Consider the following 72,089-nt stretch of genomic DNA (forward strand, 5'->3'; position numbering starts at 1 on the left):
ACAACTTTGTCTCAACATTAGGTCTCAACGTTCGCACCACGTAATTATTCCACGTTAAAGTAACGTATATACAACGTTGGTATTGACGTCGGTTCCGACGTTTTATTTAAGTTCCTACGAGTCTACAAAACAACGTTCTGTCAACGTACAATATGAACCTTACTGCAATGTTGTCACAACGTAATAGTGCTATTTGGGTAGACAACAAGCTGAAAAAATTATATATGTGGCTTTATCTGGTGAAAGTTTTATGGTTGTCAAAAGAACTTTCCAATGACTTGCTAAGATCTCAATACATTTTTAAGTGGAAGATATTGCAAGTGGCCAAAGTCCTGCCACATCTATTATTAACACAACGAAAGAGCAAGGTGCAACAAGATCAAATAACAGAGCAGTCAAAAAAAACATTCATGAAGAAAAAGGCAAGGTGTTGAAGAGTTTGGCTTAATAAAAGAGATATCTCAATCTTTTGCTTAGATGAAAACGTGGAAAACAGCAAAAGAAAATTATATGTTGCAAACATTTTGCAATTTAATTGCCAGTGCTTTGTCTGTGCTCGATAGCAAAACATACAATTATGTTCAACATAAGATAAATAAAGTTTTATTTAAAGCACAAGGCGGTCATTTATTTACAGAAGAGCCTACCCCAAACATGCAATCTCCAGCAAAACATGCTCTCATGCCCATTCAACAGGCTCAACATGCAACGCCAATAACTATGGTTATATCAAGCCCTATAGCCATGAATTGATCAAAAACAACACGATTGACTTTTGAGATGAGCAACAAGCCAGATCAAACCCTACATGTGGTTGCTAATAATAAATTTTTGTAATTTAACTAATTTGATAGTTAATATTTAGCACTTTTAAACATATATCTTTCATTACTGTGTACAAAGCTTGACATGTTTCCTCAACTGTTCCAGAAATTCTCCTTTCACCAATGAAGAATTGAAAAGACAGACTTCCAAAAATCTCCCCTAGATTGAAAATCAAACTGAAGCATTAATCAATACGTTAGCACATTCACCTGTTCCTTTGCACTTTATTACTTATAATCAATCGCAAAGCAAGTGCTAAGATGCTCTCAAAAGCGGCTTTATCCAATTTATAACACGTGCACCGTGCACCGTGCATCGTACACGGTGCACCGTCGAAATGGCTTAGCATCTTCATCATCCAATACACGGACAATATTTGCACAACCTGCCTGTGTAGGCCGTTGAGAATCCTGCTGTGCTTTGTCCATGCAGTTCTTTTAGCTGCTTGCAAAAACCTTTGTCATAGCAGCAGTAAAAGAATCAACTCAAAAATGGTAAACACACTTGACAAACTTGGTTACGCCAAATTTCACGAACGAAGCTCAGCTCAGCTGATAGCTCTTCTATGCGGCGGGGTGTTTATAGAATGAAACGTCAGTTAGAGGAGGTCATTGAGAATGCTTAGTCTCTTATGAAAAATGCTAAGCAAACCAGGTTTCAAAGAATGAAAATAGAAGTCAATGATATGCCTTCTGTTCTTTTTAGCTTGACACAAGAAGGTGTTATGATGATGATAAGGCTGAAGTTTTTAATAATAACATTATATGATTGTCAATTGATATATTAACCAGGTTAACTTCTTAAGGTAAAGATAACGTCTGCAATAGTTGAAGTGTACAGAAAACATTGCCAAGTTTAACTGTACACACGTTACAAGACTGGAAATAAGTCCAAGTAAAAGAGCAATTAGTGGCCACCATGTTGAAATTTTGCGCTAATCGTTAGTTTCAGATCACGGCGTTCATCATTTTTTCTATTTCAGCCCCCTTCCAGACTTTAACAAAGATTTGTCAATAAATGCTGTCAAACAGAGCTAATATTATCTTAAGCAGCCTAAAATGCTTTTATGTCAACCATATAGGAGTGCATACGATTTCCATTGGGGGATGCAAACTTTGAGTATTTGGCTCAAGATACACCGTAAAGGCCTGTTTAAACGATCCAACATTGTTGGACCAACAAGTTGGATCGTTTAAACACCATGTTGGACGATAAAGTAAGTGGTTTGAACCAGGGAGTATCGTTACATGTTTGTAAATGTAGATCGTCCAGGTTGGTATAGTCCTGAGAAGGACTGCTTTTGTTGTTGTTGACTGACGTTTCGACAACATTAGCGGTAGTTATCTTCAGAGTCAAATGAGGAGTAAACGTCAGGTTAGCCGTATTTGTTTTCTGGTTCTTACGTCATTGTCTAGTGTGTACAGGAAATGTGTGGGTGTCAATTGCATATTGTCATTGTGAATTAGTGTGAAGTGTAATGTTTTCAGTTGATCGTTTGTTTGTATTGTAATAAGTCGTTTGTAAGGTGCTGGTATTTGTTGTGATCTGTTCAGGGGGGGTTGTTCCAAGTTGGTATACCAACTTTCTAATGTAAGCTTTTGTCTATAATCAGTATTGGATGTAATGCATTTTGCCGAGTCCCAGTTGATGTTGTGCTTTGTGATTCAGTGATTTTCGGCAATGTTAAGTAAGTCCTATGTTTAAGTTACTGCCAGTGACGCAAGTGAAGCTAAAATGTTCGAAATACTAGAAACTTGTGTTAAAATTTTGAAGGAGCTAGCTGTGCCACAGATCAAAGGAAATGTTACTTTCCTATGTATATCTCAGAGAAGTTGAACAAATTTGACACAAGGACTAGGATGATAGCTAAAAAAATGAATGACATAATTTATGAACTTCAAATGCAGTGAAGTACACAATCTTTCCTGCCTATAATCCATCATAAGGGTAGAGACATTGGTGTTCCAATGAATCAAGGATCATTTATGGGAATGTTCAATACTAATTCACAATAAAAAAATGGTTTGAGCCCGGGAGTATCGTTACATGTTTGTAAATGTAGATCGTCCAGGCTGGTATAGTCCTGAGAAGGACTATTTTTGTTGTTTTTGACTAACGTTTCGACAACCTTAGCGGTAGTCATTCTCAGAGTAAAGTTAAGAACTGTCTTGGGCCAAGGTGAAGCACGAGTCTATTTCTGACGATTACTTTGTTACAAGGCAGGTTCTTGATGAGATAATATTCACATTCCGTGACCGCATACCGCCTTACACCCAGCAAACATGAATACTTCATTTTTTTTATTTTTTGGCGTGTTTTCAAGTCTGTGCTTCTGCTTTCGCCTAGAACCATTAAAGATCTGGTTTTATCTGCCTTCGTTATCAGAACTTCGTCCCTTTGTGAGAGGTGGGCGTTTTGGCCACTCTTCTTCGCGCCTTGCCAAGAATTTGGGTCCATTGAACCATAAGGAAAAATTCGAAATTAGTTGCCCAGAAATACCTCGTGAGGGTAAATCTGCAGGATTAAGTGATCCAGGACAAAAGTTCCAAGATTCTGTCAACGAAATACTTCGAATCTTGTTCACTCGATGCTGCACGAATGGTTTCCATGCTCGATCGTTTCGTATCCAGTGAAGTGCTGTCATCGAGTCGACTCCACTTGAGTTCCTTTAACAAAGACTCTACTAACTTCGCTAGTACAGTCGCTGCCACCAGCTCTAATCGGGGAATCGTTTGCTTTTTCACTGGTGCGACCTTTGTCTTTGAAGCGATTAATTTCACGTCGATGGTACCATCTCATAGACTGCTCTTACATAGACAACAGCACCAATTGCACTTTCAGATGCATTACTGAGTCCATGAACTTGTGCAGTAAAAGATTTCGGTTAGAGTAGATAAAAGCACCTCGGTACACGAACATCATTTAGAAACCTTAACTCTGACAATAAAATGTTCCACTGTTCACGTAGATTGCCATGCAGTTCACAGTCCCACCCCAGTCTATCCAAGCACATGATTAGGAACAGAATCTTGAGCCTTATCGTAAAAGGAGACAAGAATCCAAGGGGATCGAAGATTTTAGATGACCATTTCAACAACGATCACTTTGTGACAGGTAAAGAATTGGCGTGCTCGATTATTTCAGTCAAATTGAGCAAAAATGTGTCCTCCACCGTATACCACACCATTCCTACTACCTTGACTTGAGTGGGTTCCGTGAGCAGGGACTCTTTTGCAATTGTGGACTTTGTAAAGGACTAATCATCTTGAGTAACACTTGACTTGTCACTAATCAAGCTCAGATTCTTGCTACCTTCTAACGCTTCGATAGACTTTACTACGTTACTGGAATTCGAGTTCCATTTTCGCAAGTTGAATCCACCTTTGGCCATCAACTGCTTTGTTCCCTTGTATATTTGCAAAGCGGTTTCATCGGTTTCAGCACCGGACACAAAATCATCGACATACAGAGAATTTTTCAAGTGTTCAACAGTTTCTGGCTCCTGTTTCTCGTGTGTCTTCAAATGATGGTTGATAGTAGCTCCTAGAATTGCTGGCGAAGGTCGTAGACAAAAAAACCAATCGACAAAACCTTAGCTTTAATACTTCTGAATGAGGATCCCAAGCATCCATTAGCCACAAAAAACGAAGCATGTCTCTATCTTCTTGTCAATTCCAATCAGTAAGCAATCGTTAAGTGAAAAGTTACGCAAGTTAGTCGTAGCAGATCCATCATATACAACGCGTACCTTCGTAGTAACTTTATCCTTTCGTATGACACAATGATGGGGAATATAGTAAATTTTACCACTATCCTCATCAGATGCCGGAACCCTTTCGACTATTCCTCCTGCCAATTGTTCAGTAATACCATTATTGTATTCTTCAAGAATTTGTGGATCCTTTAGAAGTTTTCGCTGCAATGATCTCAATCTATTATGACAGAGTTCGTAATCGTCATCAATTTGCACATGATCATTTTTCCACGGCAGACCAACTTCGTAGCGTGTTCCAGTGTATCGAATATTTCGCACAAAATCTTGTTCCTCGGGTGAGTTCTCTGAGTCAAAGGTGTCAATGCCAACTCTCTCAGTTTTCCAAAAACGCTTCAATGATATTGTTAACTCATCCCTTTCGGTTACGACAGTAGAATTATCAAGGCAATCGGCTGCTAAAATGAGGCTGTTCAGAGTACGTCCGTCTGATTTTTGTCATGACCATCCAGACAAAAGCCATCCCAATTTGCTGCTAATCGTTGTTGGACGATTTTATCCTCGTACGACAATACCTGTGACTACGTCCTAATAAGGATCAGCTCCTATCAAGATGTCGATTGAATCACAGTTAGCATTGTCATCAGAAGAATCAAAGTCTGCAAGTTCGAAACCTTGGAGTTGTGGATATTCGTCTATATTTATCCTTGTAGGAAGTAGTGCACATATTGTTGGAAATGCGATTGCTTTAATCTCTACTGCTCACCTCCACTCTTGTTTGCAATGCTCACCTTGAACACTTCGCAGCTTTCTCGTTTACTCTTGCTTTGGCCAAAGGTATTTAAATGAAGTGTCTCCTTACCAATTGAATTGAACCTTAACCGGCCTTGAAGTGACCTTTGAATGTGAGATCTTTGGCTTCCAGTTTTAAAGAGAATTCGTGCTGGAACCGATTTTGACCCATTTGATACGAGAGCTCTGGCTGTCTGCAAAAGAACACTTTCCTTTGACAGTTCGTGTGACAGCTGTTGTGGTTGGAGAGGTTACACCTTCTGATACTTTCTTTGGATTGGTGCTATTAATTGCTTTCTCATTTTGGACACCCTGACTGTTTGTAGCAGGATTGCTGCAAATAGATTGGTGATGCATCCCGGAACAATGTCGACATATTCTTGTGACGATACAATTGCTTGCTTGGTGTCCCTTTTTCAGACAAATAAAGCAACGGTTGGAGTCCCTCAGAATTTTAACTCGGGCTTCCCTTCCCTTTACCTCTTCACAAGATGATGAATAATGTGATCCTTGACAGTATACGCATTTAACCTTGAAGCTACAGGCACCGTCTTTATCATTTTTTGTCACTAAAAATATTCCAGCTGTCGATGGCCTGTTGGGCTTATCTTTGTTCTGGGGTTTTTCAATCGAACGCGATGACTCGCTCACTACACGTGCTCAACTTCAAACGTTATGGTTTTGAGTAACTCGTCAATTTGCCAAACATCACCAGTAGCTTCTCGTGCGACCTGCAATCTTATTTCACTCGGTAGTTTGTACATAATAATTGGTATTAGCATACTGCCTTATTGGTTTGCAGATACCACAAGCGAATCAAGTTCTCGCACTTGAACACTTATTTGATCGAAAACATATCTCAATTGCCCAGTACGATTTTCAGAACATGCAGATATTTGTAGGATTTGATCCATATGTGCTGCAATGACCTGTTGGGTTCGACCAAATCTATCTTGTAGAATCGCAATTGCTGCGTCATAATTTGTGGATGTTGAGGTAAGTCTCTTTATCGAACGTACTGCACTACCCCCAAGTAATGAGAATAGGTAATTGAATTTGTTTACCTTAGACATACTCTCGTTGCTGTGAAACGTAGCATTGTATAAGTCCCAAAAGGCGTTCTATTCTGTGATCTTTCCACTGAATTTTGGCAATTGAAGTTTGGGAAGCTTTGACATCATTATCGCTGGTGTAGTTCTGATAGGAGCATTCAAAATCATAGAATTCGTATTAATCACTTCATTCGTAATCGTATCAATAGCATTCGTGTTCGTGTAGACCGTATTCGTGTTCGTATTAACTGCATTCGTGTTCGTATTAACCGCAATCGTGTTCGTATTAACCGCAATCGTGTTCGTATTAACCGCATTCGTGTTCGTATTAATCGCATTCGTGTTCGTTTAAACCACATTCGTGTTCGTGTTATTCTCATCGTTGCTTATCGTTGTATTACTCGTGCTTGCTGTTTCTACCACTAAAGGAATATGTTCGATTTGTGGTGTAGGACTTTGCCTTTTATTTATAGTTTCTTGACAAATCTTCGGTTTTCTTGCTGCTTCGATTTTACGTCTAGTGCTTAGAATTCTATCCGAGACTGCGGCTGCTTCTTCAATTTCGTGTTCAAAATCCGTTACATCGCTTATCCCAATGATTTCGTCGTTTATTTCGTCTAAGATCTTCATCTTACTCTCGAGTTGTTCAGCGATGACATTACATCGTTCGATGTCTACTTCAGTGGAATCCAGAAGTTCGAGTGCTTCTTTTACAAGCCTTGAACACACGCCACGATAACCGCCTCGTTTGGTGCGAAGTCGTTCAATATTATCTTTCGACATTTTTTAGTTTTCGAATGAAGCTGTTCTAGAAAACCGTCCTATACCTACCTTACCTTTCTCACGTTGGGCGCCAATTAATGATCGTTCGAAATATACACTCAAATCTTTTTTGACGAAATAAACAAGATGTCTTGGCCTTCGATATGTATGTTTTACTGACGTATGATTGACATGTTTTTCTTTTCTATTGTGCATTTATAATTTTAGTCTGATCTTTCTTACATAACCATCTGGTGAACTCTGAAAGTGTTGGTAGCTCAAGCCATCTATAGTAGTAAAGCTTTTTGGTACAATTTAATAGTTTAAGATCCTAGGCTTAAAGAGTTAGTATTTTAAAGCTTTTTAGATAAAACGACATTTGTAAATGGCCATTTATGAATTTACTTTACAACTCATGATCAAGAACAGAAATTGAATATTGTTGCTTTCTAAAAGCTTTGGTACACGGCTTTGCCGTATTCTTTTCTTTATCTAAACCAGTTTTCCATTCAATTTCTTCACAATGTAAATGAATTTGATTATTATATCTAATTATCTTCTCTTTGATGCTCTTACTTAAATTGTAGTCTAAATTTATGTTTTTGACTGCTTTTACATATCTGAACTCTAGAAAAAGGCAATTAATTTCAGTATTTTTGATGGGTTACACGTTTTTTTTGTTTTTAATTTTACAAATGTGTGACATTTTCTTTTTTTACACGATAGCTATAATAACAAGATAAATTTTATACAATAAGTGTAAACATGTATAACAAATAGTCTGCTGTTCTTTCTGTTCATTGAATGTAGTTGAGATCATACAAATACTATTTCAACTTTGTGAATTAGTTACATGTTTATAAATGTAGATCGTCCAGGTTGGTATAGTCCTGAGAAGGACTGTTTTTGTTGTTGTTGACTGACGTTTCGACAACCGTAGCTCACCTGGGCTCAAGACAGTTCTTAACTTTAAAAAGTTATAATGAAAACTACTTGCACCCTTGTTATATAAATTAAAGGGCAGCATGTTTTATCCTTCTTACACACGGGTTATGGATTATATGACTTCGTTATAGTTATGAAATACTAAATGTATCTATTTCTCAAGTACTGTAGCTCCATAAAATCATAGCGTGTAAATATTCATTTCAAAAAAGAATGGATTTATTATTTAGCCTTAAGTTAATTGGGTAGCTATTTTAACTTTTGATTGCGTGAAACGATTGATAATTTATTGTAGAAGACTGATAGACAAACAATGTTTACGACATGTTCACACTTAAATGGTCATCCGGAAAAACACATATTACTTTATTAAACGTTTAAAAACTGTCTCTTAAGAATACCCTTACGAAAATTATCAATACTAATTCCTATTAAAACTTTCTACAGGATCCTATTGGAATTGGCCCGTGAGCCTATACACGAAGTTTGTTCCGGTACACGAAGTTATAGATCGTATCTTCTTGCAGTATTTACATCGGAAATATCTGCCGACATTTGTTCACTCTCACACCGATCTTCTAGTCTACTTAGAATTTCGGTACCATCCTGAGCAACACAATTTCCATGACAATTTATGTCGTTTCAACAGCTGCTTGTACGCTGCTTTGAACTGTCGAGATGTCGGGTTGTAGTACCAACCTCCTGACGCTCGCACTGCTGAAAAAACAATTCTAAATGATCTTGACTTGAATTATAAGTAAGCAAATATTTAAGGGGAGAATTTTCACTTATAACAAGATCCTCAGCAAGCCCTTGCACTGCTTCAATGCACAACAGCAACTCCAAGAATCCCTTTTCCTCTTATGGGAAAAAATTGACTTTCCATCAGCACCCTTCAGATCCAAGATGTATTGCCTTGCCTCATCCAAGAAGGTTTTTATCAGCTTGTAATTTGCTTTCCTTATTGGTGCTTTAACAATTGGATTCCTGGAATTCAAAACGTCAAACAAGCGATCAAATACTCGAATGAATTTGACTGTTTGTTCACACCCTTTAAACTGTGGAAGTTTGAGCTTACCTTCACAGAACTATAAAGCATCTGCAACACTCGAGCTGAGTGCTTGCACTGCTAAATTTACCTTCATTTTCTGTGGCTTCCAGTTGATGCGAGCTTTCTTTTTTTTTGGCAAGTCACAAGCCCTCTGAGGCTTGCAGTATTTCTAGCTCAACTAAATATTGCCATCTTAACAAAACATCTTTTTCATCCTTCAGAGTTCTCAATTCAGAAAATGCTCCTCTGACAAGCTTGATCATATGACAAGGATCTAAAAATGCATGAATTCTCAACATTAAATCAAATGGATGTAAAAAATATTCTTGGAAGTCATTAAGTGAAAGTTTCACTCCAAGCAACTTCAACATTGCAAGATATGTGGATGGACCATCACACGTTAAACTTCCAACTTTAACATCAACATCATGCAACTGCATCAAACACTCCTTGGTTAGATTTGCTTTTACTTCTGCAGTGAGGCCATCTACCAAGAAGTAACCAACTGGTACTTTCCAAGATGAATCTAGAGCAACAGGCATGTATACCAAAACTTATGTTGCTTCAGGGAGTGAATCATCATCAATCTCAGTACCAAGGTCAACATAACCACAAATATTTTGACCATCCCATTCTACGTGTTTGTGGATTGATATTTCATCCAGCATCAATGCACATAAGACTTCCTTGCCATCTTTCTTTGATTCTTGAACCTTCACTATCAAAGCATTCAAGGCATCCTTGGTGAAACAAGGGTCACCATCCATGGAATTATACCAAGATCGAATTACTCTTGGATGAGGTAAGGCTAAATTAAGCTTCTCACGAACATAATCATAAGCCTTAGGCAAGTAAAATTTCAAAGTTAATGCAAAAGCTTGCAATTCTGGGGGGTATTGAGCACCTTTTTTACCCTGAGTGTTTTCCACTAAACGACTCAAAATATCTTCAGGAACCCCAGATAGTGAAGAATGAAGAAGTTCAGCTTGATCAGAGCTGATCATTTTATCATCTTTAAGGCAATCAATGATTGACAATAAATCATTTACCTTCTTTTTCAGTCTACTTTTTTCTTTATTAGACACTTTTAACCTCTTTTTATAAGACTCTGCCCGGTCTATAACATCTTCCAATTGTCTTTTCAGTCTACTGGGAGACTTAAGACAATATGAGTGATCATGAATAGAAAAATGACCACTCAAGATATTAGAAACTGGATTGTCATTGACAACCATGGATCTACTGAACAGATCTACATTAATTTCCCATTGAAAATACGATTTCTTAAATTAAAGTGCATTGGTTTCTCTTACATAACACTTTTCTTATTGCTGCATGAAGGCAAACCTGTTTAAATAATTATAATGTAGGTGAAGATATTTAGCATGTTGTATAATTGTTATTGTACAGACATTATTTATAATATTATGGCCTTGTGTAATGTATGTCAAGAACTTATTAACTCTCAAAAATGCTTTTCACTACTTTTCTCTTGTGTCCTTACAAATTACAGTTACCTATACTAATTTTTTCTAAGTTCAAACAACTTGACAAACTTTTGAATTTTACATTATGCCTTTGAATTTTTTTTTTGAATTTTTATCAGTGAATGACTTAGAAATCAAGTTTATCTAAAAAAATATTTTGTACAAAGAAACTATACATAATTGGAAAAGTCTCATGTTGAAGGCAGAGGTTGCTTCTTTTAGTAGATTGCTACTCTTATTCTTTTAAATGATATTGTAATTCTTCAAAAGACATAAAAATTCTTTGACATCAATTTTTGCTTCTTCTACATTCAACTTCATTGCAACCAATGCATCTTATGTGAATTTTCAATCACCTGGAATTGAAAGCGTATGGATTTTGTCAGATGAAGCATTACTATTATTAATGTTTCATGCATGTCATCATAAGCTTTTCTTGAGCAAATATTTCAAGGTAGGAGCAAAATTTGGCACATTATTGAACAAAGTAGTTTTTATCTTGATTTTGCTGTACTAACCTGTTTACTACACTGTATAACAAACAATTAATTTACAGAAACACCAGATGACATTTATAAAACATTTAGCATAAAGCAAACCTTTACACACCATCATCATAATTGTCCATAATCTGTCAAATTGTCCAGGCTAGCTGTTTAATACAGGTATTTTTTATTGTACGACATGTACCAAAGAGTTAATTAATTAATCCTGCACTGCATTTGATTTCAATACAGCTCTGTTGTTAATATTTGCTTCATATTTTCAGAAAAATATCATGAAAAAATCCTCCATATCTTGAAGGTAAACTCAGTTGAAACAAGGAGTTTTAAGATATGCATATCTCGATAAGAATTGGTTGCTTTGCCTCGTCTAGCAAGCGATTAAGTAAAGAACAAATAAGACTGGATAAACATAACTTAAATTAAAACTTAGGAATAAAAACATTCACAAAATATATACCATCACACTTCAAGTATTGACTTAAAACAAAACACTGAACACTTTAAATAGTAAACAATCTTACATGTTTGTAAAAGTAGATCGTCCAGGTTGGTATATTCCCGAGAAGGACTGTTTTTGTTGTTGTTGACTGACGTTTCGACAACCTTAGCGGTAGTCATCTTCCGAGTCAAAAATGTTCCGGGTTCAAACCATTTACTTTAAAACAATCTTACGTTGCTTACCGGTGTCATGAAATGTTTCCTTTTCTGGCATTAATTCAGCATCCGTATACCAAACAGGTTTGCAGCATGTGTTAAAGATAAAATTTCTAAAAGTTTTTGTGCTTGGCATTGATATTTTATATAATCGCAATTGTGGTTGTCAAATCTGGGTGGGCGAAAAAAATTTTATTTTATGAGCCCGCGTCTTTCCGCTGACTTTGAAAACCAAAATCCGCCATGTTTTTGAGCAGGCGGGCGCCATTGAGTTCTATAATAACTAGAGCGGCTAACTTTACTGGGGCGAGGATGCCAAAAAAATGGCGGCCAAAGGACGTATTTCCGCTGAAATGATCGCTTTGCTGAAAAATAATATTCTCGACTTCCCCCTGGTGTCTATAGTCAATTATAAAGAATTTTTCAAAAACAAGCACGATATCACAGAATATGGATATCGTTAGTTCCATATTCTGTGACGACATCTTTTTGGGGATTTCTTTTATAATGCCAAAACTTCAATCTTTCAATTGTTGGATGTTGTAGTTTCCACAAAAAGGGACATATCGCTTCTCACAGGTAAGATAGTTGCTTGTTTTCTTGATCCGTCAACGATTGAAAAGCAATTATACATTCACTTGAAAAGGCATAAAATACATATTAAAGATCGTATTTTTTAAGACTGACTTGAACGCCAAATATACTGATGTTTTCCTGTTTTTGTTTATAAAATTCTGCATACTTTTCTGTCATTTGTTAATGCATGAAATCGTAAATTTACCCATCTATTTGCAAAAAAGTTTCCCTAAAGCAAAAAAGACCCTGCACATATTTTGCTCTGTGAGTAAGTATCAAAAAGAAATGATCGGCCCAACAGTACCTATGATTTGGAGCAGAGCTTGTTATGTTCTATTTGCTGACAACATTGAGGGAAGACCAAGGAGTAAAGATGACTGGAAGATGTTATTGACCAGGCAGAGTCTTAAAAAAATGACAATGCTGTAAAGATAATTGATTTATTGTCTGATATGCGATATGTCCCTTTTTGTGGAAACTACAACATCCAACAATTGAAAGATTGAAGTTTTGGCATTATAAAAGAAATCCCAAAAAAGATATCGTCACAGAATATGAAACTAACGATATCCATATTCTGTGATATCGTGTTTGTTTTTGACACCAGGGGGAGGTCGAGAATATTATTTTTCTGCAAAGCGATCATCTCAGCGGAAATACGTCCTTTGGCCGCCATTTTTTTGGCATCCTCGCCCCAGTAAAGTTAGCCGCTCCAGTTATTATAGAACTCAATGGCCTGGACCCCGTGGTCAAAAACATGGCGGTAATGACGGATTTTGGTTGTCAAAACTTACACTTTAAAATTTTTTTTCAATATTCACTCCCTCCTGATTTATATGTTTTTACGAAAACATGGCGTTGAATTATCACGGCACATGTAGATTGATATTACGAATAAAATTCAAGGTAAGAAACTTTCAATATTTTTTATAGAAATTAGTAAAGTTGTTTTAAATTTGAGATGTAATCGTGTCTGTTATATAGCTGGTGATTAAAACCTGCGAAAATCAAAGATGTCAACATTTAACGTTTTTTAAAAACACCAATACTCACCTTAACTACAAATGTTGGTAAATATTTTTATTTAACTGCCTTTCTTGATTAAATTGATTGGTCATAATTTAAAATTTGGGCAAATACCTATTATCAAACGGCTCATGAGATGTTTTTATAAAATAAAACCATTTAAAGATGGATTTCAAAATAGCAAATACCATGGTGAATGGTGATAATAACAATGTAATAGTTCTTAAAAGAACTGTTTTAACCAGAACACTAACTCAACAATTCAAAGGAACCGTTATTTACAGCTAGAAAGAGACAATATGCATTTTGGCAGACTACTCGAGAAGTAGTCTGCCGAAAATGCATAGTAGACGAGTTGTCTGCCGAAATGTATAGTGTCTCTTTCTAGCTGTAAATAACGGTTACTTTGAATTGTTGGGTTAGTGTTCTGGTTAAAACAGTTCTTTTAAGAACTATTGCATTGTTATTATCACCATTCACCATGGTATTTGCTATTTTGAAATCCATCTTTAAGTTTGTCACCACGAAGAAGTCTCTGTTTCATTAAATATAACCATTGTTCTCACGATATAACTTACTTTGAGTGCGAGCACTGTAGTGAAGTATAATGCAAAAACAGGTGACTAGAACGGATATTAGCCTCAAGTAAACCAATAAACTTACTCTAAACTTGAATTTTTTTTAGATTTATTAAGTGAATAAGATTTACATGCGATATACTGCTTGTCTGTATACAACTATTTAGTGAAAATTGTGAATTTCTGCAAAAAGGTAAAAGCAATCCATATAATAATATGTATGTATTAAATGTTGTGTCAATGTTGGTCTATATCTTATTATAACAGGGCGCTCTTAAAGCAGTTGTATCAAGTACAATCAAAGGAAATTGATAAAGAAAATGAACTTGCCAGGGTAGAAATGAATCCAATATATATTAAAATAAGTATGTAAAAATATAAAAAGATAAATTGTAATAGTCTGGCAATACATTCTCTAGACAGGTCAGCTTTCATCTGTCCAGGAATGCCATCAGTTAGAAAGTAACCAACATGAACTTTCCACGAAGAATCAAGAGCAACAGCCATATATACTAAGGCTTCTGTTGCTTCAGACAGTGAGTCATCATCATTTATGCCAGTTCCCATGTCAACAAAGCCAAAGACTTTGTTTCCATCAAACTCAACATGTTTGCGAATTGCCATTTCATCCAACATTAAGGCACATAGAAGGTATTCTCCTTCCTTTTTAGCTTCTTCAGCCTTAAATTTCAGTGCAACAAATGCATCTCGAGTGAATCCTGGATCACCATCAATTGGATTATACCAAGTGAGGATTGTTCTTGGATGAGGCAATGCTAAATTAAACTTTTCACGTACATAGTCATAAGCTTTCCTGGAATAAAATTTCAATGTAAGAGCAAATGATCTTAGCTCAGGAGGGTAGGAAACACGTGTTTTATCTTCATGTGTTAAACTATTAAATATATCCCTTGACACTCCTGAAAGGATATTGTCAAGACTTTCAGCCTGATCGTCATTAACAAAACCTTCTTCTGTTAAACTTGGAACAACAGAAGACATATCATTGACTTTCATTCTCAGTCTACCATTTTGCATCCTGCTGTTCTTAAGTTTTTTCTTAAGTGACTCAGCTTTCTCAATGACCTCCTCTAACTGACGCTTCAGTCTATAAGGAGATTGACAACTGTATGTATGATCATGCAATAATTAGTTGAAACTGATCACCTGATTATCATATTGTTCAATAGTACAGTCATCCTGGGTCAAATTTATTTGATTAACATCCATGACTAAATCTGGCATGGGCACCAGGCTTTTTTCAAATTCAACCCCCTCACTTACAATAGATTTTCCAATACATACTTCATTCACAGGAATATTGAGTTGTGTTTCTATATAACTAGCAGCATCTAGTAAACCTTTAGCCCATTCATCACTGTAGTCTATATTCTGTCAAATTGTGCAAAAACAAAAAGCTTTAAGGACACATTTTAAATTTAGATACTTCTATTGTATAATACATACCACAGCATTTTTGAATATAGTTGACACAACTCTATTCCCGACTGTTTCCTTCATATGGTCAGAAAAATGTTCTGAACAAATCCGACTCCATTTCTTTGGGCCAAACTCATTCATAATTCGAGAGTTTTGCTTAATGCTAGACACCCACATCTCCAAAAGATGCGGGTGTTTTGCTGCATCTGGAAAGCTATAGTGACCAGAAAATTTGAGATAAATACAATTTAAATTAAAGATTATGCTTTAAAAAAATTACAAAAACTACAAACGAAATGGTATCACGCCATCAAACGACAAAATTACAAAAACGAAGTGCTTTTTTTTGAGCAATAAATAATATTATTTTGCCTACCGGTGCCATGAAAAGTTTCTATTTCTTGTACTATTTCCACAACCATACACCACACAAGTTATAGGCATATTTGCGGATAAAATTGAACAATAAGTTTCGAAAAGAAAGGTATAGTATATCGCCAATGTTATTGCAATTGTAATCACTATTGTAATCGCAATAAAGTGGTTGTCAAATCCGGGTGGGCGATAAAAATTTTATTTTATGAGCCAGCGTCTCTCCGCTGACTTTGACAACCAAAATCCGCCATGTTTTTGACCACGCGGCCGCGCGCTAAAAATTTATAGTAATTTGGTTGACGTTTCCCCTCCAGGGGCCGGTTGTATAAAAACGTAGTTAACTTTAACTATAGTTAGCGCTAACTACCGTAGTTAACTCCTTAACTGTAGTAACTTAACTGCTCGACTTAACTGCGTTGCACAAAACGTAGTTTGTCGGATAGTTAAGTAACTGCCTAGTTAACTTGCGTGGAAATTGCGTGGAGTGTTGTTTACGTTAAATGACATAAAGTTTAATCAATTTACGATTTGTAATGGCGGGCAAGTGAACTATAAAATGACTTCAAAATCAAGAAAAATCTCTTGGCTTTTGTAAAAATCTTAAAATATGGCAAACTATTGTCGTTTTTACGAAAATAAAATTTAATAAACGTTTCACGATGACATGGTAACCGGATTAAATTGTAGCATATACGTTGGACTTTTCTCAAGAAAATCGACCCTTATCTTCTGTGTAATACAGTACGATGTTGTCGAATGATATGAGTCTCGGCAAGGACTGCTTTCTTTCATGTAACAATTATATATAACGGACTTGGGCAAACGAAACAATGAACTCTTCTCAAATTGATTCATATTGTGTTCTATGTGCAAGGATTTAAATAATTGAATGGCCTCGCTTTTACAGAATTTAAAACTGAGAGATTGAGGGTAAGAAAGGAAAAGGGTCGTTTCGTTTCTCTTTATAACATGCTTGAAAGAAATGTGTTTGTACAGACATAAGTCACACATATTTGTAAAAGATGACAGTGATGGACTTTTTTATTATTAGAAAACATTTTTTTGAGTTGTCATAGTTAGTAGCCATGTAATCCAGCAACTGTCTTTATCGGCTTGTGACATGTTATATTCACAGCTATACACAAAATACTTCTTTGTTCTTAATTCTACCTTTCAAAAACTGAGTTATAAAACTATTGGGTATATTTGTTAATGAGCCTTAGCTATGGAATTTTTATTCATGGCTTTGTGATTTATTAGCCTCTTTTTGTCTAAAGCTTGGGAGTTCTATTTGTTTCCTACTTTTTGCATCTTGGTGACACTATCAGAAATACTGTATAAAAGAGAATATTGCTTTGCTAATCATTGAAAGAAATGTTGTTATGACACGACATTTAGTCACAGGTATGACTGTATGAGCAAAAGAAGACAGTCATAGACTTTTTATTGATAGACTTGTTAGCAAACATTTCTTAAACGTCATCATAGTTAAAATGTAATCTCACGACTGTTATGACATATCTTTCCTCTGTCATTAAAATGTAACATAGGGATATAGAATAAATATTGCATTCATTTCGTCTTCATTGTCATTTCTATCTTGTTAAACTCATGCCATTTTGTTTATTATAGATTTTGAGTGTCCCAGGTACATAGAATATTTCCTCTTAACTTATTTAATTTAAAATCTGTTCTCAAAAATATTTAACCTTTTTCTTTTCGGCTATTTCATTCTCATGGTTCAGCTAACTGTCTCTTGAAAATTGCTTAATGTACATTTAAAGACAATATATTGTTCTGCATTGTGATATTGATATTGCATAATGAAGTTTTTATAAAATTCATGGGTGATTACTCTGTGGTTGTTTTAAAATGACTCACATCTCTTCTCTGTTACATCATAATCATGCATTTATTGTGTAACTGTTATCATTGGTAGATGTATTATATCATTTCAATCCAAGATGTCTTCCCTATTAATCACAGCTGAGTCCTCAAATAAAAGTAAAAAAAGAAAACAAAATTTTAGCTCTGCAGAATGCTCTCTTCTTGTTGAGCTTGTGGAGAAAAATTTGAATGCAATACGAGGGCAATTTTCAAGTAGTATAACAAAAAACGCAATTAACCAGCTTGGGGTTTGAAAATCGCACGCCAAAGGAAGTGCGTGAAAAATGGAGAAACCTGGCATAGATTGCCAAAAAAACCAATGCTGGTATAACGCTAAAAAACAAGAGTTGTGGGAGAAGATAACCTCGCAAATAAACAGCTTGGGGTTTGAAAATCGCACGCCAAAGGAAGTGCGTGAAAAATGAAGAAACCTGGCATAGATTGCCAAAAAAACCAATGCTGGTATAATGAGTTCGCAAAGAAAAACAGGGGAGGTCCTGCTACAAAACCGCCTTCTTTAACAACGGAGAAAATCATAAATATTTTGGGAGATGAACCTTCATTCTCATGTATTCAAGGAGGCTTCGAGTCTGGTGGTACATTTGTAGGTAATTATGATCTTTAAAATCTCATTCTTTGAAATGCATAGAAGAATTCTGCGTAAAAGAATAAGCAGAAGCAAGATGCTACTTTGTTATTGTCTTTTGTTTACGTTTTAATACAACACAAGGGATTTTAAATTTTCCCGACATTACGCTAAACATAACAATATAATTTATACCAACCAACCCATCCCGAAATAAAATGGCCGGCTTGAAATAACCGAATATGTGTTCACGACGGAGTATTGCCAAAGTTGTTTTACAAAGAATACGATGCTATAAATACAAAATACGAAATATGAATTTTATATGCTTAATGAAACGATTGTATTGATTTAAGTTTTGATGATTTGTTTGCATAATGGAAAAATATACAGTAAAACAAAAAAGGTAATACGTTTTCATCTTTTCATTGTGCTATGTTTTTTTAACGTTTTGCAGAGAAAGAGAGTAATTCATCTCACTTGAGCACTTTGGTCGAAACTGACGAAGAAGATGAGGGTGGTGAGGAAATAGAATTAAGCAAGACTCCAATACCAACAACATCCACACTATCACAATGTGAGCATTTAATTATGTTTATATCCATTGTTGTATTCACAGCTTATATAATCTATTTGTGCATTGTATTGAACTTAATTCACAGGCGAAGAATCAAGAACATTCAAAAGGAAACGACCAAAGACTCAAGGAGAGATGAAAAATGATGTTAAACAACTTCATGTTGAGATTCTTCAATTGGAACAAGAAAAAATGTTGTTTGAGAACCACAATCTAGAGTTGAAGAAAAGAAAACTCGAACTACAAGTACAGTTACTTGAGAGGATAGTTGAAATCATTGAACAACCCCATTCATTTTTTCTTTTAAACTAGTCAACTAAAATATGTTTGTGCCATGTGCTCCCTTGCTGCTATTCCATCTGTTTCTCCTGCATCCAGCAAAACATCTTCATTTTCTTCTTCCAGTACATCCTCTCCGAACTTATCTTCTTCAACTTCAGGCTCTTGCATTAGAATGCAAATGTTATTCAATACAGCACAAGCCATTATAATGGTGCAGACAATATCTGGTTTCATCCTAAATAGAGTAAACATGCTTGCTAGGATTTGATGTTGTATTAAGGCTCATAAAGACTCACTGATACCTTATTTCTGAATGCAAAACATGAAACCATCTTTTCCATATGCCAATGGTTCTTTCAACCAAACACCTTGTTTTTTTATGTGCCTTGTTAAATTTTTTTTTGCATGGATGCACTGGATGGAGGTATGGAGTAAGGCATATCCACTATCTCCCAACAGTACATCATTATTTGCTGCATGATCCATTTCTTCCAACCTTCTACCAATGGTAGAGGACCGGAAGATGAATGAATCATGACATGATCCTGGCCATCGTGCTACCACATTTATAAATTTGCCTGCTAAAATTAATTTCTGGAAATTTTATAGCAAGTAGGTCGTATTAATACTTGTAAGATAAATTAAGTGGATAACTTTGTAAAATTCTATTGTTATGATTATCTATTATATTATGATTATTGAAGTCTAGTACATTATGGTTTTGAATATTAATTAAACATGTTTATATATGTTCATGTTACCTTTGCCATCACAAATGACTTGAACATTTATGCTGTGGTATCCTTTTCTATTTGCATAATTTGGCTCGTTTTGGGAAGGAGCAATTATACGTATATGTGTGCCATCAACGCAGCCAATGGCGCAGGGAAAACCCGCAATTTGATACATCCCAGTACGAATAGCATTTTTTCCCTCATTTTTTGATGGGAAATTGATGTAGTCTGCGTGCTTAGAAGCCAATGCAAGTGCGACTTTACGCACTACTCTCGAAACAGTGTCTTTTTCATAACGGTGAGTATCGCCAATGACTTGCAAAAAGCTCCCGGACCCAAAGAAACGAAGAGCAAGGCTTTGCTACGGTTTGTTGTTGGCCGTACATCGTTTGCAATCAATCGTGAGATATGCTGCAACGATTCTCGGCCAAATCTTTACCGTTTTCGGAGGTCATTGTCGGAAAAACCTTGCCATGGAAGATGTCGATTAAAAACTCGAGGTAAACGTTGCCGATCGATTGCATTTTGCTCAAAAATATCTATAAGACGTAAAGCCGCCATATTTAACTGTGTTTTGAAAAGTTAACTATGCTCCATAGCATAGTTAACTTTAACTACCTTTTAACTGCATTTAGCGCTAACTACTTTTTTATACAACCGACTTAACCGCGTGGTTAAATTAATCTACTTTTTAACTGCAAAAAGTGTAGTTAAAAAGTAGTTAAGGGCTTTATACAACCGCCCCCAGTTCTTATAGAACTCAATGGTTTGAACCTATAAAAGTTTTATCCAGCCTATTATCAGATCAGTGACTTCAATGGGTTTTAATCAGAGCCTCTATTTGTAAGAGTTGGGACAACGGGTCTGTGGCGAGCGTAGAGCTGGCATTTTCGTTCGTAATAGCAAGTTAAACTTATAATCAAACGGTGTGAAATTTTTAGTCATGCTGAGCATGACAAGCATGACCACTAGCTAGGCCACTGAACATACAAACAAACTTGTTATAATCGCCATGTGAACACTAGTTCAAAGCTAGTGGTTGAAACCAGGGGCGAGTTGTATAAAAACGTAGTTAACTTTAACTACAGTTAACGCCAACTACCGTAGTTAACTCCTTAACTGTAGTAACTTAAAGGCCGATCTCCACTTCGACCCTATCGTAGCGTAACGTAGTAAAACGTAACGACGAGCATGCGCAGTGTCACTATCACTGAGGACGCTTGATATGGAACGTGTCCAAAGCTTTAATACGCGTATCAAAACCAGAGTTCGCTGACTGTCAACATTTTTGAAACGAATTCGTAGTACGTTTGATTTGAACCAATGAAATAACAAGTTTTCTACTCAAGTTGGCTTGTTTTTTTTCAAAATGGAGTCGTTTGAGGAATGGCAAGACAAAATAAACGAATTTTCCAGAGAAAAAGAAAACTCAGAGGCATCTGTGGCGGAATCTTTCAATAGAAGTAACAGCGAATCTACTGCTCGCGCTATAAGTGTACAAGAACCTCCATTTTTGATTAACTTAATCGAAGAAGTGCGAAAATACCCTTGCATCTGGAACGTTTCGTCAAAGCAGCATAAAGACAAACCAAGAAAACTGGAAGCATTGCGACGAATTTCTGCTGCTTTGTTTGTACCTGGTATGTTATCTTAGCAATATACATTGCTTAAAATTTTGGAACCTAAAAGAACAAGATACCTGGTTTTCATAAGCACAAAATCCTTAAATTTACAAAACAGGTAAAACTCTGTAATAAAATACAGTAGCCATTTATGTAATCATTACAGTTCTTGGTCCAGCTTTTGCAATGTGTGTCCTACATTTACTATTGAGTGTGAAAATTGTATTGCTATTAACTGCTACTTGTTGGGTATAAATATATGTCTATTTAAATGTGTTTGATTAGAAATATCTAGTTATGTGGGTTTTGCTTTATTTTATTCAATACTTCGGTTTACAAAACTTATACAACAGAGCCATTATGAGTAAAAATAAGCAAGCAATACGTATTACACCTTCTATTTATTAAAACATTATATTATTCAAATGTGATACTCACCCATGCAATTATCACAGTAACATGACACTGATCATCAATATGCCAGTTAATTAAGAAATGATAGTATTAACTGAGCTTTAAATGGATGTTGATATTCATGGATAAGAATAAATATGTCCATTTTGCAACATTCCAGATTAAATTTAGTGTACCTCACTATATCGTTTGTAGCTCACTATTTTTTTCTGCATTGTACCTGTAACCATCCTTATATTGCATTTTCCTTATGATACTCTTCTTACATTTTGTCTATGATGCAAACCATTCCCATCCTAAGAAGGTCTTGTCTGGTGTTAGACTGTAAAAAATACTGGTGCATTCCTTCTTATTGGGGCTAAAACTAAGTCAATTGGCATGGGCCATAGCTAGAGAACTAAATTGGGAGAGGGGAGGTTTGTTTTTTCATATATTTATTTGAGCTAGACTGATTTCTTTAGAAAGCCAAATCATTTTCAAAAGAAATCAGTCTGATGCTACTGAATATAAGAATAAACACACCTCCCCCGCCCCCCAATTTATTGTTTTAGCTATGGCTCAGCAATTGGCTACTAAACAACTATGTTTATGAAGGGCATAACATCTTAAACAAATGCACTGAACAAAGTTTGATATACAGGTTTTTATTTTTCTTAATCTAGAGAATGTAGTTTGTAAAGAGTTTGACAGGCTGAAGGATAATTATAGAAGATGCATTAAAAAGCGAGAGTTGGCAACACGATCGGGAGTGGGGCAAGTAAGAAATTGCCAACTTGTGAATATTTCGTTGAGTTGTCCTTTTTGCGTGATGTGATGACTGGACGAAAAACTGAAACCAACATCCCAATTGAAATTGCCGAGAATCCTGATGTGCTCTCCACCGATGAGGATAGACCATTTACATCATTTTCACCAATCACTGTGGACAATTCCCATGCAAAACTAGAAATTTCAGACTCAAAACCTCTTCAAAAGACTCGGAAAAGGACTCGATCAGATCAGATTGACGATCTTTTGGCCTTAAGCCTTGCCAATGATATAGCAAATGCTAAAAATGGTGATTCAAAAAAGACAACTAACCCAGAAGACCAGGACATTCTTTTCTGTTCCAGTTTGGTTACTACCTTTAGGAATTTGACTGGAAAGAAAAACAAATTGGCTAAGATCAAAGTATTGCAAGTTCTTGCTGAGTTTGAAGATGATGACGAAATGCAACAGAATGTTTTTTCCATAAACTTTTTCAAGAAAATTATTGTTACAAATAACTTTACGTTTGCATGCGTTAACTACCACGTTATGTTATAAAAACAGTGACAAAACTAATAAATGATTCTTTGATTTAGTTAATCGTTGTTTTGAAAACAATCTACTGTAGCATGTACTGCGTTCCACTGCCAGCGTACTTGTCCTTTTGGGGACATGAAGTAGTTTTTAAAATCTTCTCTAACAAGCTTTGCATCACGAGAGTAGTTGTTTGACCCAGCGTTGCTGACATCTCTTAAACCCTCATCGGATTGTGTCACTTTTCTCCATTCTCCAAGCTCTCTTCCGTTTTCTGTGTCGTTGTCCACGAAACCAGCTGGACAGTATTTTGTGCTGTGCGAAAAAGACCTTCCAGCCATGAGATAATTGTGCAAAGCGATTACTGCTTTTGTAACTTGAATAACCATTTCAACTCTGGCGTGAATTGGTCGACGAAATACCCGAAATCGCGCTGCTACAATTCCAAACGCATTTTCAATTACCCTCTTCGCTCGAGACAACCGATAATTGAATACCCGCTCAAATATTCCCAGAGCTTCTCTAGGGTACGGTTTCATGATATTTTGCTGTAACTCAAACGCCTCATCTGCCACTATGACAAATGGATAGCATTTTTGAGTTGAAGGGAATTTCTCGGGCCTAGGGATGCCTAAACTGTTTTTCTTAATTGATTCACCCATTGTACTGTAAGAAAATACACCACCGTCACTATTCCGTCCTGAGTCACCAATATCAACCAATGTGAACTGGTAGTTTGCATTGCAAATAGCCATTAATATAATAGAATGGGTTTTCTTATAATTAAAGAACATCGATCCAGAGTTAGCTGGTGCCTGCATCACGACGTGTTTTCCATCAAGCGCACCAATGCAGTGTGGAAAATTCCATTTAATTTCAAACCCCTGTGCTATGCACTTCCACTCTGCCTCATTGCTTGGACATTTCATGAATACCAATGACAGTACTTTCCACAGTGCTTCACATGTTGAAAAGATGATTCGTCCAACAGTGGTTGGGCTCATTCGAAAGTTCATTCCTATGGTTGTTTGAGAATCTCCTATAGTTAGATACCTGAGTGTTACACAAAGTCGCTCACTAGGCCCTATACATTCCCAAGTTATGCAAGACTTCTGTATCTCCGGAGCAATCATAGTCAAAAGTTGTTCATATTGAACAGGAGTCATACGAAAATATTTGAAAAAAAATTCTTCATCAAATAAACGTAAATCTTGGACTAATAAATAGAATTTTCCTTTAGTTTGGCGTTCTTGAAATATTTTTCGTACCCATACTGACTTTTTATTTTTGTTTCCTTTAGTCATCCTTCTTTTTAACAAGAAAAGAAGAAGTGTGTCTTTACTGACGACCGCCATGTTATGATTATAATCAAAATTCGCGCCATGCTTCGTTTCTGTACGGTTCGTTAAAACCGCCAAAGTGGAGAATGTAACACGTATATGAATACGATACGCTACGTCGCGTTTTGCTACGTTACGCTAGGGTACGGTCGAAGTGGAGATCGGCCTTAACTGCTCGACTTAACTACGTTGCACAAAACGTAGTTTGTCGGATAGTCAAGTAACTGCAAAGTTAACTTGCGTGGAAATTGCGTGGATTGTTGTTTACGTTAAATGACATAAAGTTTAATGAATTTATGCCTCGTAATGGCGGGCAAGTGAACAATAAAATGACTTTAAAATGAAGAAAAATCTCTTGGCTTATGTAAAAATCGTAAAATATGACAAACTATTGTCGTTTTTACGGATGTTGATGATGCGAAAATAAAATTTAATAAACAATTCACGGTGACATGGTAACAGAATTAAATTGTAGCATATGCTTTGGACTTTTCTCAAGAAAATCGACCCTTATCTTCTGTGTATAACAGTACGATATTGATGAATGATATGCGTCTCGGCAAGGACTGCTTTCATTCACGTACCAATTATATATAATGGACTTGGGCAAACGAAACCATGAACTCTTCTCAAATTGATTCAGATTGTGTTCTTCTCAAATTGATTCAGATTATGTGCAAGGATTTAAATAATTGAAGGGCCTTGCTTCTACAGAATTTAAAACTGAGAGATTAAGGGTAACAAAGGAAAAGGTCGTTTCGTTTCTCTTTATAACAGCTGAGTAAAATGCTTGAAAGAAATATGTTTGTAAAGACATAAGTCACACATATTTCTAAAAGATAACAGTGATGGACTTTTTTTATTATTAGAAAACATTTCTTTGAGTTATCATAGTTAGTAGCCATGTAATCCAGCAACTGTCTTTTCTCTGCTTGTGACATTTTATATTCACAACTATACACAAAACCCTTTTTTGTTGTTAATTCTGCCTTGCAAAAAACTGAGTTATAAAAACTATTGGGTATATTTGTTCATGAGCCTTAGCTTTGAAGCTTTTATTTATGCCTTTGTGATTTATTAGCCTATCTTTGTCTAAAGCTCGGGTGTTTTATTCATTTTTTTCTACTTTTTAAATCATCAAACAGTAGCTGGCAGGCAAGATTGTATGTACATTGAAAACAAAAATTTTTACATAGGAAATACTTGATGAAATATCAATAAAACCCACTAATTGACTGTCATGTATATTTTCTTCTTTTGTTATAAATCATGTGCAATGGATAATGTACATATATCAAGCAACATGGACCTTCACCATGCATGCTGATGAAATGTTTTATGTATTTAAGAAACTAAAATCATTGTATCTCATGCAGCTGATATACAAAAGAGTAGTCATGAATAAAAACTGTTGTAAAGGTCATGTATCTATATGTATTATCATTGTTATACTTAGAACAACAATTATACTGTAGTACCTCTTTGTTTTAACATAATCTAGCGTATTTTCCATAGAGCAAAGAGTTTAAATGATGCATATGATATTAAATCAAGCAAAATGCATAGGGAAAAACCCGCAATTTGAATATTTGATACATCCAAGGCTACAGGATTCATTGCTCGAATAACATTCTTTCTTTTTTTTGTCACTGAACGAATTGTACGTATTTGTAAGACAATGTCAGCGAGTTATGTGCACTAATCTTAAAAAAGTGGCTCTATCTCAGTTGAAAGTCTCGCTTATGAGTTGCAAAGAGCTACCGGACGCAAGAAAGATAATACAAAATGCAATTGCTCTTGTGTAAAAAAGGATTTGTTACGTCAGATTTGAACAAAGGCTGTTGTTCGTCAGCAAAACTTGGGATGTTTTACAGCACTGATGAATGTACTACATTGTCCATAAAGCTCTTATTGTAAAAGCCTTTGCCATGGAAGATAAATATGTGATTAAATACGTGACGAATGTAGTACATTGTTGATCAGAACATCTCGCCCATAATTGTCTTTGAGAAGGTAAACGGCCATATTTAACTGTGTTTTGAGAAGTTAACTATGCTCCACAGCATATTTAACTTTAACTACCTTTTAACTGCAGTTAGCGCTAACTACTAATTTATACAACCGACTTAACGCGTGGTTAAATTTAACTACTTTTTAACTGCAAAAAGTGTAGTTAAAAAGTAGTTAAGAGCTTTATACAACCGGCCCCAGTGTTTTAATTACTTTTTGTTCTTGTTTTATTCACCCAACTAGCATTTTGTCCGTTGATGAATGAATATCATGCAAACAGTTGGCTCGTTATTTTTTTTGAAATAAAAATATTTGGTGTGAATATTGAGTTAAATATTTGCCTCTCGCGTTTATAAGAACCGATCTTGTTACGCCGCATTTATAATCAGGAATATTGATATTTATAAGTTGTGCGGCGCTAAAAGGAGCAATTACGGTACTGTATCTCTTGATTCATTATTGACCCGTAACTGCCATTGTTTAGACAAAAGTAAATATGGGAACCAACGAAAGCAAAGATGACCGCAGCGTTGAAGGCGATTTAGTGACAGTAAAGCAATATACAGGCAATAGAAAACATGGCAAGCGACACGGCAAAGGAATATACCTTTATAAAAACGGCGATGTTTATGATGGCGAGTGGAGAAAATCAAAAAAATATGGCAAAGGTGTTTATACTTACTCGAATGGCGAAAGGTACGCACGTCGTCGAGTTTTTATTAAATTAGATTACAAGAATTACCTTTACTTTATTTCTGATTTCTATTTCCCATTTTTACTATTTATAGCATTTTATTCACTTCATGGACATAAATTCGTATAAAGTAGCCATTGCTAAATGCTCCTTCGTTAAATCATAATAGCTATGAGTGTGTAATTATATTTTTAATTGGTGTTTCATAAGCAGAATTTGTTTCATTTTTCTTATGTTACTAAGTAGTTAATTTCATTCAATGTTCGTGAAAATATAGTCTCAATTTGCTTTATGAAATTGACATTTTTGCTGGAATTGTCTCCCCTAGGGAGACAGGGACTGCGAAATATGCGGAAATTACAAAGACGTTTACCAGACAACTCGCTTGTATTACCGTAAAGTTCTTAGGGATGCGAATGCACAGAAATGATTAAATCACTTTGACAAAGTTTCTTAAAGTCAGGCATGAAAAAAGTATGAAATATGCATTTGCTATATGTATATCAGTATGTGATTGCTCTAAATAATGTGCATATTTTATTATATGCTAGTAGTTCAACAACATTTTACCATAATTGTTATCAAATCGTTCATTTTCTTGTTTAATTTTGGCCAGTTTGCATCTGTGCCTGTTCATATTTAAGAAGTGGAATGATGCTGTTTTTTTAACATTATGGCTTCACATTGCTATGAATTGCATTTAAATTCAAAATGAATTGCAAGTGAAATGTCAGAATAACAATTTATACATCAATAAGCTTAAACATGTTGCCTATGATGTGATAAGCTATATCTTGAAAGTATTATATGTTATTTAAAAGTCAGAATTGGAAATCTAGGTAAAATAGTTTTTGGGTGAGAATACCATGAAACACCAATCATGTAATTACGTATTTAAATTCTTTTTGGGCATAAAATTCCCGAATTTCAATTAGGAGCTAGAAACTTTTCGATATCCTATAAGGCTTCCTTAAATCTGACATAATACTCCAATTGAGGGACTGTGCTTTTTAAATAGGTGTGTTTGGCTAGACAGGCAAGGAAAGGTACCATATATGTTCATAACAATATTTATATTGCACATTTATATAGCCAGGCAAAGAAACTGTAGAAGATTGATAATTAGACAGGGGTGGATGGCTATTGGCTAATATTCATTTAAATATGATATGCCGTATGCTCCTTTAGAATCCATTGTTTGCATATTGTGTTAAAACTTGCAGGTTGGCTTGGGTACTGACAGCACTAAATATGATAAATAAAAATTGTTTAGTTGTGCTTCAAGAATTTTACAACATTATATAATTTACTTCCTTAGAAATTTTGCTTGATTGATCACCAAAATATTAACATAGCCAATCAGATTTATCTGTTTATATCTCTTTACTATTTCCTGTTATGTTGGATGGGAAATAAACCCAGGGAGATGAAAAGATGCATCGTTTATTGGGGAGGATATACATACATGATCTGCCACATTAAGTTCCTTTGAAATCCATTGTTTTCTACGATTAGTGTGCTTATATATGAGTATATAACATGCATGTATGAAAAAGGGGCCCCTAATTATGAAGCTTCCCATGACTAAAAATGGGCTATTTACTTTTTTGAATGCTTTGTTTTAGGCAAGAAGGCTACTTTTACCATGATAAATATATTGGCAAGCAACCAAATGAGAAAATGAAAAGGCGTATTGAAAAGAAAAAGAAGAAAGGAAAACATTGTGAATCCTCTCCATTATCTGAAGAATCTCTTCACAGGTAATTTCAATTTTTAAAATTAATCGAACCAAGAACTGTTTTTGAAAACGTGCACAAAAAATAGGTGGGCATACCTACAAGTGGGTAGCCACAAAACATATGGCAAGTAGATTGACAAAAAATGAAGTAAATTAACTAGAGTTCAATATATAAAAAACATCAAACTTTGCAAAATGTTTGATATTGCAAAAAAGTGCGTGGAAGTCACTCTTCAGTCAAACGACCGAATACATAACCATTACTGAATCAGAGGTACACTTACGTAACAAGAAAATTGGGAGGCGTTCTAAACTATTGTACTTGGGTAGACTTTTAATATCTATATTTCATGGAAAAAGGCCAGAAACGTAGCGAAATTCACACCCATTTGTCGAACGCTCTTGCATATATTACATGCTCACGTGCTTACATTGCTAAGTTGCTATAAATATGATTTCACATGACTTTAGAAATATATTTATTGAAATTTTTACTGAAAACCATTTGTTGATATAAATTCTAATATGTCAAAGGCTTATCTTTCAAAATAATTTTCTGATGAGTATGATTAGTTTAGTATAATTAGAATTTGTTTAGTAAACCCATGCACGATTGGAGTTCCTTGCACGATGACTTGTTTAGTGGTGAGATAATTATGTTTGATCCATGGAATTTCAAGAAAGGTTCATCTGAACGAGGGAATTGTTGGAAAAATATAGCAGAAAGTTTGAATCAAATTGCTGATTCTTCGTTCAAAGTTGATGACAGATCTGTTAGAGTTACATTTAAATTGCTGGAGAAAAAATATATGTAAAAAAAACAACAAATGAATTGGATCGAGCATCGGGGATTGCACCAGAGGAAGAAACTGACATGGAAAAAGGCTTGCGTGAAATTATAGAATTATTTAAGGATAGTGATTTGACCAAGCTATTCGAAAAAGAGAAACAAAAAGAGGCCACTGAGAATGAAATGCAGCAAGCAGAGGAGCTTTGGTTACGAGTATCGTTACATGTTAGATGTAGATCTTCCAGGTTAGGGGCTGTTCACATGAGCCCGGGTAACCGGGATTCGGCGAAGCGTGATATGATTTTGAGTCATTTAAAGCAGTAAAAATGTTAAACGCAAAACTTACAACCTATTCTATTCGTTCTTTCAATACACGCGTATAGCTACGACGTTTATCATCAAAGACAAATAGATCAACATCCAAAGTTCCAGTGCTTTACGATCTCTTAATCATGGAGTTTCTATGTCAGACAGAAGTTGAAAATGTTCTTTGTAGTTTATTAACATATCTAAACCTTAGTTTCTATACTTGGCGTTCAAAGAATTAAAATCATGTTAGGAAGCCATGGCATTCAACGAGTCGGCTTGACATTAATTGTTATATTCACCGGCCAATACATGTATGTGATTTGACATAGGTTGTGACTGAAATGAGGGCCTTCATAAAAAAGTTTTTGGCGTGTTTTGAGAAACAAAAAGGGCCATTTCTTGTGTTGATGCGGGATTTGTTTTCCTGGCAAGATACACAATCTAAAGAGGCGAGTTGTATTCATAGAAGCCTATCCCACGCGTCCATACGCATTTTTGTCATCTACGCGTATATAATTTTTGTATAACTAATAAGCGTATCCTTTTCACATCTTATTCTTTTCACCCATATATGTTAGGCCCCGTCGACACGTATACGGATGTTTTCGTATCCGCGACTTTTTTGTTTCTGATCAGGTTGCGTATAAAAATGTTTTTGCGTCCACACGTAGCTCTATATTATCTGGATTTGTTATAGTTCCCAAGACTTTGCGCTGTCCGTTTCCCTCGCATATTTTGAAATGGTTGCAAATTTGGCGGTAAATTGGTTAGCAATTTTGAATTCGGTTGGTTTGTGCAAAGGTTGTTTGGTTTTGTTTGAATATATATGTCATAATTGAAACAGAAATCGAAAAAAATTTAAAATAGCAATACGGACTCCTTCATTTGGACTGATGGTGAGGTTTAACTCTTACTGAAAGTCATACTAGAACTCAAAACATCCAACGCTATGTAGAAAGTCGATTGGAATCGATCTGAAGCAAATTCGACGACATATTAAACGCGCTATAATAGTTGCTAGGCAATCTTGGTCAAAAATATCCGAATTTACCGTCCACACGCGTCCAAATTGTTTGCGGATACGAAAATTTTCACTCTAGAGAGCGGATTCAAAAGTTTCCGGATAACCCGCTCAAATATTCGGATGTGTGTGGACGAAAGGCTTATCCGCAACTTTTTTGTTGCGGATACAAAAATATCCGTATACGTGTGGATGTAATATGCGCGTATTGTTTTTGTATCATACTCGTATTTTTGTCATATCACATGAGTATCCTTCTATACGCGTACAGTATGTTACCAAATTCACGAGTGGTACCGTACTTTGTAAAACATATCAATTAATTGATTAAAAAGGTCTAAAAATGCGTAAGATTGGCCTAAATTATAAACTGAAAGGCAGAAGTTGTTACGTTTCGCTGGAGATCTTTAGGCTCTTGCGCGCTCCGACTAGCTATGTCCAAAAGCCAGCTTTACCCCGTCATTTCTTTAGCCCAATGTGTAAGTACGTAGGTAAAGTACCTTCTCAACCTTCGTCTTGACCACTTGGAATCACTGCAACTGAATGGTACCCAGTCTCCTCTGCTATTTTGACTTATGCTGTTTGCATATGTTGCTCATTATACACACGCATAAATTCAAGGCTGCTCGACGATTGTGGTGTTTATTCCATTCGTTACCTACGCATGCTTAAATGATTTTTGATGATGTTTGTTTAGGCCAGCTATTTATTCCGAATATAGTGCAAGTAGATCTGGTGGTTGCTGCCGCAACTACGAACAATTTGTTACGTGGAGTGCACATGCTCGAGTACTTGCGCAGATGTCCATTAAATTGTGCTTTTTAAGTAGTGCAAGTCAATTCAGTTTGTCGTTTCCATGACCTCTGCCAATTCTTGAGCAGACTCAAAATCAAAATCCAGTTAAGTTTACTGTATTTTGAATTTTGCCGTTTCCCACCTTTCAAGGCGACGTCAGTCGTATCTTTCTTTGACACAATAGTTAGTAACGCTCTCTTTATTTTTTTTACCCTTGAGAATTGTATAAATCTATAAGCAAGTTTCAACACATAGAGTAGAAGATGCATCACTTATTTGCTTTGTACAGCATCCCTGAGAGCAGATTTAGTTTGCAATTTCAGGCTTTCAAACCTTCGTTTTGATGGCGTATTGCGTTTTATTAAGGTTATCATATTTATGTTTTTCTTTCCAAATTGAATCAGATGAAGCTTTTTGAAGTTTGTTTCAAATTCTGTATAAAAACATCAAACCCAGGTGTACTTTTTGTGCTGCGTAATGTATTGAGAAATTTTGTTTTTCAATTTGTTGATTGAACATTCTTTCACGAAAAGCTGACAAATATCTTTTCACAGATGTTCTCTGATGATATGACACTTGCATGTTAGGTCTGTTTGAAAATAGGATTGCAAAGATTAACAAAGGTATAAAGAAGTAGAAAACACAAAGATGCATGCCAAGAAGATGCATCACTGATTTGCCATGCACAGCATCCATTCATGTTGATGGTGTATTGCATGTATTTGTGCTTTATTATGTCATTAAATTTTTCCCAAACCCCTCGAGAAAGTATCGCTGTGAAATATTGTCTCTGCTTTCTCCTTAGAAAAGTTGATGAACAACCAGACGGAATGGATGATCCTACTGCAGTATCAATAAAAACACCAGGCGGAAACAATAGACGTGAGCAAAGTATTCAAAGGAACAAATGGGTGCGAGATAAGTATGATATTCACGGAAGTGTGGAGTCATTAGATACTGCCAAAGGTACGAAGTGTAAAGAAAAATTGCGTGATAGTTCACAACACTTCAATAGATCTTTAAGCTTCGGTGGACGAACACAGAAGAACAGAAAGCATAAGGACATAGATGAGGCAAAAGAACGAAACAATAGTAAACGATTGAGAGAATCCATTCGAACAAAATATAATTTACCAAGAAGGGATGTAACCTCTACTTGAAGCAAAAATTCTATTACATCGTAAGTGCATTGTCCTAGAGAGCTATATCTCCCAAAAGCATTTTGATTTTCTCCTGAGTTTTGAAGTCTTGGTATCAAATTAGAAGAAAATAACTATCATAAATACGTATTAGCTAAGTTAGCTTTCACTTTTGCACCATTAGACCTCTCTTATGGTTTTTAAAATTTTATGTATATGCAGTTCGGCCTTTACAGGTTGATATACCTTCCAAGGTTTATTTATTTTGTTTTATAATTGCTTGTTGAAGGCTGCTCATAAAGTTTTTGCATATTGTCGGTGCTCAAATTTTTTGGGGACTTCTGCCTACTCGAATTTCGTTAATTGTTCTATTAAATTATGTCACTGGTGGAACATATGTGATTTAAAATTTTATTTGAATTGCTGTAGTCTTATGATTACAAAAACTGCATTTAAGAAAGAAATTTAAAGAGACTTTACACTTTTGTTCACTTTTGACTAGAGAGTAGCTTAAGATATGTTGAAAGTTGAACTGCAAAAATTTGTCCAAAAGTTTTAGATAAGGAACTGGGAACATAAATGAAAACTAATTTAGCTCGAGGAACCACTTGCATGCACTTCTTATCGATTTTCCTTATCATTCTTATTGCTTGCGAAATTAAAGTTTTATGTCAACAACGTTTTAACTGAACCAAATAGCCGGTTGCTTTGCCGACGAAAGTAGTTTATAGGTACGTACTATTATAGTAAGTAATGTTTCCTTCGCTCCTTTAGAATTTAACTGAACAATCTATGAAAAAACTACAAAAGATCCCCCCGCAAGAAACATTGCACGGACAGCCATCTAACTTTTTTAGAGAAAGCAAATACGATCGATAAACATTTTTATATATACATATACACTAAAATGAATGTGTCCATAATTTCTTACTTTGTAGGCGTTTTGGTGTAAATATGTACTTTAATTTTAATTAAGTACTTTATAACTTGTAAGATTTTATAACTTAATTTAACTTAATATATTTACCATTGTTGACATAATCGAACTTATGGAAGATTTTTGACAATAAATGAGTTCTCTATTTTAGTCCCGTTTGCACAATGATTTCGACTGAGTTTCGTTCCATTTTTGGTGTTGTGTCGCACTACGCTCGATTAATGCCGCTATGTTTTATTTGAATTTTAGCAATTTCCTGACCATGCTCATCGCTCTCCCGATGATTTGTTCAAAGAATTTTACGTAACTTTATGAAAAGTTATTGCATTCGTAGGGTGCAAACTGCTAACGGTCCCGAAATCGTTTTTCTTCAAAGAAAGAAATTGAAAAAACACTAGACTTACACGTACTTGCGTAAAAAATTCTATCGAACAATACGAATATTAAATAGCTCCTTTTTCATTTAATCATTATAATAAACAAACAGCGTTCCGATGAAAAGGGTTTTTAGGAATGATTTTTCAACTCAACTTGTTAGATCAACTGTCCCGTTTACTATGAAACACTCTCAGCAATTTGTCGTCACAACAAGAGTCACTTTTAGTTTTTATCATAAGTGACGTCGTACCCGTGTATAAGTGTATGGACATTGGTCAAATGCATGTTATCTATTTGTTTTATATGATGAAATCAAAAAATTTCCAAAATGGTCAAACAGTTTGTTTTCTTTGTCCCACAACACTTGGAACATTGAAAAGTCTTGATTTTGCAAATATCACACTTACGTGATTTATAGGATTGAGGAAATGCTATTGGCTGTCTTAATCACGTCATAAAATGTGATTGGCTAACAAAACAAGCAAGCAATGGCTGATCAATTTTGTTGAAATTTTGTTATTGAAGACGAAGTAGCTACAAATCAATGTTTGAAAACCGGGTTTTTCTTTTGTTTTTGCTCCAATACGTCCACTGCTTGAATTAGGCATTTTTAATTTCTTTATTTGCTCATTCAGGCATACATTCAGGTAAATATTCAAGTAAATTCGCCGTTCGTTTGTCATTTAAAAACAAGAAATTTTTTGTGTTGTCAATTCCATGCGTCTAAGCGTCGTTTTCTATCGCCATTCCTCTTAAGCGTCTTTCTATCAAGCGCCGCACTTAGAATTCAGATAAATAATTAAGCGCTGCTTTCTGTTAAGAGCTGCATATGAGTAAGTTAATGACAATCTTCTTCTGCGCCTATGTGAAATTATTTTCATCAAGTTATATAACATTATATCATTAATATAGATTTTGTATACTCGTTATTTTCTTAGAGCAAAGACAATATTTAATAAGCGCTGCGACGCTAAAGCGAGCATTTATGGTAGGTCATTTATATTGGAAAATGTAAATCAGTCAGCTTCATTCTTTTTACCAATTTACTAAAATAATCAAAGACTCGCTACAAATTTCGGTCTAAATTTTATCGCAATTTTTTTATCATACTTAACTTTTCATAGCAAATATGCTATCGTTTACATTAAGTTTGACTCTTGGCTTTTTGTGTAAAAAGCCCGAGATAAAAAGCAGAAAAATTTAAAGATGGAGATGTTAGAGATATGAAGCTTCGTGAGTTTGTTGTGACATTGTTGAATGATATAAAACTGCCAAGAAAAGATCTTCTAACCGGTCACTTTTTTTCGAAGGAAGGAATTAACCATGTATTGGATTGTATCGAGGATTGTAGTTATTTAAAAGAAGACGAAAAAGTGAAACTAAGTGAATTAACTCAAAGAACCCAAATTGACGATTTGCCATTGTGTAATAATTTAAGTGTCTAAAATTTAGATAGGTCTGAAAATTTGGATCAAATACACAAACTTGACAAATCCTTCCAGATATTTAAAATTAAATATGGTAAACAAATTTAAATGGCAACAAGTAGTTTTAAGATGCTAGCAGTGATGCAACTCGTGCATTCTGTAACGAAACTGTTTATCTGTTGAACATGCACAGGATATTTGAAGCCAAACTTCGTATTATTTCAACGATTTTGAAATGCGTGGATATCTTTCAAATCTGCCCTAATGTCGTGTTTAACTTTTTTGAAGGAACTTCATTCATTACCTGCTATTGGTGAGATATTTATGTTTACATGAAGGGTGAACTAAGATCAGTGTTGATTAGAGAGGCCCGAGCAGAAAATGTGAGATCTGAAATGCTCATTAATCATTTATTGAATATCGTTATAGTGCTTCGTGGCGTTTGATTCTAATTTTGGTGCTAAAAGTGAAATATCTGTGGATATTATTGGCGAACACATTTATGCTTAGAAAAATTTTCCTCATTCGCCTCAGAAGAAGACCTTGTGTTTGCCAATGGCTTTATAATCTTGTGTTTATTTTTGACTTGCGAGGGAGATTGATAGGGCAGTCTACAGCGTCAACAGAAGAATTCCATTGTCCCATGGTTATCATGACTGAAGAAAACAAAATTATTGTAAGTGGGCAGTCATTACATTTATTCAATGGATGGTTGATTGATGTCGACTGTTAAATTAATCCCCTAGATATAAGCATAAAAGCTTTTTTCTATGACTTTAGTTTAATAAAAACGTCTTACAGTCGATTTTATTGATTATCTTTACATATCTAATCTTTCAGGAAAACTTTAAAGGTTAATTGCAGGATTCTAAAGACCATTCTTTTTGTGTTAAGGCCCGTTCACACGATCCGACTTGTCGGATCTGATTCTTTCCGTTCCGACTTTTGGTTGCTTGTTCAGACGGTTCGATAACTTTATTGATTATTTTATTCGTTTAGTTATTTATAGAAGTTTGAACAACCATTTGTGTTATCCAGTATACATTTATTGCAATACTTTTCGTATTTTTGTTCTCGTTTTCAAGTCTTTTTCAAATCTATCTAATTTGGCTGGTCGACTTCCTTTGATCTTATCGGATGAAATTCTCTTTCCATCCGATTTTTTAGATTGACAGATCCGACTGTCGGAGGCTAACTTTATATGTGTTCACACGATCCGTTTTTAGCAATCCAACAAAATCGGATCCAACAAATCAGATCATGTGAACGGGCCTTTATTCAATCAAATCACGTAACTCATATACATTGTTACTCTGATAAATCTTGCTCAACTTTTATTTATATTGTGTGAAAACAACTTCAAAATACGAAACCTTTTTGATGTTTGTGGTCAATTACAATTTACTATGAACTGACTATACCTTATAAGCTATTCATAAAGAGTTTGACAATGACTGCTGTTTAGATTTAACGGATTTATTCCAAGCACATATTGTCAGTGTGACAGTCAGTCAAAAACTGTGTTAATATAAAAGTCAAGTGATCTCGCAGAAACTTGCAAACATTATCGTTAGCAAAGTGGTCAAACCAGAGCCCTACGTACGAACGAGTTGGGACACCGGAAGTGAAAATGCCTAGCGTGCACCATTTTTGTTCCGAAAGCAGTTCCAAAAGTTCGTTCAGTTTCGTTCCCTTCTTCGGCGCTACTTTTCAACACAATAGACAAATGGGATGTATCATAATAGTGTAAATTAACTTCTTTTCATCTTTATAAACCTGATATTTTTGAGTATTTAACCTTTCAAAATTAAATAATTTGATGCCTTTTGCAATTGATCGAGAACATTTTGATTAGGTAATTCCATCACTACTTGATATAAGAGTTACGACGTAAAATACAGATTCTACTGTTCTACAGGCAATCATTTATAAATAAAGTATCAGAGCAATCCGCTTTTTAAATAGTTTTAACCTGGATGCTTTGGATGGCGTTTGACAAAGTTTTGAGCAAGAATTTATAAACGTTTTCAAACTGATCTAAATATAAAATATGTACATATTCTCATTTAAGATATTTTAGAGAATTTTTGCTTTAGAAAAAGTTATTTTGGAAAATCTTTAACGTGTTGTCTCTCTCATTCAACGGCAACGCCTTCCGATGGTAAAGCAAACACTTGACTTGAAATAATTCTGAGCACTGCATTAGTTTTGCAATATGATGTAATGAAAATTGTTTTCTAAATGACTTCTTTGCCACAGTACAAAGGTACACACTTCCAGTACAAAGGTACACACTTCCAGTACAACGGTACACACTACAAACAATTACATGGAACAGCAATGGGCTCACCCGTTTCTGTTGTAGTTGCTCAAATTGTAATTCAATCAATAGAGGAACGGGCGCTCACGACTTACAAAGATGCACTACCTTTTTGGTTTCGCTACGTAGATGACACAATCACAGCACTACATGCAGACGAGGTTGATGACTTTCATACTCACATCAACAAACAGAACAGCCACATACAATTTACCAAAGATGTCGAAGAAAACGGAACTCTTCCTTTTCTCGACTGTTTGGTAAAACATAAAAATCAAAAACTTCGAACAACAGTTTATCGCAAGCTAACACAAACTGAGCGACTACTAGACCAATCATCTTACAACCCTACATCACACAAAGCCACCACAATCAGAACGTTAACAAGACGTGCACAAATCATATGTGATTCACCGGGCGCTCTACAAAACAAAAACAACTATCTCAAACGTGTTTTTGACAAAAGCAACTATAACTCTGACTTTATCAAATCACATATTATCTGATGTGATAATTAGTTTTGATGTTATAATTAGTTCTGATGTGATAATTAGTTCTGATGTGATAATTAGTTCTGATGTGATAATTAGTTCTGATGTGATAATTAGTTCTGATGTGATAATTAGTTCTGATGTGATAATTAGTTCTGATGTGATAATTAGCTCTGATGTGATAATTAGCTCTGATGTGATAATTATTTCTGATGTGATAATTAGTTCTGATGTGATAATTAGTTCTGATGTGATAATTAGTTCTGATGTGATAATTAGTTCTGATGTGATAATTAGTTCTGATGTGATAATTAGTTCTGATGTGATAATTAGTTCTGATGTGATAATTAGTTAGTTAGTACTCGTCGAGAGAGTCCCCTCGAGGACCCAGTTCAAAATGCGGAGGTGGGCATCTACTCGCTCCCTTGGAAGCACAACTTGCCCTTGCAGTTCCTCGTGAGCAGCCCAGAGGAAGCGGTGAGGCCACCCCCTAGATCTCATCAGCTCCTCAACAAGCTTTTCTCCGTGCCCAGGCGACTCAACATGCTTAGATAGCCATTCCACATCTCCGTCGCTGACGATATCATACAGGTGGCAAACGAAATTCACAGCTTTGCCAGCCAACGACTCAACATGCTTAGATAGCCATTCCACATCTCCGCCGCTGACGACATCACACAGGCGGCAAACAAAATTCATAGCTTTACCAGCCAACGACGCACGAAGAGCCGTACACAGCTCTTTTGTAGTTTTTGTAGAGCGTTTGGCGGGCTTCCACCGAGTTCAACGAGCGGTACGTCCGGCATCGCTCGCAGTAGGCAGCGTAGGATAGAGAGGCGCCGTCCACACCGGAGGTGAAGAAAGGGGAGCGGAGGGCTTACACGATGTCATACTGCTCCAATAGCAATGTCACTATAAAACCAACGGTAGCGTTTGTTGAAGAAAACCCAATAACGGCCCCGGCGTCAACCTCTAATGCAGAGTCGAAAACTGTGAAGGCTGAAACCTGCCCGCGTCGCTTGCGCACTTCGAAAGTTGTCTTCTCAACATCTTTCACCTTCAGCCGGACAATCGCAACATCGTTTACAGCAGCCGCAATCCCCATGCAAAGCAGAGACCAAGCGGAGACCATCCGCCGGCCCCCTTCTCCGCCTGCAGAGTAATACGCGTAGGAGGGCGTCCCACCCTCCTCGCAGCGCCATCGGAACGACGATACTCAACCCGCTTGGTGGCCTGAGCTTGGGTGAGAACGGTCTCCAGCTGCGTACGGGTGGGGCGGTCAAAAGCGTATTCCCATACAGAAATTGAGCTCGGTGGATCTTGCTCGGTATATTATTGGCAGGGGAAGCGCGTTAACTTCGTCACAGGAGGTTTCCTTGCTTAGAGCCAAATCTCGACTGCTTGGGTCATACACAAATCTAACGCCATGCTGATGATATGTATCAGGGGAACTCAAGATAATACAACTTATAGGTACGTCTCTAATTGTATCCGTACGTGCCTTGGTTGTCCGAGACTTCCCGCAGGACCACGGTATAGCAAGTGAGAAGAGGTGCCATCACCCCGCCAGAAGAGATGGAAGTTCCAACCCCAAGCCTCTCGCAGTTTACCGCTGCTCATATGATACCACTCGTTTTCAGCCCGCTCAATCCAGAGACTCTGAATCTGTATCTTGCCATTATACAGATTCGCACCCTCCCCAAACCACGCCACCACAACGTCCTTTCGTACGAGACCAGGCAGCGTTCCTGTAGCAATTCTCGGTAAACCACCCAAACGGTCATCATGGCCATGTAGGTCGAGCTTGTTTACCTTCAGCTGCGCGACAGTATGAGAGAGAGTGCCCTCGGTATTCTCATTCTCAATTTTTGTTTTGTTTTGCACCACATCATCCTGCAAACGAGCAAGCTGCTCCTCCTGATCACTGATCACCGAATCAGCCGCGGTCTTCTCTCAAGTGGTCGCCCAAAATGCCATGTCCATGAAACATTCAAACAAGGCCTCGAGCGTTGAATATATCAATACATTTGCTAGTGATGCGGCTCCCGTTTATTAGGAGCGCATTGATAAAGGTGGCATCGCTAGTCATCTTGCCTCTGACGCCTCCAGGCATAAAATGACGATCATAATTTATAATTTTGCTCTCGGGTGTTTTGGAGTAGGTCTCAAGCAAGACCGCCAAATCACCGAACTTCTGCCCTGACCCCGGTACCGCAAGAGCATGCTGTTTGATATTCTGCAACTTCTGCCTCGCCAGGCGAAACTGGGGATGACCGAAGTCGAATATGGCGTTAGCGACCACCTCAAAGGGATACCTGCTGAGAAACTGTTGGTTTACGTTATTCACAAGCACGCGATAGTCAGCCACGATGGCAAGACGCATATCCTGATCCTCCTGAGGCTCCCTGAGATTGGCTTCCAACACTTGAGGGATTTCCGTAAACAATTGTACCAGCTGCGCACGCGGAGTGAAATAGTTGCTTTTTAGAAAGGCCTCGGGAATCTTCTGGCCCACCATAAAGCGGCCAAAGACAAGCAGCAGCAAGCGATGGAACTCCCCCTCTTTTCGAGTCTGGAGAGAAGGCGCATTTGTAGGGACTGTCGCGAACTCGGTTGTATCTTCAGCATAGTTCAGCAACCTGGATTTGACCGCCCTCATGACCTACTCTTCATTGAGAAGCTCAAAGTGACCCTCGAACAAGGCATAGAGCTCTTTTACGCTTGGGTGGTTTTTTAGCTCCAGAAAGCTCAACTTAGCAAGGGGATGGGTTGGTATATACTGCAATGCTTTGCGCAGGAAGGAGATGAAATCCCGGTGGCGATTTGGTGCTCCAGCACCCTTTGCTCGCGCCCCTTCGGGGAAATAAACCAAGACCGCCATAAAGTTCTTAGCGCGTTTGATAATGTGCTCGGGTTGGCTCTAGATAAACGGGAGGACCTCTAGCCGCCGCGCCTTTGGGATTAGGAAGGCCGACAGATAACTATCCGCCACCCGCTAAAGCCACTGTGGGAGACCATCGACGATCCGGACTCGAATATGTTCCATTTTTCTTCAAAAATACGCTTAAAAAACTTGTGATATCTCTCCTGAACTTCTTTCTCTAATTCTTGCTCAGATTTTTTCTGGTAATGACGAAGAAAGCAAAGCTTTCACTGAAAGACCACCGCAATAGATTTGTTGTCGCAATAATAGACAAATCGCTGATTGGTGCAGTCCATAGCGAGGATCGGGCGCTCGCATCGTGTCAAGAGTTTCTCGTACAGTTTGAAGATGAGAGCCGGTTTATTGCCCGTGCCGCCGAAGAGCGAATTAAGAAACTGCTTCACGTTCGACTTATCCGTGAATCGGAAGAGATAGAGAAAGTTTGTGTTAACCTTCATGTCCTTTATGTTGTCAAAGCTCTGGGAGAGGAAGAAAACGTTCAATTTCAGATGATGGCAATACATGGTAAAGAACTTATAGAGGCATTCCCTCTGCGTTCCGCATTTGAGATTCATGACGCGGATGTCGTCGATGATGACGTAGGACTCCGGTTCTATATTGGTATCCTCGATCGATTCAGGCATGCGGAATAATGCTTCAAGACTGTGTTAGGTTGGATATATTGATCAGCGGAGGTGCTCGAAATGACGTACAGTCTTTTCAGACGAACGTGAGCAAGGAGCCGTTTCATGAAGAAGCTCTTGCCCATATTGCTCTGACCCAAGAGCAAAACATTCTGCCCCCATTTTTTGAGTGAAGGCAGAAGCTCGTCAAACCATTCTTTTTTGTGAATAACAGCCGAAAATCGATTTCGGAAAGATATGCACCGCTCTAAATGTTGAACGACTGGCCGATGTTGGCGCTCGTCGGGGTCGAGGACGCGGCCCGCAAGGCCTGGGAGATGCTGTTGCTGATGGGGTGATGGAAACGTTAAGCCGCCGCGGGTGCTGAAGCAAGGACATTGGGTGCCAAACTTGTGGCTGACGATTTCAACCTAGAAATGGCCCTCGATTTTGCGCGATTCGCTGCTCCTTGCCAGTGCTCTTTGCAGCATTCAGGAGCATGCTCTTCAATTCATCCAAACCGCTATTTTTGCTTGCCTCGTGGTCTTCCGTCGTGTCCCTGCCGTTCTTCTAGGCGCTGCGCGCTTCGACGCCCACATCTGTCTTGTTGTCGTCCTTGGCGCTGCGCGTGTTCTTCGAACCGTTCCCGTCTTTTTGCAAGTCTTTCCAGCCCTCGATCTTTTTGCAGTACCGTCCGTCGTCTGCTCGCGGGATGGCACAGGGGTGAGACATGTTGCCGTTAAGAACACCCGCGCGAAGATACTGTCAACGACGTTGTCCCCCAGCGAGCCGAGCGCACCGAGGGCGAAGGGGATAGCGGCATTCTTCGCGTAAGGGGCCATCCTGGTGACGGCTCCCAACAGCCTTGTGGGGAAAGCCAATCCCCCGCGGATCATGATTGCGGTTTGTCGCTCAGGTGGGAGCGTCTTCATTTGGTTGGCGATCCGGTCTCCCGCCCCCTTTCCCATCAGCTCGGGGAGCAGGCTCAACCCCGCAAACGCCCAAGGAAAGCCTTCACGCTGCATGAGCATTAGTGACTTGATTGGGTCGCTCATCGCTTTTTGCAGCCCCGACGGTGACACACCGGCATCCAGGCCTTACATGCGTAAGAGGGGAAGAAACCAGCATATTGGCGGTTTGTCGTCGCGAGGTCACCCCGCGATAAGGGTGGTTGCTCGTTTTCAGATCACCACCTTCCATGTTGCTTCTTGTAATTTTGCTAGTATAATTACACTATAAGAAAAAACTTCACACTTCAAATGTAATTATGCTAGCATAATTAGTTCTGATGTGATAATTACAGTATAACTCAGACGACACTTCAGCTGATGGGTTTCTCTTTCGACATCGTGTACATATACTGATCGAGACACAGAAGGTTCACATTGATTGACGTGGTGGCGTCGGAGGGGAGCGCAATAGGACTGTTCGCCACTGCCGTGAACTGATAATCGATTGTGAAATTGCCTCGCACTTTTGCGTTCTCTGTGAAAGGGTCCAGATTGAGATTGATCGGGATCATGAACCAGTTGTTGCAGTAGTCTTCGGCCGTGATGGGCACTTCCGTGCTGTACGTCTTTTCAAAGAACACTTGGACCAAGTTGTAGCCTCTCAGGTAGGAACTTTTATTGGGGTCGTAGAAATAAGTGGCTCCTGTTTGGTTAGCTTCGCCAGCGCTGCACTGCCACGAGAACTTCAGAGGGTGATCAAAGAGGTTCTGCCCGTTCACCATGATGCGGAGCTGGCTTAAGTTGGCGTGGATCATAGCCAATCGTTTACTGGAGTCAGCAGCGGCACCTGGGGCAAGTCCTGGTGCGTCTCCAAGCCTCGAGTCACTGAAGAAGAGAATCATATTCCTGATGATCGGGGCATTTTTTAGGAGCGCCAGAGTGCCAGCGTTATCGTTCAACAACTTCTGAACTACCCTGGGGCACCAGGTGTGGAAATACAGCTCCTTAGCGATCGAGACCTGGTGTCTGTAGTCTTTTCTCATGCAATAGATGGGGTAGAGAAAGTCCGGCTATAGCAGTTCTATACATATTCTGCTGATAGCGTCTGCATTATCCACACCACCCCCTTTGTTAGAAATGATCATTTAGTGGCTGAGATCGCCCTGTGGGAGGTCGACGCGAATCTTCACTTGTGTGCCCGGAGGCAGCCAACTATCCCCACTCGGGAAGAGGGCGATGAATGGGCGAATCGTATACTGAAAGTTCCCGCTGAGAACACTGACGATATTCTCTTGCACCGTATTCGAGAAGGATTTGGTTGAAGAGAGCTTGACACCAGGCTCCCTTTTGAGGGTATTATCGGCAGCAAAGTCAGGGTTTCCGGCTCCGCCAGCTGTGTTTGTCGCAAAGGCATAACCAACGCGACTGTCTACTTCATAGGAGTAGGTCTGCAAGGGGAGAGCTTTCAAAGCCTTCTTGGGATCAAGCTTCTGTAAGCCGAATACGTCACAATCCGCGTATTGCAACTTCCCGATCGAGCTCTCCATAATACTCAGGATGTGCTGAACCGGCTGCATATCAGCCACGACACCACTCTGCGTGAATCCAGCTGGTTGAGCTCCACACGGATATTTTTTACCCAACTAAAGGTTGGGCTTGTAGGAGTGATCCAATTGGGATAATCGCCCGTGTTTGGGTGGTTATCAACAAGTGGTTACCAACAAGTGGTTACCAACAAGTTAATGAGGTGTCCTTTTGGTTGAAATTCAACACTGGAGAGTACATTTCCAAAGGGTATCCGATCTTTCTAGATCTAAGAACCGTTGATATTAATTAATTTTAATCAGAAAGATATGAAAAATATATCAAGCTAATGATGGGTCTTCAGAGGAGCTTTGGGTTGCGTGCCATTGTGTTGCTGCAGCGGCTTGCCACGATCTCTGGGGTCAAGGTCTGCGAATGAGAGGTTTTCCACTTCTGGAGCTCGGCGATATTGCCGATGTGTCGCTGGAGGGATGGAGAGCAATGTCTCGGGAAGCGTTTGTCGACATGGGAAAAAGAACCTACCGTGCGCGGTGCGGGCAAAAGGCGGCATTGCTCATTGCGGCCGCTGCCCACTTACTGTAGAAGCGGTCCAACACCTCGAGAATGTTTACAGGCGCATCATCGAGAACTGATTAACGCTGGCAACCAGCACTTTTGTGCTTTTTAGACTCCCGCTGTGCTTCTTGTAATTATACTGGCATAATTAGTTCTGATGTGATGATTATAGTATAAGGAATGGAAGATGGATTACCCGCTCTCGAGCGTTGACATCGAACGCCTCCTGAAGGCCGAACGAGCCCGAGGACGGTTCGTTGGGGTCTGTAGCTACGACAGCCTACCACATCTCCACGATGTGCAGTTTTGCATCAGCAACACGGGCAACATCTACCCTCTCCATGATCCGGTCGAAGGGGGACACCACTGGCTAACTGTTTGTTGTACTGGAACGCATGTGCTTGTCTTCGATAGCTTTGGACGTGCGCTCGCTGAAATAGAGGAAGCATATACAGAGCCTCAGCTGCGCAGATCTTTTCTGGAGGCCTTTCTCGAGCGCGTCATGGTTACGAATACGTTTGCAGTGCAAAGTCAAGCAACGGCTGTCTGCGGGCGCCATGCTGTCCTGGCGGGGCGGCTGTTTATAGAAGAGGATTCTGTAGAGGGGCTTTTAAAAAGATTAAGGGGAGTGTTCGGTGAAGACACTCTAGCTAATGATCAGAAGGTGCTCGACCTTGTGCCTCTGACAACTGGCAGTGTTCCTGACGATTTCGAAGCTGAAGAGAAGTCGCCTACGACACGTCGTAGTTTCGAAGCCGTCGTCCCGACAAAGCATGGTCGCGTTTCTACGGACAGAAGCGTTGAGGTACGCCTCGCAGACATGTACTACAGTCCTGTGATGTACTGGCGCAGTCGTGCTTCTATCCCAAGGCTGGCAAAAGAGGCGGGCGTCGGCGAGGATGTGGCTCATGAATGGCTAACAAAACAGGCCATCTGGCAGCTCTACTTGCCCGCACCAGCGCAAAGTGCTATCCGCCGACCTAAGTTTGACATCAGCACCCCGAATGATCGGCACCCCATTAGCACCAGGCGGATCTCTTGTATCTGCCTCACGATCGAGTCGGAAGACGCACATTCAAATACGCACTGAAGGTCGTCGACGTAGCAAGTCGGTATAAGGAGGGCCAGGCAATCACACACAAGATGGTGACCCAGGTTGGAAAGGCGTTAGAGTCCATTTATGCCCGTGGGCCTCTTCAATGGTCTAAAGTTTTACAAGTCGACCCTGGCTCGGAGTTTCGTGGGGCTGTGCAAAAAGCGTGTAAAAACATGGTGTCACGACTCGACGGGGTAGGGTCGGAGTTCATAGAGATCAGGGGATCGTAGAAAGATTTGACATTGACGGAGCGATTGTTCGGTTACCAGTATCATCGCGAGCTGGCTGAGGCCGAAACTCGGAACAAAGAATGGGTATCACGATTACCTGAGGTGGTTAAAGCGCTCAATAATGAAACTGCTCGTTTGACGGGCGAAAAGCCCTACCTTGCGATTCGGAAGAAGAGCGTTAAGGCCAAACCCGCTGAGCCGGCGCTTCGTCCAGTTGGTTTAAATGAGCAACGCTTGCCATCGGATGTTATATTGCGGTATTTGTATGCGCCTGGCGAACTCGAGGGTGGCGAACAACGTAGGACGACTGATCCTATCTGGAGTGTGACCCACCAGGTCGAGCGGGCTGTGGTTGAGGCGGGAAGCCCGTGTTGTATTATTTAAGCGATGGGCTAAAGTGATCTTTTTGTGTCGATATATGTGCTTACTATGTGCTTAGATTTGCGTATACTAGGTCTTAAGGTGTGAGGTGCGCCAGAACTGGTGCGATTTTTTGTCGGGACCCAAGTATACACAGTACGAAGTAATGTGTAAACGAACTAGTGCTGGAGCGCTCAGATTTATGTACGCAGCCTCCCAGACCGAGGTTGCGCCAGAACTGGTAGTCTCTATACTACTATATTCGTACGGTGAACACTCGGGTTTGTACGGAAAAACTTGATTTGACAACAAAATAGCGTATTACATATTCACTTGATAAGTATCAGAAGCATCATTTGTTATACGAAACAAATTAGTGCATAAATTCTTGTGAGGTAGAACCAGAGGTTTTTCATTAATATGTTTAAACACACACAACAATTTCCTGAGCTATTACAGAACCTGCTCATTAAATATTCTATAAAGTAAAAAGTTTGTGAAACAAGAAATTCTAATGAGCTCTAAATTTATCAGTAAAAACTTCAAAGCTTCCATACATTTTTATAAAACAATACCGCTACTTTGCCAGCACTGATAATTTTGAAGAAATAGTTAATATTCATACATGCATGTCAAAATATTTATGGAACTGGTTACGCTACCACAAAACTTGAAAATTGGAAGTACATTTTTCATGGTGATTAGACACTAGAGATACTTATAATACTTTTTTTAGATAAGTGGAAGAAGTATCGTTGCATTTTTTGAACGTGCGTTTATTGTTACAAGTTATTAGATGTTTACGTCGACATTAAAGCAGCCAACGACAACAGTATCTCCTGCCGTGACTGCTCGAACTCGGGGAATTAACATCTTGAAATATAAACTCTTTAAGTTTATTCAAATGTAGCTATGAACTTTAGGTTAATTTGAAAAAATAAACACATACAAGCATGATTGAATTTAAAGTACCATAAAAGTGCTTCTACAAACTTTTGATAGCAAAGCAAAGTAACCTAGGCGTTGAAGTGGACATTGTTTAATATTTTTGTCAGTCAGTTTGACGCACTGCAAAAAATATAAAATAGGTTCTAGGTTTTTTAATGCTCTTGTATGTTTTCTTAGTGGTACAGCTCATAAATCACAAAAACAATAACTCGTAATCTTTTGCTCTAAAAAAATTGTCAACTGGCACAGCTCATTGTTAACATCAGAAATGACTGGAAAACATACGAGAAATACGCAACCAAACGCCAGCTTAAAACTCCCAAATAAGCATTAAAACCCCCCACAATGTGAACATCATTTGGAGCCAGGATAATTGTCAGCTGGACTAAATTGAGTGGGATTCACTCGTAGAAATGACTTCAATGAAATACACAATCCTTTGTAAAGATAATAATTTGATTTTCCTTGTTTTTTTTTAGTATTGTTTAATTACATGATGTACGTTTTCGAAGTGATATATACATATATATGCTGCCAAAAAAATTTATTAAACAATTCAACTAATGTAAGAACTTGAATACCCTGTTTTGATGGTAAAATTGAAGACATTTTGGCGTTCAACGCTGGACTTAAAACTTGATTAATGCAGTAATTAATCATTGACTATTTTATCAATTGTGATTTCAAATATAATAGCAACATTACATGAACTTCCTGTTAAGATTTCCTTGATTTCATTCAAAGAATAATTTTCATCAAAAGGATAATTTCCGACAGCAGATGCTTTCGCGTCTCCTTGAAAAACGTACGAATCAGACATAATACTTTTGTGCAGACCTTCGCCAAATTTTACGTCCATTTCATACACAATTTCAACAATGCCATCATCGGCAAGATTGTCAACGACCAAATACAGCAAAGTTTCGTCTTGATTTGGGCATAAATCCAATTGAAGTCGCATTTTAAATCCATAGTACCAAAAACAAGACGATTTAGCCGATTTTTTTGAGAAATCTTCAGTAAATGAAAACAACTTGGCGTCTGCATAAAGAATCCAAGTAAATGTGGGAGATTTTGAACAGCAAAACTGTCGTTTAAAGCGTGGAGTAGTTCGCCGTTTAGCAGGCATTGCGTGAAAAGTCAATGCTTTTATATAAAAGTCTTTAAAACCTTCTAGTTTGTTTGCAATTTTGTTATCTCTTACAACATCGTGGATATAGGATGGTTTCATTAACTCGTAGCGGACAAGACCAAGAAGATCAGAGTGTTTGTTTAAATCGCCGTATAGTTCATCATTCACCTCAATCCAGTGCATCAACGCTATAAATACAGTATTCTCCGACTGGACTACGAGGTTATCACTTCCAAGGAGAAATCGGAGCGCGTATTTGGATAGACTCAAAAACTTTTCGGATTCCCATGTCTCGTCTAGGGGTTTAAATGCACCAAGAAGTATTTTCTCAACATTGGTCATTACACTCTCCAAATCTGGAATGGCATCAGTAAAATTTGCCTGAATGATTAACTCACACCCTTCAATCGTTAGAGGTGATGCTTCCAGGACACGCTTAGCCTTAATAGTAGAAAATCGAACGTCGTATTTCACCGATAATCTCAACACATTTACAAGTTGTGCAATTTGAAGGTTGTCCATGACTTCCGGATCATAAATGGATTTTAACAACAATAAAAACGCGTCTTCATCGGACATTGTAATTTTCATGCTAAACTCACGAGTACTGCTCTCGGTCATACCCGATTCGAACAACAAACTTCGAAAGAAACGACTGTTTAACGTCAGCCAGGAAGAATGCACAAATATGCGATAACAATTTATTGTGTCGATTTGACCCTCCGCATGACTAACTTCCTCTGTCTTGTCGACAATGTCAATGTTGTCGGTTGACAAATTCGCTATATTTTGACTCACAGTCGATGAATCACGACTAGATGTCTCAATAAAAGCATCGTTTTCTACAATTTTTTTATTGTTAATGGCGTTGCTTTTATTTCCAAGTTCTAACCTTAAGGTTAATTCTTGCATTTCGTAGTCGTCAGGCATTACTTTCAAAACAAGCACTCGATCGTGTATCGCCTCTTGGTTGAATTCATTTTTATACAACGCAGCTCTTTCGGTGATTTCTTTCGTTGTAAGTTCAACGGCATTGCTTACAGTTTCAATGTTCGGGTGAACTATTGACTTCCTTAATTCTTTTGAAGTGTTGGGCATCAACAATGATGTCCTGTTTCTTGCTTTCATTTTATTTGTTGTCGCCAATACATATTTGGATAGTTCGATGCAAACATTGTTCTTGAATGACTAATTTTGCAAAATGTTAAACGAGTTTAATTACTTGAATGCTTTGCTTAATGCAAAATAATATTGTTACAAACACCACTTCCGCATTTGCTGTTTATTGTGCAATAGTCAAATTGTGCAATCTGAAATTTTTGAAATATTTTAGAAGTCTAGAATAATGAAGATGGAGTGATGAGTGCAGAGTAGGGAGAGCAAAGTGCGGAGTTTTAGTTCAAAATTGACAAAATTGGCAATAAGACAATTGGCCGTTATATGGATTGCCTATATGTTAAACAACTGAAAAATAATTGAAAAAATTAAACTTTTATACAAAATTTTTTTTAATTATCATCTCATGATCTTTATTCCAATGTTTGACAATCTAAGTTGGACCTATTAATTGTACCCAAACTGAAATTTTCGATTTGCCATAATCGTCATCTTTTCACCGATACAATAATGCCAAATCTTATCCCCAAAGTCAAGGAGAGAATAGCATTCAGAGCTTCTAATCGAAAAATTGCTATACGCCACTGCATAGAAAGACAGTTAGAATTTGCAACTTGGAACGTCAATGATTTATTTTGTATTTTATATGCTGCTGAGAAGCAATTTTGAAATTGCTTCCACATGAAGCTGACAAAGCTAAAACGCATATAAAACAGATAGGTTAAAATAATATGACATATGAGTCTTTAATGAGTCGTTATGTCAAGTTGAACTTCAAAAAATCAACTAAATAGTTACTTATTCAAACGTCGTCATATATGATTATAATTAAAAGTAGACTGTTGGAGAAAGTTCTTTAAAACAAGTCAAATGTTGACATATATCAAAAACGTTTAGTTATTTCAGGCACTTCAACACTCTGGTACAGCTTGCACACAAATTTTTAAAACAGGTACGCAATTCGTACACGTGAGTAGCCTATAAAGTAAATAGGGCAAATGAAGTAGGTAAATGAACATAAATCAAATAAAATTGTATATATAATATCATTTACACCAATATTTTAAAATTGATTTTAGTTATTTGACTAAGGTAGTGTTTACATGAATCTGGAATGACGATCGATCCGGAATGAACTCATTCCACTTCATTGTACGTTTACATGAATCCGGAATGAGTCACAACTCGATCGAGATCGAGTTCATTTCTATTTTCATTCCGGGTCGAAATTTAGTTTTAATCTCATGTAAACACGAATTGAGTTTCATTCTGGAATGAGATTGTTATTAATGACGAAGCACGCATGCGCCATGCGTAGTGTCTTCTGGGAAATTGAAGCTCGTGAGCAAATAAGGAGGCTAAATGGACTAAAATGAGTGCGAAGAAAAACAACAATTAGTTCCATCCAAGTGTTAAGCTGTATTCACGCAGGAGCAACAGAAAAAAAAGGGTTGCTATAATGTTTATGTTCTATGTTTGTAAATGATGATCGTCCAGGTTAATAAAGTCCTGAGAAGGACAGTTTTTGTTGTTGTTGACTGACGTTTCGACAACCTTAGCGGTAGTCATCTTCAGAGTCAAATGAGGAGTAAACGTCAGGTTAGCCGTATTTGTTATCTGGTTCTTACGTCATTGTATTGTGTGTACAGGAAATGTGTATTGTCATTGTGAATTAGTGTGAAGTGAAATATTTTATTTTTAGTTGTGATGTGTGATTTAGGTGTGACGTTTTTAGTTGTAATGTGTGGGTGTCAACTGTAAATTGTCATTGTAATGTTTTTAGTTGATCGTTTGTTTGTATTGTGAATAAGACGTTTGTAAGGTGCCGGTAATTGCTGTGATCTGTTCAGGGGGTTTTTTTCCAAGTTGGTATACCAACTTTCTAATGTAAGCCGTTGTCTATAGTCAGTACTGTAAAAGATCCATTTTGCCGAGTCCCAGTCAATGTTCTGCTTTGTGATTCGGTGATGTTCGGCAATGTGATTAGTTTTGTCTTGTTTCTTAATAGCTCGTTTGTGCTCAGTAAGTCTTATGTTTAAGTTCCTGCCAGTTTCCCCGATATAAGAGGCGTGGCAGTCGGAGCAGTTTATTTTGTAAACTGCACTTTGTCGTTCATTGGGTTGTTCTTTGTCCTTTATGTTCGTTAGTACTTGTCGTAACGTTGTGATTGGTTTATGTGCGACACGTATGTTGTATGGTCGTAAGATACGCGAGTAAGTCTCAGACGTACCTTTGATGTAAGGTATCGTTGCTTTTGTCACTGAGTTGTTCGTTTCGTTGGGTTCGTTGGGTTTGTAAGTGTTGCGTTTGATAAAGTCAGAGTTATAGTTGTTTTTGTCATAAACACGTTTGAGATAGTTGTTTTCGTTTTGTAGCGCGTCCGGTGAATCACACATGATTTGTGCACGTCTTGTTAATGTTCTGATTGTGGTGGCTTTGTCTGATGTAGGGTTGTAAGATGATTGGTCTAGTAGTCGGTCAATATGTGTTGGCTTGCGATAAACTATTGTTCCTAGTTTTTGATTGTCATGTTTTACCAAACAGTCGAGAAAAGGAAGAGTTACAATTTCAGCAACTACAACAGAAACGGGCGAGCCCATTGCTGTCCCATGTAATTGTTTGTAGTGTGTTACTTTGTATTGGAAGTACGTCGAGGTGAGGCAGAGCTCCAGTAACTCCATAATGTCTTCTGTCGGTAATGGCAGTACGTCCGTGGTGTTTGTAATGAGGGTTTTTGTACAAGTAAGTGCCAGATTAAGTGGAATACTGGCGAACAGTGATTTCACATCAAAAGACACTAGTATATACTTGTCCGGTATTTGTATATTGCACAGTTTTTTAATGAAAGTTTCAGTGGATTGTAGCTTGTGTTTTGATTTGTTTGTAACTGGTTGCAGTATGTTAGTCAAGTACGTAGGTAGGCGAACCATAGAATGATACAATTGGTCGCATGGGTATTTGTGGTTTGTGAAGTTTTGGTAGTCCGTATAGTCTGGGTGGTCGTGGTACTGAACATATGAGTCGATAGTAAATACGTTCAGATATAATGTTAGATTTTCTCATAGAGAAGATCTTGCTGTTAAGTTTGCGTACTAGTGATGGTGTTGGGTCTCGTTTGAGTTGTGTCGTTACAGTCCTCAGGACTCTACTGACCTGGACGATCTACGTCTACAAACATGTAACGATGCTCCCGGGTTCAAACCATTTACTTTAGTACGATGATTAGTTTCCGTGGTAAAGGAATTACATGACTTGTTACTGCTTGTCTTGTATCTTCACGTCTGTAGTATTACTTTTTGTATTATTCGTGTATAAATGCAATTATTGCTTCCTATGGAATACATCCAATTGCCTGAAAGATTTGTACAGTAATTTTCTGGAAAAAATAATTTTTACCTAATTGGTGGTGCACTTCTATGTTATAGAGGACTAGAAATTTTTTAGACCACCTCTCAAAAGAAAATATGTAGAAATTGCTCTACTGCGGTGGGCAATGCATGTAAGCGATGCTCCAACTGTGGACAGCTCATTCCAAAGACGCCCTCGTCCGTTTCAATACCACAATATTCGACCACGACAAGACAGAAAATGCTGCTGATGAAAAGGGTTAGATTTGTGTTCTTTAATATATCTTAGGGTATTGGAGCAGATGTTAAAATATCAATGTATAATTTGATTTGTTTCGGAATTGGACTTTTTTTGTAGACTCAGACTCTTCATCAGAACTACGGCTATCATGTTGTGGTAATTTATTATCACTCATCAACCACTGGCGGTCCAACCGTATGGGATTATGCTTCAACTCCTGGCTTGGCTACAGATTTTATTAGCAGCAATGGTGTAATTGGAAAATCAGCCAGAAACTTGTTTCAAACAGGGATGAAGAAGTTATGGCAAGATAGAAATGAAGGTAATCAATCTAGAGATTTTTCATCTACAAATACTCTCCCTGCCTCTACCTCCCCTTCCGTGTCGTTTTCTGTTTCCCCTTCTATTTCAGCATCTTCATCTGTAACTCTTTGTAGCTCTGTTACAACCTTTCTTCCAGTTAGTAGCGCTGTTTCAACATTCATTCCTTTACGCAAAGATCTTCATTTTAATACGATTTCCGCGACTTTTGAATCTCCCTTCCTCTCTGCAGCTACAAATACCAATGCAAATGTCTTCACTGATTCTTTTAGCACTAATCCCACTCTGGCCTCTTCCAGTGGATGTACCTCGATAAGCAATTCTTCATCTGTTTCAACCTCTTATTCCTCTTCTTCAAGCTCCTTCAACGGCTCTATTTGTCCCAACAGCAACATTTAGCACAGGTCAGGAATAGTGTACATAGGTGTTAGTATTAGAAAGGTTGATTTTTTAGGTTCTTAGAAGTTTTTAGGTTGTCGCAAAACAAGTTCGATCTTTTGTTAATTAATTTTGTCATCAACATTGAACACATTTCACAGCAATAAGCATGTCCAAACACACATGACTACTTTCAGCTTTAAAATGTTAAAACTTGATTTGGTTCTTTGGCAGCTACGTACATGCCGATGATGCGTACCAATATTTTTCTGTCATAAATAGTGATCAACGAAGCAAATGGCTATGTCTTGAATTTAAATTGTTTCATATACACTTAAGAACTGTTGTAGCATTGGCCAACGAGAATGGTGTAGTGTGTGGTTTTGGATGTGTCTCAGGAATGTCGAAGGTGCATAATCGGCCCGTGACTTCCGGCTACCTATCTGTCTTTTTTACTAGTGTGGTACCGGGGAAACAGTTACTCCCCCATTGCCTGGTCCATTGGACGAAGATGTCGTAAGAACTGGCGAGTCTTACATTTGCCCAGTTGACAGAATGTTTGTTGCTGGACCAGATGATTTTACTCACAATATATAACTACGTAAATCTTCCGCATTTTTTTTCCTTTATGGATTTTATTGTTTTCGTAAAGAAACTTCCTTGTATATGTATATTATAGTAAATTTTCTATTTTTGTGCCTGATCTTCGAGTGGAAATATTTTTGTTTGATGTCATTGTATTATAAAAAGAATAGATTTTATATTATTCGCGTCATATCACGTAAGACGTCCAAATAAAAAATTTCCGAGTCGTGAAATAAGACATTTATAACTACTTTGAACTTCACACTTTTTGTACTGCTGAGGATTCTCTTGTAAGTTATTTCTTAAAGTTTTCACACGGTATATCAATGAATTGAAAATGGTGATTTTGATGAAAGAAAAGTGTAGGGTAAGGCAGCGTGCCCAAACGTTTATCCACTGTTTTATAACAGTGGAATGAACATGAGCGGAAAGACTTTAGTTTCTTTTACTAAGATGTTTACAAGAATAAAGACGTGGAATTTTTATTCAATTCTTCATATGTTCTTCTTTGAGCTAAATACCTTTAAGTTTACGTTTATGCGGATGCTTATGTCATGTCCTTTAGAAATCGGCCAATAGTGAAATATTTAATGCCTGATGATATTATTGTGAAGATTTCACTGTTACAAATTACGTTAAATTTCCAAAAACAATAAGTTGAATGCTAGTTGTCACATAGATATATAGTTTATAACCAAATGAAATGAGATGCACTTTCTCACGTAAAAATTGACGTATGAAAAATACAACATTCATTGGAAAATACAACAATAGAATAAATGTTAAGTATATGTTCTATTTCATAGATCATACACTCATTCTTTCATAAATGCATTAAAAAATATTCCAAAATAAATACATAAGAAAATAAAATTTGCGATATGCTTAGAACAACTAGAGCTCATTTATTATCTAAAATATTTATGTAATACACGTACGCGGTTTTATTCAAGTGTTGTTCACCTATTAATCCCAAAAATATGATGATTTAAAATTCTTTCTATGGAGATGCATAATAAATTCTGAAAAAAAGCGTCAACTGTTGCGTGAAAAAACACTAAGACGCTAACAACCAACGAATTATATTCCAGGTGTATCAAAAAAGTAGACTCTTGGAAAAATTTCTCTAAAATAAGACGCGCATGAGTATTTTAACGTTTTCTGGTACAGCTGGTAATGATTTATTTGCAAATTTGAATAAAGTACAATATGAGATTAAGAAGCCAATTCCAAAGGTAGTGAAATACGAAAAAGCAAAGAAAATTCAAGTGCTATAAAGATCCTGCGTTGGCCAGCGCTTGCCCTCAAATTTCTTGCAATTAAGATAGCTTGCGCAACCTCCTCCATATTTTGAATCAAGATAATTAAATTGTCTTTTCAATGAAAATTTTTCGTGCGCAAGGCCTGTTTTGAAGGACATTTAGCAGCAGATATTTCACTGCTATAACGTTTTGCAATTTTGAAACTTTCATTTCCGGCTGCACCCCTGTACCGCGCGCGTCTTGTTACGAAGAACTTTTTACCATAATATGCTTTTTTTGATACACTCTTACTATACAAACAATATTTTTGGCAATACACGTTATATAGGCTATGCACACTATACATACTACATACACTGTGTACGCAATACACGTTATATAGGCTATGCACACTATACACACTATATACACTGTATAGGCAATACACGTTATATAGGCTATGCATACTATGCACACTGTATGCAATATATAGGCTATACACACTATATACACTATATAGGCTACACAGTAAAAATAAATTGACCAAAAAAAATTGGTCATTTGAATGCACCTGAGAAGAACAATTTTTATAGGTCAAAACAACCAATTCCTAAATTGGTCAAAACAACCAATTCCTAAATTGGTCAAAAATACCAAAAACAAAAATGGTTAAATTTGCCAATTTATTTGACCAATTTTATTTGGTTGTTTTTACCATTAAACAAGCATTTTTCTCAGGTGCATATCCATGACCATTTGACCAATATAGAGGATCTTTTTAACTAAGCTAAAGAAAATCAATCACACAATTAGAAATAGCACATTTTTTGCAAACACAGAATACTTAAAACCTCTACTACATGCCATTAATTAACACTACAAAAGTTTTCTACTTCATAGAAGAAATAAAATGATCGACAAAAGTTGGCAATTGAGCCTTACAATTGCCATTCGAATTTAAAAGCAAATGTTCTAAAAGAATAAATACATTTTTGCCATGTCCATTAACGCCTTTAGGATACTCAGCATTAAAAGTATAAAAAGAACTAAGTAAAATAATAATTGCGTTGACAATGTTTTCTGTTTTCAGCTTTGCCACAATCATCCCCTCAGCCACCAACATTATTGAATGAATGTTTCTTAATGTTCCTGTTGGTAGGAGTCTAGGAGACGAACTATTGTTAATGATTTCTTGAACTTCCCCCAAGCTTTTACCCTTCAACAGAGACAAAATTATTCATCAATTTTTTCACACATTTATGCAGAAAATATTATTTGTGACAATATCAACTCTTACATCAACAATGTCCCAAAATAGCTTTTTGTTCATATCTCGATGGGTGTGTTGGTCATCTAACACATAAGACAAACATGCCATTATACACAGGTTCTTGACCTCTAAAATAATCAACATAGCATAGAATGAATATATTACCATTATCACTCTCTAAAGCATTAACACTTCAGTATAAATAGGGATTTTAACTTATTGATTTTTACACCAACCTTTCTCATCTTCAACTGGACAATCCTCCAGCTCTTCATGGATACTGCTGACATTCTTTTGCTTTGTCTTTTTAATAGCAGACAGCATTTTATATTTGTGCAAATTCCATTGTTCCTTCATGTCTTGCACAACATCACTCTTCTCCAAAATACGTCCTAACTCTGCTTTCAGCTGGAAAAAATTAAACCAAAAAACTAATTATCTTTCTCTAAGTAATTGTGATACAGCATACATACTCATGGACAGCAGCAGATTAATAATTGGCAAAAAACTCATATTCATAAATTCATATGCTACATATAATCTGTTGAATTAAAATTGTTTGTAGTACTAGAATCTAGTAAAGTATACCATGCACATATGAATATTACCCTCTCATCAGGCTAACATGCCTGATACTTCAAACAAACTCAAAAATCAGAAAAAGAAATGAAACCTTACTTCAACTCCCTTGGTGTGTTTGAAAAAAGGGTAGTCATGCAGAAGCTTCCAAACCCTTGTATTGTTCACCAAAATGTCTCTACGCCGATGAGCAAAGGTATTGTTCATCAACACATTGATCTTGCTCAAGTCTTGTGAGCCAATATTAAACATTTCAACCAACTGCTTTTGTTGAATTACAATAGCTGCTTCTGTTTCACCTTCTGGAAGAGATGGGAGAGAATTGCAAGCTGATTTCTTACTTTTCCTACCAGGTTTTCCCTTTGGAATTAGGACCCCTTCTTCAAGCCGCTTTCGCTTTTGAGCTCGGGATGCTCTTCTTCGCAGATTAAGGACTCGGTCTGCTATTTAGTTTTCTCATAGTTGCTGGAAAAACAAAACAATGACAGTACTTTATGAAACTGAATTATGCAGCAATATAATTGATTTTTTTAACCTACATGACTAGAACCAAATGATCCCTTTAAGAATGGATACTTTTGAATTAATATAAGAGCAATGTGTTTTCTTTCATGAACAGTTGGCGATTCAGTATGTGCCAAAATTGAAGAAGTTAATTGCCTGTTTAATGCATTTTTTTCATTTGGATTTAGTTCCTGCCTTTTTAATGCCTCCTCCACTGCTGGTTCCCACTACACACAAACAGCATGGTTTAATATGATATGGCAATCTTTATTAACATATATTAAGCTTGTAGTGTGTAAAAAAACTAAGTTTTAATGCTACTTACTCTTGTTGGCAAACAAAACTTGGACAACCAATTGGAATTGTTCACATTAGCTGTCAAGGGACTCCTTGGAACATTGTCCTTGAGATGTCTCTCTGGTCCAATGTTCTTAAAAAATAGTAAAATTCAACCTTAACATACAACATAAAGAAGTAAAGAAATAACGCAGCAAAATTTTCAAAACTCCAACACTGTATTTATTGTGGAATTTATGTAATTCCACAATGAGTAACAAAAATGAAAAGTGGAATTACATCCATTCATGGAAAGAGAATGTTAATTTATGGATTTTATATAACAAAATAATTGAGACAGGAAAATTTCCTATGTAACTGAGCCAAACATCAAACATTGTATATTTATGAACTAGCATTAGAACAAATATTGTATACAAATAATGGCTTCAGCCTTCATACCTCATCATTTTGATGATCAGCTGAAGTACTAAGAACAATGTCTTCATTTACATCCAAGTTGATGGTTCTTATGTGGCTTGAATAGATGTGCAAGTGCACTGTTGAAGCTGATTCTGACAAGCCCTGTTAATAGAGGATTGAATCATAAATTCTACTTATAGTGACTCTTCATCAAACATAATACAACATAACTAAAGCATAGAGGAACAAAAAAATATATAGTAAGCAGACTAAATGCTTTTAAGCTATTTCAGGCAAAATAGGAGCAATGGTTCATCTGGATCCACACAATTACAACACAAACAAGTCAAGCTGGGTTGCTTGATACCTCATCATGATTTTCTTGATGATCAGCTGAATTACTCGGAATGTCTGGATTCACATCTTTGTTGATGGTTCTGATGTTGTTCGAAGTGACACAAGAGTGTCTTGTTGAAGCTGATGACCCCTGTTAATAGATGAAGCCTGAAATTTTACTTCTGGTGATTTTATAACGACACAATCAAAGCACATGGCAGTAAAAAATATAATCAACAAACCAATAACAAACCAAGTATTTTGAACCATTTTATGTAGAAAACCTGTAAGGCTTCAATTTACCTTTTGAGTAACGTCATTCCAAATACAAGTAAATTTCTTGCGAAGTTTTATTCGAGGAATCATATGATAAATATCATGTGGTTCTAAATTGAAAAAATCCTCGCCGTCGACTTGATTAGCTTTAAAAATATAAGAAGCAAAACGTCAATGAAATTACGTTATTGCTGTTGCTATTCTCTAAAAGCGCTCGACCAAATTTGCCTGCTAGCAAAACGTAAACAAGGCAAGTCATCCATAAATCTAATTTTGAATTATTTTCAACACTAGATTTATGCACGAGACAACAACCCTCACACATGCGACCTACATTTCAGGATGAGACAATACCTTCAAAATCTTCGACAATTTCATCCAATTTGTTCTTTTTCAAAAAAGGAATAATGTCAGCGACAGATGATTGTTTGTTGATTTCCATTTTGCCCACAATAGAAGAGTTTAAACACTTAAAATGCACTTCAACAAAGCACAAGAAGTTTAGAAACACGCCTGCGACTACATACAACGGCAACAGGCTGTCAGGCACGTGCCGCTACCAATTTTTTTTTGGTTAAAATTACCAATATTTTAATGGTCAAAAAGGTTTGACCAATTTAAAAATTGGTTGTGACCAAAAAAAATTGGTCATTTTGACCAATCTGTTTTTACTGTGTATATACACTATATACACTACATAGGTAATATACATTATATACACTATATAGGCTATACAAGCCATATACACTATATACACAATACAAACTATATACACTATGTAGGCTAGGCACGTTATACACACTATATTGAAGAAACACACTAGATACGCTGCATACACTATATACACTATATACACAATGCATAGGCTGTAAACAGTATGTGTTTTCACTAACGTCACAACGACGTCCTAATTTTTTACTGTCCGCTATTATATAGACGGTATGTTACACAAAAGAAGAAACAATGTAAACACAAAAGTTATATTATAACGTATAGCAAGAATATTGTGTTTATTATACAGTTTATAACATACATCAAACGACTTTTTCTGCATACGGCATTCCCACATCATACCTTGACGTTCTATAAAGCAATTGGTGACGTATTACTTACCATTCATCGTAGAAAAACCGGTTAAGGCTGCTTTCATAGAGTCAAAGTACTAATTGCACAATTTATTAACCAAATTTAAAACAGAAATGTCTACAATCTTTATGAAACATGTTTTCAATCACTTTTGTTAACAAACAACTTATAACAGCTGCAAAAGGTGAATGGCTTCATTACATCCAGGTGTCTGAGATATAGATATGTACGTAGTAACCATTTTCTTGAGAAGTATGTACTGGAATTGAACCAGTATACCAGCTAGTGGCTGGTAGCCATTCATAGCTTTTTGGGTTACATGAGTGAGAATGAGCGACAGTTAAATCAATAAATCTATCACAGAGGAATCAGAAATCTAAATATCCAAGAAAAAGACAATTTGTGTTGCAAAAAAGGACAATTTGTAGATCATAGATTGTTGCAAAATAGGCCGTTTGCACTGAACAACTACAAATGCGTGTATCTTCTTAGATATATATACTTTCAAGTGCATGTGCATACATTTTATTTACAAAAAGAGAAACATGCGAATAATTTTCTAATTATAAAAAGTGCACACAAAAATAATGATAGCACAGCTTTCAGCAACAAAATACAACGAATTATATGCATCTTTTTCTTCAACATCTTCATGAACGTCATCTTCACCGCTACAGTCTGATTCACTGTCACTACCGTATACGTTGACTATGGACTGTTCTAAGTCGTGAAAGTATTGAAAACCTTTTTTCAACTGCACTCTGGCAAATGCAATTCCGCTGTTTGTGATGGCGAAACGACCAAGCAGAGTCTTCATTGTGTCTTTTCGCACACAATAGCGATGTTTATATTCATCTAGAAGAAAGCTCTAGAAAACAAACGTAATGATGTCAATAAGTATGTTCGTATTTTAAAAGATTGGTGTCATTTTCACTACTTATCTGACCTCTGTTTCAAGGAACGAATAGTCATCAGATTCATCAACATTATTTGTAAATACTAAAACAATAATTGCAAAATATGTTAAACGCATGTACATTACATTCCACTGTATATAAATACGCAACCTTCAAGCTTGTTTTAACTTAATACGAACATTTATCTGTATACCTATCCTATCTTTAATCTTCTCTTTTCTTTCACAAAGGAGAGGCAAAACGTTTTCCAAATAATAAATCATATAATTTTTCATCTCCATGTTCAGAAGTGCTTTTTCCTCTTCCAATCTTTTAACTAACATGGACTTATCGACAATTTGTGCCTTGAAATGCACAGGTATATCCAAATATTGTTAAGTAAAATAGTTGAAAATAAAAGCGAGCATGGACGTCCCAATATACATAAAACAATATTTGCTATTCTTTTACACACCATGTGAAGTCGTACTTTCTATGTCACACTGTTTAAACGACCAAGCAAAATCTCCAGACATGACTTCTTCCGCACTTATCATAGGAAGACCACACAGACTTGAGAGGCAATTTAACTCTTCTACGGTGGATTTTATTTCGGACTTCTCTTTAGCGCATTTCTTTCTCATGGAAGATCTTCGTTTGCTAGAATCTACAGTACGTACATGTATAATATACGTAACAACGACAAATCGCAATTTTACAGCAATTTGGCAAAATGCTTTGAAATAATTTGGCACAAAATAAATGTAGGGTGGCCCATAAATATAAGTCTACATATTTCTACGAGGATGTTGTAGATGGTATTTACCCGTTTACTTTTAGATAAAGCACAATTTATCTCAAATAAAACTCTTCCATATTTTGCATTTTGTTTCGCCTACATCCAGGGGCGGATCTAGGATTTTTCAAACATCCGTCATAAAACGTCGGAGGCGCTCCGCACCTGGGGGGGTCTGAGGCATTCTCACCTGAGAAATTTTGAATTTCAGAGTCTTGAAAATGCCATTTTCAGCGTTTTAGAGCAATACAAAATGTATTTTGTGGGCATCGTTTTTGCGTAAAAACAACACATTTTTCTTACGTTTTTTTTCAAAAAAAAAATAAAGTGAACAATACTTGAATGTTTTGCCAAATATTTAGGCTCATTAGCATGCCAAATATATGGCTCATTAGCATGTCTAGGAACATAAATTTATTTTACAATAATGCTATTCAAAAACAGATATATTCTTTAAAATTTTTACCAAGTTGTCAGGCATAGACCCCCCTAGAGACCCCCATTCAAACTTCTATGTAATAAGTTAAGTTAGAAATTTGGTACTACAAGTGACAGTTCATAGATATAGAAAAGCTCAGACTTCAAACAATGCAAGTTTATTGTAACTCTTTACCCATCTCCACATCAGTGCCAGCAAATTCACCCTTTGAGAAAAACTCAAAATTTTTTTCTGCCAAAGATTAAGCAAAAATTATCAGAGTGAAAATTTGCAGTTAAGGTTAGCTTAATGCCATAAATGTTTATTAGCCATTTCACTGGACTATTACCTTCTTCAAGGTGTGCTATATAGCAATCACTAGTAGCATTGTATTATCAAATACAAACAGAATGTAACCAACATGTTTTTAATTATATAATTACACGAATGTTAAAAATGGTTTATGTGTCATGCTTACTGGTTATGATAAATATCTTTTCATATGATCAAAGCTTGTTTAAATTTAAATCTAAAATAATTTAGTTTAGAAATTATATTGATCATCAGAAAAATTACCTAGTGATCATGAAAAATACTTTGCTGTTTTGCCAAATTTCAAGGTTTATCTGCATACATAGGAAGACATTTTTACTTTATAGAAAATGCTTTTCATACATCAATAGCCCTTTGGAATTTATGGCAAACAATCTGGTATGAGCCATAGATTAACACACCATTACATCTCTACATGAGGTGTTCAGTTAGAAAAGGGGACAATATATGACATGGGACAACATTTCATGTATGTGAAATACTCAGGTTTAATACCATTCCAGTCAAATTGTCAAAATAAAAAGCTTCATGGATCATAAGACTCAAAATCACAGGTTATAGTAAACAGCTTCTCATGTAATCAATGTTAGTTTTCTCAAATCTTAAACAATATGTAGTATAACTGTCCAATGATTGAATGATCAATGATCATAAACTGAAAAGCCCCAAACATTTGTTTATGATAAAGTAAATAATAGTATGGCACCTTATGGCTACAGATTTTTTGTCCATTGAAATATATTTGCAGAAATGTAGGATTTCGCTGGCATATAACGGCCACGATTCCCCAAGCATTAAAGAAATCATAGATAAAAGTCCTTCGGCAACAACAATTTTAGAAGCATCAATCTGCTTACCATACGCCATATTAACATAAATCGCATCACACACTCGCATAAATTGACTTTGATATATTGCATTCATGCATACACTTCACTTGTCCTTTACTTACGATTTTCGATGTAAATTTCTGCTGATAAAACTCAAAACAATGTTGGCTTCTTTTGAACATCAATGACTGAAATGTCGCTCACGAGATCGTCTTTGCCAAGCATTTACAATTCATCCATAAACTTTTCACCCTCTTGAAAAAATTCCCAGTTTGGAAAGCAGCATTCATGTCAACATATGAATTTGTAAAAGATTTCCATAAATTCCATCTGATTGTAGTTTAGTTTCTATCATGCTTCAGAAATTACTATGAACGATCAAACATTCAATTCAGACATTGAGCTTGACTATGTTAGTTCAGTTGGCTATCAGTCGAAATCGGTCAAACCAATCACAGTAAGACAAAAATTCAAATGAACCAATTGTAGGATAGCAATTGGACTCACTTATAGGTCCGGCCACCCCTATTATCGGTCGAGCTTATTCCAGACTGTCCACTGATCTGGCCATTGACAAACAAAATAGCGTTTCTGGCGTTCATAGACTCCTTTATAAGTCGAACCAGTCAAGCCACCCCGCTTATCAGTCGGTTATTCCAGGTCAATTAAAATTCAACTGATCTGGTTACCAAGGAGATATTCATTGGATTAGTCATTAGTTTTCAATAATAAATAAAGCTGGATTTTTATCACGAAGTAAATGCGATAATAAAGTAAGAATAATTAATGAATTTTTAATTAATATGATTAGGTAATTTTTGAATTTCAAACATCAGTCGCGCGACGGATTTGACATACTCTAGATCCGCCCCTGCCTACATCTAAAATCTAACTCACTTAGATTTTGCAACGAACTTTAAAATAATGCTTACAGTTACTCATGAGTAATCATCTAAGTGAGTTAGATTTTGCATTGAAAAAAACCAACAAAACTCACCAACAAGAGAAGTTAGTTCTTTTGTGCGTCTAGTGACTGAAAAATACAACATTTCTAATCTCTTCTGCAGCTTTGCTACTGAGATTATTGCCAGCTGCGACTTTCCTTGCTCATGAAGCTGCTCCTCTGTCACATGTCTATCTAAAAGCTGTTTTTTTTATTCCAGCAATCTTGATGCATTTCGTTGAAGTTGTTTCACTTTGTTTTGAGCGTCATGAACGAAACGCCTATCACCCAATAATGTCTGCGTTTGATCATCGTTGGCTCTTACAAAATTCTCCAAATGTTGAGCATTTTCAACAGTTTGATGCAAAAGGAAGAACTCTTCGGCGACACCTTTCAACGAAGAAACTCCAATTTGTTGTTCTAGACAAACAATAAGAAATATTAATTTATCTACGTAATTACTAAGCACTCCATACAATACTGTTTAGCTATATATTTTACGGTGGTTAAAATGAATTTTTAAAAATAACAATTGCCAAACATAAAAATTTGAGCCAGGCCAAGAATTATTTCATATAGTTTCGTTTTAAATGATGTTTGAACAAAAATCAGCCATAAGTACAGAACTGTTCAATACTAAACCTTGTTTCTAAAAATATTTGAAAGTAAACAATGTTACCTCTCGAAAATTGTTGAACTTCTTTCCACTGCATTATCGAGTCGTCCAAGTCTGAATCCTGGACATTAAGTTCGCTTCTTAACTTTACAAAATCGTCCCTGGCAGATGAAAGTTTCCTTTCGGTCTTCGAAATACAAGTACACATAATGAAAAACAGTGAAAAATATTCATATTAGCGCAGTAAACGTATTGGGTTCAAACAAGACCTATACACAACTATGAACTGTAAATTCATTTCATATTATACACGTAAGTAGCACACATTAGATTCATGGACTCACACTAGTATAATTTTGACAATTAACTGAAGACATATACAACGTGTAACCTTTTTCATTCGAATAACAAGTGATTTTGCCAAGTTTAAAATTTTTCGCTTGTTTCAACTCAGAAGATGTTCAGATGTTCTTCTCGTCCTTAATACGTACAACCAATAATGTGCACATTAGTTCGTGGACTTTATCGACCAAAAAACCTGAGTGGATATGCAGATCAGAAAATAATACTCACCGGAGGCCGTCATATTTTTAGTAGTCGAGCCAAGTCTTGATAAATACGAATTTATTTGCTCAACTTCTTCGCCAGAAGTTGCTGCCGCACCACTTTGCCATCTTCCGCTCCAAATAACCTAAAAAGTGCGAAAAGAATCATCCATTCAAGACAACCCATTTCAGATTTATGTAACCACGGTTTAGTTACGTGAAATACAGTATTATTACAGTTTTAAAAAGCACGCTTTGTCTCATAACATCTTTAATAGAGCATTATCGTCGGGGTATGTGGTATTTAGCTTACGAGTTATTGAGTAAACAATCATAACCTACGTATGTAACGTACCTGACATGACCAACTGTGTGATTTCCCATGCATTATAGACAGTGCTGGTGCAATATTTCTTAAAGCATTTTGATTTTCTTCCGATGTAACACGTAAAGCCCAAGGCCAATATTTGCATATAATATCTTCCCACATATATTTAACTTTATGTGGTTGTAAAAAATTCATATGCAAGTAGTGAGCACAGCCATAAATTTCACCTCTGAACATGTTCAAAGTAGCTTGAGCAATCAAGTGCCTGCATCCAGCAACTTCAAGTCCAGTCTCATCTTGGTTTTTCTTTGATTTGGAGACCATTTTTGCAGCTTTCCAATGGGTGTCACCACAAGAATTATCTTCATTCTATAAAGAATGCTTTAACCTAATAATAGATTACTACCTTTCAATCCTACTTCATAACACATTACCTGAATTGACTTTGAACCAAGACTTTTTAAATGAGAGTCCACAAAACTATTGTTTGTGGTAAAAGTAAAGTATCAATTTAGTACACAAGCACTCATAAACCCAACAATGCAGGTAAAGAATCAAACATGAGCAGTAGGTCTTTTTCTTGGATTTGTTAAAATTGGTTCAATTTTTTAAAACATAAAAGTATCTGAATTGTTTACAAAGGGTAATTCCCTTTTTGCAAGTTTGAGAATTCGCCATCCCATATCACAAACCTTGGTACACTTCTAGTTATATCTATATAGTTATATCTTTTAGTTATATCTCTATATAGTTTAATCTGTACACTTTTTGATTTCCATCAACATGACATAAATGTTGATCAATACTACAAGGAGGGAAATTTTTCCATGTCTGCTCATGAAGAAGGTGAATTTAATGTTGGCAATAGCTCCATTCAGCAAATGATTTTCTGAATGTGACTGGATTGATAACATTTTCCTAGTGAAACCAGTTCCACGTCAGCACATAGCACAATTATATACCATTTGTTGATTATGCAAAACCTAACTGTACTATAATATAGTTCTCATACTTCAAACATACACAAATTTTAAACAAATTTTCCTTGACTTTCCAGAATTTACCAAAATTCATAAAAAGAAATGATCATAAAGGATTATTTTGAAACCAAGATTTACGTCTTGTAGCTTTTGGATGGCAAGACAAAAAATATACACAAAGTAAAAAGCACACTAACAAAGATATGTAGATAGCATAAAAATTAATCACCCTTCCTCTAGAGCTGGAAATATCTACCAAACTTCTTACAAAAGCAGATTGTGATGACCCAGGCATCCTCTTTGTAAATGCATCCCACAAATTAAAGACATCTTGATTAATATGTAATGAAAATTGTCAGGGTTACCAGGCCACCAGCCACTTTCAATTATACTGTCAACAGAAATTGGTGACCACTTCCATTGACAAGATGAGCAATGTACAGTGAACCAATGAAGATCAAATCGTCCTGTTGAAGACAAAATATAATCAAAAATAATCAGTACAGTGCTGAACATATGCGCTTCAAAGAAATCAAATCCTGGTGTTTAATAAGAAGCCAGCAACTTCATCAATGATTTGAAGTTATTAGTTTCAATCTAAAGTTTTTAGTTTCAATCTAAAGTTTATGAATTAGTGTACAATCCAACCTGCTGCCTATGTACTTTTCTAAATTCGACTAACATATTGAGCCCTTAACAAATCCGATTTTAATAAGATGCATCATATGTACATCCATATAACAAAAATTGCTATTTGGACTCAGTAAAAAAATTGCATAAGGACACTTTCACCTTCACAAGTGATCATAATCACAAGAGAGCTGTTGGTAGTTTTGATGATAGGTTCATTACACAACTTACATGATGATGGGTAAAGGATGGAACATGATCGATCTACAAAGACAACAGCATCATCACAGAAAAACATTTCTCTCACATCGGGCACAACAAAAAAAATATTTATAAAAAATTCAATAGTATGTACATTATACTTACCAATGCTGCAAATCTTTCCATCAGATGAAATGGATTGTGTTGGCTTGATATATTGAAAATAACCATACAACCACACTTCTCGATCATGTAGAGGATTGTTCTCATCGACATCATCATCGCATTCTCGACAAATATACCTCAACACACCACATTGTCTGCATATCAGTACAGCTTCATTTTCATTGCATCTACAACACTTCATAGCAGATAAAGGAGGAGCAAATGATGATACAGTGACATTGAATATTTTTTCCCTCATACTTTACCAATTTTCTTCTTTTTTTTTTCATTCTTTTTTGCCAAGCAAATGGCCCAGTATCAACTTCTCCAATAACCGACTGACAGCTTTCAAGAATAGCATCAAGATCTAAAATGAAAATGAAATGATTTTATGACATAAAGCTGTTTCCTTTTCTATTTTTTTTGTAAAATATGACACAATTATAAAAAGAGTACATTGAAGTGTTAAAAGCACAGTCACATGTGTATAAAAATATAAAAAACTATGTATAGACGCAGTGGTCTGGACAGCACAAAAGTTTTGCATCTGTAGAATGTCTTCGCTCCTATTACAAAACAAAATGGCGCGCGCTAAGTTTTTTGGTTTTTTCATTTCGGCAACTGGCAAAGGAGCAACTCATGTCACCAGGCCTATTGTTTGAATGGACGTTTCAAATTGACTTATAGAGTCAATTTGAGGATATTTTCACAATTAGCGTATAGAGTTAATTTAAGGAAGAGACTGGGTTGGGCCCTCTTTGTCATAGCTCGTACTTCCGACTATTTCTGAGGATAAGGACAAACAAACAAACCGATGGACACTTTTTCAGTATAGCATGCGCATGCACAGTGGCTACCCACAAAATGAAAGATTTTTACCTGTGACGAAAATAAACAATGTTAAAAGTCCTTCAAAACCTTGCGCACAAAAAATTCTAGTCGAAAAAACAATTTAATCACTTTCAGTCAAAATATGGACAGTGTTGTAAAAGCTACCAAATTTCAAGCAATTTGGGGCAAACTATGGCAAACAACTGATCTTTAAAAATTGGATTTTTCTGCGTTTATGCTTTTAAAAACTAAGTTTTATTACTATATTTAAACCTTTGGGAATTGGCTTGCTTATTTGGCATAGTAACTAACACAAATTTCCAAAATGCATAAAATTCATTTGAAATGAAGTAATATAATTGGTTTTAAAAGCATAAACGCAAAAAATTCCAAGTTTTAAAGACCTAGCGTTGGCCAGCACTTGCCCCAAGTGGCTTGAAATTTGATAGCTTTTACAACACAGTACATATTTTCAGGACGATCAAATTGTTTTTCAGATATTTATATTTTGTGCGCAAGACCTGTTGTAACGGACTATTAACAACGATTCTTTCACAAATAAAAAAATAGTCATTTACTCAAATTTCATTACCATCTGTACCAAAAAACGTTAAAGTACTTAGAACAAGTAAATGTTTTTGCTTATTCAACGTATATCTTGTTTTAGAGAGCTTTTTCCAAGTGTCTTCAAATATTGGACTCATAGGTAAAATTCCACAAAACAAGAAGCGCTTCCGGACTAAGCAAAAAATTTTGTTCTTATTTTGTTTTCAAAGTAGCAGAACGTTTTATGCCAGAGCTAACCAATACCAAATTCAGTCCACTTTTTACTCCTACAATAGAAATATTTCTTGGTCATAGTGAACTCGTTTTGAAAGACATTTACCAACAGTTGTTTCACTGGTAAAAATCGTGCATTTAAAAAAAGTTCATTGCTAGATGTAACTATTGAGTTCTATTAAATTACCTGGAGGAGAAAGGGGGGTCTGGAACCGGCTATCAAAACAAGGATGCCACAAGGATGCCAAGGATGTAAAATCTTCTACTCGAAAATCATTTTCATTATTCACTCCCCTGAAAATCAGAGAAAAAAACTACGAATAACGTTTTAGATTGAAAGACATGCTTCAGGGTTTTATCCAATTCACAATCTAGAATATAAAAAATTTTACGGTAAAGAAACTTCTGTTATATTTAAATAACAATTTAAATTCAAAATAACTCCACACGCGGTATTTTTTTTGTGTGACTGTGAATGTGTTCAGGTTTACTTAAAAATAATCACTCGCACACGATGTATTTTTCATGAACAGCAATGTACAATTCTCTTTATCGAATCTTAGAGAAATGTGCGAAAAAATCTTGGCCTGTAAACTACTAGTTAAATCTTGGTGAGCTTTTACGAAACTATTCGGCATAACCCTTAAGCAACTACTGAGAACTATATATTTTTATGAACTTACAACTTATGAATTTGAAGTGCATTAGTGTCTCTAACATAATACTGATTTTTTCTGAATGGAAATAAAATATTCAAATAGTAGTAGAGTGCTAATGGAAGTATGCAGCAAAATGTGTAAGGATTATTGTGTAATTCTTGTAATATTTTGGCATTGTGTTATGTGTTAAGAATAAATTTGAACAAAATAGCTAAAAACTTGTGCAAAGAGAATTAAAATGTTTGGCAGAACCACCTGCTTTTCCATCTTCAACTTTACTCTTCGCAATGGACTTTTTTTATTTCAATTTCCAACTTGACTGTTTTTGATTTCAATTTTTAAATTTATTTTACTATTTCATTTCATTTATTTCAAATTCTTCTTTATCAGACACACAGAATTTCTTCTCAGAGGTGTATTACAAAATTTTAACAAGGGGCTACCTGATAAATATAAAAAATACTGGTTCTCTTTCATATATGTCACCACTACCAAAACTTTACATAGAATTTCAACAAATCCCTCGCCCCCTCAATATTCGTTTTGTTCTTCTACATCCTTTTCAGCTTCTTCTTCCTAATTCTTCAGTGCAAATAAGACATGTGAATCCTTAGTCACCTGAAATCATAACAATTATGGATTTTTGTGAAATGAGACTGTAGTGAATTAAACTTTACATGCTCCTAGTCACAAGCTTATCTTGAACAAAACTTTCACAGTAAAAGCAAATCTTGTCTCATTATTGTACTAAGCAGTTATTTTATCTTGGTTTTGATATATTAATCTGTTCACTATTACACTGTTTACTTCATTTACAGAAACACAAAGAGGAATCAAAAAAAATACTAGCACCAGGAAAACCTTTTCCCCCACTATTAGCAAAGAGATTGAGATATTTTTGTACTACTGCAAATTGTTGGCACTACATACTATTTCAGCGTAACTCTATTCTTAACTTTTCTTCATATTTTGCTGAAAACTACTGAAAAAATGTTACACTACTTTTTAGATAAACTTATTTCATATTTAGACTTAGGTGAATTTTGGCTGTTTTGCTTGATGGAAGATATCCACATTTTCAAGAGATTTTATGCTTAGTAAATTTTTTGTTTTTAAGCAAAGAATGAAACAGACTGGACAAACATTGAATAAAACTGAGAAGCGAGAAAACAATTACAAAATACATGCCAAACACCCTAAAAGTATTCAAACGCCAAAATTCTATGACGAAATACTAATAATAA

The 72,089-nt window shown here is 36.5% G+C and overlaps 4 protein-coding genes and 1 long non-coding RNA gene across 7 annotated transcripts; 1 reads left to right on the plus strand and 4 right to left on the minus strand.

Annotated features, from left to right (window-relative positions):
* The first annotated feature begins 14,249 nt into the window (after window positions 1–14,249).
* LOC124458018 (MORN repeat-containing protein 5-like) lies at window positions 14,250–34,087 on the plus strand. Its single transcript, XM_047008134.1, has 5 exons — window positions 14,250–14,258; window positions 26,999–27,210; window positions 28,834–28,968; window positions 32,667–33,041; window positions 33,775–34,087. The coding sequence occupies exons 2-4, from the start codon at window positions 27,011–27,013 to the stop codon at window positions 33,019–33,021; spliced, it is 690 nt and encodes a 229-aa protein (XP_046864090.1). The 5' UTR covers window positions 14,250–14,258; window positions 26,999–27,010; the 3' UTR covers window positions 33,022–33,041; window positions 33,775–34,087.
* A 14,134-nt stretch (window positions 34,088–48,221) lies between these two features.
* LOC124458253 lies at window positions 48,222–50,188 on the minus strand. The gene has a single exon (XM_047008304.1). It carries the CDS (start codon window positions 50,041–50,043, stop codon window positions 48,436–48,438), a length of 1,608 nt encoding a protein of 535 aa, XP_046864260.1. The 5' UTR covers window positions 50,044–50,188; the 3' UTR covers window positions 48,222–48,435.
* Window positions 50,189–56,953: 6,765 nt separating this feature from the next.
* LOC124458307 lies at window positions 56,954–60,284 on the minus strand. Of its 3 annotated transcripts, XR_006953124.1 has the most exons (8): window positions 60,163–60,284; window positions 59,836–59,954; window positions 59,564–59,683; window positions 59,236–59,358; window positions 58,823–58,927; window positions 58,533–58,724; window positions 58,093–58,458; window positions 57,735–57,822 (listed from the first exon to the last, which is right to left on the minus strand). XR_006953124.1 is itself a non-coding variant. In XM_047008350.1 (7 exons), exons 1-7 carry the CDS (start codon window positions 60,248–60,250, stop codon window positions 57,034–57,036), a joined length of 1,050 nt encoding a protein of 349 aa, XP_046864306.1. In that variant the 5' UTR covers window positions 60,251–60,284; the 3' UTR covers window positions 56,954–57,033. The 3 variants fall into 3 exon arrangements, 2 of the variants coding, with proteins under 2 accessions (XP_046864306.1, XP_046864307.1); XM_047008350.1 differs by lacking the exons at window positions 58,093–58,458; window positions 58,533–58,724; window positions 58,823–58,927 and adding exons at window positions 56,954–57,360; window positions 57,442–57,542 and having other exon boundaries at window positions 57,651–57,822; XM_047008351.1 differs by lacking the exons at window positions 58,093–58,458; window positions 58,533–58,724; window positions 58,823–58,927 and adding exons at window positions 56,954–57,360; window positions 57,442–57,542 and having other exon boundaries at window positions 57,651–57,822; window positions 60,143–60,188.
* A 5,892-nt stretch (window positions 60,285–66,176) lies between these two features.
* On the minus strand, window positions 66,177–67,082 carry LOC124458290. Its single transcript, XM_047008334.1, has 4 exons — window positions 67,034–67,082; window positions 66,627–66,968; window positions 66,300–66,417; window positions 66,177–66,205 (listed from the first exon to the last, which is right to left on the minus strand). Exons 2-4 carry the CDS (start codon window positions 66,921–66,923, stop codon window positions 66,177–66,179), a joined length of 444 nt encoding a protein of 147 aa, XP_046864290.1. The 5' UTR covers window positions 66,924–66,968; window positions 67,034–67,082.
* A 1,793-nt stretch (window positions 67,083–68,875) lies between these two features.
* LOC124458139 lies at window positions 68,876–71,546 on the minus strand. The gene is made up of 3 exons (XR_006953030.1): window positions 71,289–71,546; window positions 70,374–70,480; window positions 68,876–68,942 (listed from the first exon to the last, which is right to left on the minus strand). It is a non-coding gene; the product is annotated as an uncharacterized LOC124458139 (long non-coding RNA).
* Between the last annotated feature and the right edge of the window lie 543 nt (window positions 71,547–72,089).

This window comes from Xenia sp. Carnegie-2017, unplaced genomic scaffold, assembly GCF_021976095.1.
Source record: "Xenia sp. Carnegie-2017 unplaced genomic scaffold, XeniaSp_v1 HiC_scaffold_6, whole genome shotgun sequence".
Classification (NCBI taxonomy): Eukaryota; Metazoa; Cnidaria; class Anthozoa; order Malacalcyonacea; family Xeniidae; genus Xenia; species Xenia sp. Carnegie-2017.

Bases quoted from the DNA above. Each gene is read 5' to 3' on its own strand.
- LOC124458307 (XM_047008350.1), bottom strand. From the start codon at position 60,250: ATGGAAATCAACAAACAATCATCTGTCGCTGACATTATTCCTTTTTTG. The intron at 59,359-59,563 runs GTATCAAGCAAC...CTCTATTAACAG, and splicing joins ATCAAGAAAATCATGATGAG to GGCTTGTCAGAATCAGCTTC. The intron at 57,543-57,650 runs GTTGGTGTAAAA...TGATTATTTTAG, and splicing joins TCCAGTTGAAGATGAGAAAG to AGGTCAAGAACCTGTGTATA.
- LOC124458253 (XM_047008304.1), bottom strand. From the start codon at position 50,043: ATGAAAGCAAGAAACAGGACATCATTGTTGATGCCCAACACTTCAAAA.
- LOC124458290 (XM_047008334.1), bottom strand. From the start codon at position 66,923: ATGGTCTCCAAATCAAAGAAAAACCAAGATGAGACTGGACTTGAAGTT. The intron at 66,418-66,626 runs GTACGTTACATA...CGCACTTTTTAG, and splicing joins CACACAGTTGGTCATGTCAG to GTTATTTGGAGCGGAAGATG. The intron at 66,206-66,299 runs GTGAGTATTATT...GTACGTATTAAG, and splicing joins TAAAAATATGACGGCCTCCG to GACGAGAAGAACATCTGAAC.
- LOC124458018 (XM_047008134.1), top strand. From the start codon at position 27,011: ATGGGAACCAACGAAAGCAAAGATGACCGCAGCGTTGAAGGCGATTTA. The intron at 27,211-28,833 runs GTACGCACGTCG...GCTTTGTTTTAG, and splicing joins ACTTACTCGAATGGCGAAAG to GCAAGAAGGCTACTTTTACC. The intron at 28,969-32,666 runs GTAATTTCAATT...CTTTCTCCTTAG, and splicing joins TCTGAAGAATCTCTTCACAG to AAAAGTTGATGAACAACCAG.